This window comes from Cynocephalus volans, chromosome 2 (genome assembly GCF_027409185.1).
Source record: "Cynocephalus volans isolate mCynVol1 chromosome 2, mCynVol1.pri, whole genome shotgun sequence".
NCBI classification, from domain to species: domain Eukaryota; kingdom Metazoa; phylum Chordata; class Mammalia; order Dermoptera; family Cynocephalidae; genus Cynocephalus; species Cynocephalus volans.
The window spans coordinates 176,917,579-176,987,802 of NC_084461.1; the positions used below are offsets into that span (position 1 = coordinate 176,917,579).

Here is a 70,224-nt window from a genome sequence, read left to right on the forward strand (position 1 = left end):
TTACTCTAAGTGGTCTGATGCCATCAGTTGAAAGGCCTGAAGAGCAGTACTGAGGGAGGCTTCCCTGTAAAAGAAGTTCTTGCTATGGAAAGCAGCTTCAGCTTGTGCTGGAGGGTTCCTGTCTGGTCTTCCTGACGGCCTGCCCTATGTGCTTGCCTGGCCATCTCCAATATCCTGCAACTAATCTCCTCATATATACATATGTGATATATAATATATAATACACAGACACATATGCCCTACTGGTTTGTTTCTCTGGTAGAACTCAGACTAAGTATGTAATGAAAGGTCAGTCTCCATTCACCCCAACGTCCTTCGTCCCAGAGGCAGCCACTGCTATTTTTTTGTTTATCCTCCCAGAAATATTTTTATAAATATACATCTGTATAAATATGTTTATATATATATATATAGTTTGTATTACACAAATGACTACTTAACTTCGCGGCTGGCCAGTACAGGGATCGAAACCTGGACCTTGGTGTTATCAGCACCACGTTCTAACTAACTGGCCAGCCTGGTTCACGTTTTTAAAACTTCGTTTTGGAGATAGATCATCAGTGCAGATATCTGCTTTGTTCCTCTGAACTCAGTAATATTACAGTATATGGACGCGCCTTACTCTTTATTATCTTGTTGGTGGACATTTAAGTTTTTGCCAATGTGGCATTTTCTAGTGGCAGTGAATACCCTTGGGGATGTTTCTTGAGCGCACACAATATTGCCGCTAGATTCGAAAAAATGGAATTGCGGAGTCAAAGTAAAAGTGCGTTTAAAATGGAAATATACTGCAAAAATGCCCTCGGAGACGTGGTCCCAAATTACACTCCGAGTAGCAACCTAGCCACTCTTGCTTGCCGAGAACTCTCCGGTGCTATCAAACTTTCCAATTTTTGTAATCCCACGTGCGAAAATGATGCTCGAAAGTGGTTTCCATGGGCATTTGCCTCGTTACAGGTAAGATGGACTGTCGCTTCAGTATCGAAAATCGTCTGTATTTCAAACGAAGTTTTAAGGACCCTTTCAGAAGGCCCATCCCGAAGGTACTCGGTCCTTTGCCCCCACATAACATGGCGCCTACCGCGGCTACTTCCGTGATCCCCTGGGAGACGGTCCTCCCGGCCAACATCAAAGATGGAGTCCCGGCCCGCGGCCTCCCCTCTGCGCACGCTCCGCTGGCCCCCCACACCCACTCTCGCTGGCCGCTCTCTGTTCCGCTCTAGCCGCCGTTCTCGGTGGGCGCCGCCGCCAGCCAATCGCAAGGCGCCGTCGCCGGTTCGCCCCGCCTCGCGGATCAGCTGAGGGTGCGCGATGTCTGTTGACAGCGGCGGCGGCGGTGCTGCCGGTTCCGGGTTCTGCGCGGGGCGGGGGGTAAGCGGGGCGGCGGGGCTGCGGCGGGCCTTCGGCGGGCCGGTTGGGCGCGGGCGGCGGGAGGCCGCAGGGAGGGCGGAGGGGCGTCGCGAGTCTTCACCGGCCTTTTCCGGGGTCTCGTCAGATGTGAGTCCCGATGGAGCAGCCCGAGCAAGGCGAGCAGCGGGCCCCGCGGCAGCCATGGGGCAGGCTTCTCCGCCTGGGCGCCGAGGAAGGCGAGCCGCACGTCTTGCTGTGGAAGCGGGAGTGGACCATCGGGCGGAGGAGAGGTACGGAGGCCGGGCCGGGGACAGGACGAGGTCGGGCCAACGAACCCACTCCCACTCAGTTGTGGGCAGGCCCCGGGGGCAGGGATGCGCCGTGCTCTCCAGTTTTTCCTGTGAAATGGGCTCTCATTATAAGAGCTGCCATTTATTCACTTGTTTCTCTGCCCAGTCACTCTTCTGAGTGCTTCGTGCACATCATTTAACCCTTATTGTAACTGTATAAAGTAGTCGCATTAATATATCCTCCAGAAAGCAATGTTCTCAAGTTCATTACTATACAGAGTATCTTGTCTGATCACAGTGGAATGAAATTAAAAGTCAATAACAAAGGGAAAACTGGAAAATTCACAGGTGTATGGAAGTTAAACACCACATTCTTAAACAACTGATGGGGCAAAGGAGTCGTCACAGGCGGTGTTAGAAGATACCTAGAGACAAATGAAAACGAAAATAGAATATTCCAAAACTTATGGGATGCAGCTAAAGCAGCGCTCAGAGGGAAATTTAGAGCTGTAGTGCCTACATGAAAAAAGATCTCAAACCCCAGCTTCTAGAATATTTATTTAATAAACCTGGGAAGCTAAGGACTTGAACAAAATCGCACAACTACTGAAAGAAGGTGCCCCCACCCTTCACACTTACTACCTCTAGACTCCTAAGTGACCATCTGGTTATTTGACTTCCCTTGTAGCTTTCCTACAGGGAGAGAAGTGCATTGGTCAGGTTAACAAAAATATTCGGTTTATCTGAAAAGTAATAAATTAGCACTTTGACTTTATACTTTGAAAAAATGGGGGGGGGTAGAGAATGATTAAAATAGCTATTTAGAAGCAAATGGTTTTTTGTTAATTTTACCCCTTATACAGGTTGAGCATCCCTAATTAGAAAATCCAAAATGCTCCAAAATCTTTTGAGCACCAATGTGACACTCAGAGGAGTATTTTGGATTTCACATTTTCAAATTAGGGATGCTCAACTGGTTAAGTATCTGCAAATATTCCAAAATCTAAAAAAAAATCTGAAATTTGAAACACCTCTGGTCTCAATCATTTTGGATAAGGGATACTCAACCTGTAATGTCCTGCATGGTTTTTTTTTGTTTGTTTGTTTCATTGGCAATCTTAAGTCCCAATATCAAGTTAAAAACGTTTTTTGACAAGTTGGAAAGCATTACATATCATTTGAAACTTTTGAAAATGCTTTGTCTTCAATTGATATTCTAGGAGGTTTAGTGAAGAGCAGAGGCCTGGGAAACAAATGGCCCGGGTTTCCAAACTCGCACCAACATATAACTTGCTTTGGGCTAACAATGTACCTTTCTGTGCCTTTTTTTTTTTTTTTTTTTTTTTTTAAAGATGACTGGTAAGGGGATCTTAACTCTTGATTTGGTGTTGTCAGCACCATGCTCTCCCAAGTGAGCTAACCGGCCATCCCTATATAGGGATCCGAACCCGTGGCCTTGGTGTTATCAGCACCACACTCTCCCAGCTGAGCCACGGGCTGGCCCCTTTCTGCGCCTTTGTACCTTCTTCATAGAGTTGCTGTGAGGATTTAATGAGATACATGAACTGCTTAGAAGGAGCTTGGTTTAGAGTTAGCACTTGTTAGCCATTGTTATTATAACACATTATACATGTTATTACATATTAAGGAGCAAAAAACATGTTAAGCTAATCTGCTTAATAGAAATTCTTTTAGTGAATGTACTCATAACGTTGTCAGCAAAAACATAAAGATTGTTGTACTAGTCTGTTAATACTGCCATAACAAAGTAACACATTCTGTGTGGCTTAATCAATAGATACGTTGTGGAGGCTGGGATGATCAAGATCAAGCATTATTTTGGGGGAAAGGGTACCGAATTGACATGTGTTGATGTGTAGGAAGGAATACAGGAACCTGGCTTTCTCAGAGAGCTCCCCATTCTCACAGAGTAGCAGAAATGTACACCAGCCATGCTAGAGATTTGAATGGGAAGCAGGGCAAACACCAAGAACAGAACTTTGGTACAGAGCATCTTGGTTCCAAATCAGAATGCTAATGTTCCTAGGTGGAAAAGCCTCTGGTAAAAACCCACTCAGGTCACACAGTGACTGGCACTGGAACTGGGGCTGCAAGGAGATCATCCTGGTGGTTATGCTTAGTGCAATAGGAAGATGTTGACCACAGGTGATATTTGCCTTGAATAAATGTAGCAAAGTACGTCCAATAACGTAGAATGTTTGTGCAAATAAGATTCTTAATAATCCAGTTTTATGGAGGTATAATTTGCATATGGCAAAATTCACCTCTTTTGGTGTCAGTTCCTTGAGTTTTGAGACATGTAACCACCACTATAGTCAAGATGTAGAACATTCTTTCATGCCAAAAAGTCCCCTGGTGACCCTTTGGAACCAATCCCATCCCCTTAGTGCCAGCTCCTGGCAACCACCAGTCTGATTTCTGTCTCTTTCTTCTGCCTTTTCCAGAATGTCATCTATGTGTAATCACACAGTATTCCACTACAGCCTTTTGTGTCTGGCTTCTTTCCATTGACATGATGCTTTTGAGATTCATCCTTTGCTGTTGTGTGTATCAGTAGTTTGTTCCTTTTTATTTCCGGGTAGTATTCCACTGTTTGGATGTACCACAGTTTGCTTATTAGTTTACTATCCGTTGATGGAAGTTTGTAGCTTCTTGTTTTTAGTTATCAGAAATAAGCCTACTATAAGCATTAGTGTACAGTCTTTGTATGGAAATACATTATTTCTCTTAGCTAAATACCCAGGAGTGGGATTAGGTCATGTAGTAAGTATAGGTTTATCTTGATAAGAAACTGCAGACAGTTTTCCAAAGTGGCTGTACCATTTTTCATTCCCACTAGTAATGTATGAGAGTTCAGTTTTTCCACTTTCTCCTAGGCAACACTTGGTGTGGCCAGTCTTAATTTCTCAGCCAGTTCTTGTTTAGTGTGTAGTGGTATTTCATGGTTTTAATTTGCATTTCTCTGATGACTAATGATGATGTGCATCTTTTCATGTGTTTATTTGCCATCCATATGTCTTCTTTGATAAACTATTTAAATCTTTTTTAATTGCATTGATGGCTTTCTTTTTTATTGAGTTTTATAAGACCTTTATCAGATATGTTTTACAAATATTTCTGCCCCATCTGGCTTGTCTTTTCATCATCTTAAACAGTTTCTCCCCCCCCCCCCCCGCTCCCCCAATTTTGTTACACAGTCTCTTTTGAAGCACAGGTATTTACTTTCTTTTTTTTTGTTTTTTTGGCTGCTGGCCTGTACAGAGAATTGAACCCTTGACCTTGGTGTTAGAAGGCTGTGCTATAACCAACAGAGTTAACCGGCTAGCCTCTATGAACTTTTGAATCAGCTTATTAGTTTCTACAGGCCTTCTGGGATTTTGATTGGGATTGCATTGAATCTATGAAAAAATCTGGGGAGAACTGTTATCTTAACAATATTGAATCTTCTGATCCACACACCCATAGGGCAGTGATGGGATCAAGGCCCAGGCAAAGGAGAATCAGCTTGTGATTCCATGTGGAACATTTAGGCAAAGTAAATTTGCATAGTCACTGTCTCCTTGCCAAATTCTTCACTTTTTAATTGCCTGTAATATCTTATAGTATTTTTATGTATTATCATAGACTACAATTATAAGCAGTAATGATTAGATATAAAAAGCTCTGAAAGCTTTTGTTCTTTTGATTTAAGGAGAGAGCAAGTATTTGAGGATTTTTCCTTCCTACATTTAATGATGATATAATAATTGTATTCAGTTATAGATGCATTCCGCTTCTGTTTTATATTTTCTTATACATGTACATGTGCCTGTGATGATTTGCTCAATCATATTTTTGTGACTTTGTCATAGTTTCAATTTTATGATGACTTATGAAACCTCTGTGAATGAAACAGAGAAGAAATTAAGAGTTAAGATACTAAAGAATTAATTAAACCCCTTAGTTTTTGTAAAATTCTAATAATATTTATCACACTGGTTGTATGTGTGTGCATATTGTAAAATTGTCATTAAGAAGCTTTCTATGTGTAGCTGGAGGTGTTGATGGGGTAACTTGTAGGTAATGGGAGTTCAGAAAGTCTCTGGACACAGTCCCTGCCCCTTTACTTTAGGTTAACACTTAAATATTTTTTAAATTTCTTCATATTTTTCTTGATTAAATGTTTCCTTAAGTGTGTACAGTGGGAATCCTAATTCAAAGCACATGCTTTGGTAGAGCAAAGGGCGGTGGTGTTCACAGTACCCATGATGACATCCAGTATCTTCCCGCCCTCTCTGTTTTAGGTTGTGACCTTTCATTCCCCAGCAATAAGTTGGTCTCTGGAGATCACTGTAAAATTGTAGTGGATGAAAAATCTGGTCAGGTGGTGCTGGAAGATACCAGGTGAGCTCTTCTTGAACTTCTTTTCTGTTTGCTCTTGTAGCTTAAGAAGCCAGACTTACACAGTGCTTTGCGTATCGTGCTGAGAAGAAGAAATGCTGTGTTTTTCATGAGATAACAGTGTCTTGTTTTCTAATGTATTCAAATTAAAACAAATATTTCTCAGAAATCAGACTTAAAAGACATTGATAAATTTTGGTTCTTGCAAACTTATTCAAGTTTGACTTCTTTTTCTCAAATCGAAAACTATTTTTTGTTAATAAATTCTCATAGAACTTAAGTAGTATGTAGATAGTGGAAAGCTTTCCAACATCTCACTCACACATTAAAAATGCATATGTAAGTATATTTATTTTGCATAAATAAGATTATACTACACATATGGTTGTACATATCTGCTTTTTTTTCACTTACAGTATTTTATGGAGTACTTAACAGGTCAGTACATCTGGATCTATCTCATCTTTTTCATTATTTTATGATAATTTACTTGTCATTTTTCTTACTGGTAGACATTTATTATTTTGGCTTTTTGTCATTATAAATGACACTGCAGTGACTCTCCTCCAAACTCTGCATTTATGTCCGATTATTTTCTTGGGATAATTTCTTGGAAGGGAACGCTGGGTCAGAGTGTGCTTATTTTAAATCTGGTACAAATGGCAGGTGGCCTTCCAGAAGTATATTGAGAGTGTACTTTTCCCATTGAATGATTTTTTTTTATGAGATTCTTTGGTAACTAATAGTTTTAGGGATAGAAAACTAAGAAGTAGATTTTATTAGGAAGAACTGATTCTCCTTTTCCTCTTCTAAGAGGTAGCACGTCAAGTTCTTTGTTCTTAGCACAGTGTAGAGAACAGAGTGCTGGTTCTGGAGCCATCCTGCCTGCGTCAGGGTCTGGTTTCTCCATGCTGGCTGTATGACGGTGTTAGTTTCTTGTAGCTGTTGAAACAAATTACAAACTTAGTGGCTTAAAACAACACAAATTTATCATCTTATAGTTATGGAGGCCCAAAGTCCAAATCAAGGTCTGGGCAGGGCTGGTTCCTTCTGGAAGCTCTGGAGGAGAATCTGTTCCCTGCCTTTTCCAGCTTCCAAAGGTGCCCATATTCCTAGGCAGAGGAGGGCTGGAGGGGTGGGGGTGGAGGCCCAGAGGTCTCGAGTGGCCAGAGCAAGTGGGGAGTGGCCAAGCCACACTTGGGAGTTCGGGCTTTTGTTGCCTGAGAGCAGTGAGAAGTCAGAGGAGTGGAATAATCAAATTTTTTATTTAGAAAGAGTGTGAGCATAGCTTATAGGGAGAAGCCTGGCAGCAGAGGTCCTAGCTGCACTTTAGTAGTCGAGGTTGAGGTTGGCAAACTGGCTGCCGCTGCTTGTTTTTATAAGTTTTACTGGGATTGGCCACTCGTTTACACACTGTCTGTGGCTGCTCTTGCGCTGCAGTATCAGAGCTGAGTAGTTTTGACAGAGGCCATGGGACCGTAAAACCTAAACTGTTTACTGTCTGGCCCTTTACAGAACACATTTCCTGCCTCTGACCTCAGGGAACTGTGGTGGAAGTCTGCTCAGATAAATCCTCTCCACCACTGGGGCCTTGAGAGTGATGCTGTAGAGCTCAGGCATGTGGTGGTTTGAATGATTGAAATGGGATTGCTTTGCTCAGTGACTGAGTTTTATTTGTTTGGTACACCGTGCTCTTTGTCCGTCATCATCCAGCTGACTCCTGATCTTCCATCAGGTCTCCACTTGCATTCACTCCCAGGGATGCACTTCCTGTCCCATCTGATTTAGTTTCCTCCTGTCTGTCCCCACCACACCCTGGGCCTGGGGCACCTGCTGTGGCCACTTCCACTAGCAGAGTGGTCCTTGAATGACTCGGGTGCCTGCCCAGCCAGACCTGCACACAGGGGCCCACAGCATCTTCCCCTGAGAGTCCAGCCTTTGTTTTACCTTCTTCCTGGAGCCCGTATCTTAGGAGGGATCAGAACTTATTTGAAGAATGAGCAGACCAGAGTGGTGGCTGCAGTGGATGGATCTGTGGACAGTACTAAGTGCAGCTCAGGAGAGGCTGGAAGTGAAAGCACAGTGCCGCTGACGAGGCAGGTGGAGGGAGCCTGGCTGTGGAGTAGGAGAAGTGTTAAGTAAGCCTCGATTCAGCGGCTTGGTTGCCAGTTAGGTTGTCAGTAAGGGAGGAACAGGCAAGCTTTTTCTCAAGAGAGTTGAAAGCAGTGCTTGCATATATGCATTGTTAAATAATTACATCATTCTGATGAGTATTTTCAGAATACTGAGCTACTTTCCTAGTGGCGGTAGAAAAAAAATGTTTAACTCCAAGTTACTTTAGGATAAATTGCATTTTTGTTTTCTTTACAGTACCAATGGAACAGTAATTAACAAGCTGAAGGTCGTCAAGAAGCAGAGTTGCCCTTTACAGACTGGGGATGTCATCTACTTGGTGTACAGGAAGAATGAGCCAGAACACAGTAAGAGAGAGGAAAACTCACTGGGCTTAGACACATGCATGGCTGGTGTACTGTGGGGAGTCCAGCTTAGGCTGGGAAGCATCTTCAGAAAGAGTCTGTTGAAACAGATAGTTCCTGAAGGAATGTTACTGTTGTCTGTATTCCCTTTACAGTTTATATAGATTCTTGGTGTAAATAGTATCTGTTGAAGAATGGGAGTGTTGTAGCCTGAGCTCCAGCCATTCTTCAGGAACATCACCGTGGCGGTGAGCAGTGAATCTAAAAGTGGCAACCAAGGAGAAATGGATGGGAATGGGTTAGGTTATACAGCAGAAGAATCTGAGCTGTGGAGAATAAGACCTAGGAATAGGGGCCTATGGGCCATAGATAGTTATGCTTTTTGAGACTTTAGAGCAGACGGCAAAGGTTATACTGCATTCCAGTGGGACTTTTCCAGCTCCAGGAATCTGTGTTTGTGGAAGAATGATACAGGACAAGGGGAGTTTGGGAGTTCTTTGAAGGTCACCTCTGAAATATTTAAAGACCATCAACGGTAAGGAAGGGAAGAAGGGGGCAGATATTCCTTAGGTCATCAGTGTAATCAAAACCAGCCGCTTGCCCACACAGAAGGATTTTGAATCTGTTCCTTTTGGTAGTTTGAAATGATAAGCACAGCATAGATTTACCTTAGTGTGCCTCCTAATGCCAGACTTTTTTTCCTGAGGCTTATGTATTTTAAAGTTGGTAAAGCTGTTTTGGATTACTTGTTTTGAAATAACTCAAACTGATGAATGTTGTTACAAGCTGATAAGTCAAGATAATTAACAAAGACAAGTGGACTGTGATGTGACTGGAGGGAACAGGAGAGAGATGAGTTCTCCCTTGGCTCACGGGCCGTCACTTCTCTGATTGATTCATTTCCTTTTAGATGTGGCGTACCTCTATGAATCTTTAAATGAAAAGCAAGGCATGACACAAGAATCCTTTGGTAAGTAAGATGATAGTAAAGAAGTGGATGAGTGTTAAAGGCTGTTGAATTCTTAAGAGAAACGCCTTCCAGTCCACTGGACTGTCTCTCCCGCAGTAGTGGCATCCACCTGGACCTTGAATGTGCGCTCCTGATCCTTTGTGCTTACAGAAGCTAATAAAGAAAACGTGTTCCACATGACCAAAGATACCTCAGGTGCAGGGCGAGGTGATGAACCCCAGCTCCCACCACCATCGCCTGCCACTCAGGCTTGTTTTGAGGAACCACAGCCATCAACGTCGACCTCAGACCTCTTCCCCACGGCCTCTACCTCTTCCATGGAGCCTGCTTCTGCAGGGCGAGAACTCTCCAGTTCCGGTGAGAGGGATGTGTCCTTGTTCATGTCACATGAGATCACGGTGGTAGTTGTGTAGTTTTTTGTTCACTAATCCTTACCTATGTTGTCACGGAGACAGAGAAGCCACTAAAGAATGGTACAGGGTTCTCAGCAGTAAGATAGCTTAGTAGCAAATATTGACTTGTTCCACCCCCAAGAGAAATGCTGAAGGTCAGGGACTGTAGTGTCATGGTTTTTTTAACCATTTGATTGAGATATAATTTACATACCATAAAAATCCCCCGGTAAAAGCATACACTTCGGTGGTTTTTAGTCCATTCACAAGGTTGTCTAACCATCACCACTACTTCCAGAACACTTTCATCACCCCAAGAGAAAACCCGTACCCATGTGCAGTCACTCCCTATACCCCTCTCCCTCCAGCCACTGGCTACTCCTAATTTGCTTTCTGTCTCTATAGATTTGCCCATTCTGGACATTTCATGTACATGCAATCATCTAATATGTGGTCTTTTGTGACTGGCTTTTTCACTTGGCATAATGTTTTCAAAATTCATCCAGAGTAGTTAGCACATTATTTAGAACCACTTTTACGTGTTCCTTATAGCATGAACAATTTTTACCTTCCTCCATGGTCACTGGGAAAAATTCACACCATCTGGGTGCACGCAGTATGATGTGAATGTTTTCTTATAGGTGTTGTTACACTATACATATTAATTTTTTAAATTTACTTTTTTAGTTATTTTTCTGTATTTTTCTTCCAGATTATCTTTAGACTTGGCTTTTTAAGTTTTAAAAAATGTCTTTTTGAGATTTTGATTTGGGGAGAATGGTATTTTTCCCTGTTTATTAAGCTCTCTGCTGTTCTCTAGTATCTTTCTTCAGATAGTTTTGGGATAATTCTTATTTATTCCTAGACCACTTGAGTCTCTCATTCTTACATTGTATAGCAATCTGCAGATTTCTCATGAACAGAAGATCCTTTTAAATCTTAGTTAGGGTGTGTTTGGATATGACAGAAAACCTGGTTCCCATAACAAGGTTGGAGACACATAGCCCAGAGTGGGCCCAATAGCTCATGATATCCCAGAGACTTTCCCCTGTTCATTGCTGCTTTTGTATACTCAAGCTTTGCATCTCGGGGTCTCCAGATGGCTGTCAGAGCTTAAGACTTCACAGCCACATTCAAGGAAAGGAACCAGGGAGCCTCTGTGAAAAGGACCCTTGTTTCAAGTGGCTGTCTCAGCTGAATAGCAGCAGTGAGAGAAGTTTCTCTGAAAAGAGGCTCCTTCCTTCTCACTAGCCAGTCTGGCTGCCCTGCTACAGGATATTCATTTTTTTCCCCCATCTGTTTAAGTATCTAGTGGGGTTTTGGGAAGGAGAGGCAATAAGTGCAGGGATGCAGCATGCCTTCTTGAAACTGGACATCTTCTCCCACACCATCTGAGCCTATTTCCAGTTTTGTTAATTTGTTTTTTTTACTTCCTAATTCTCTTGCTTTTTCTTAACACAGGCAACCCCCACCTCTCCTATTAGTTATTCTCCGTAAGACTTCTAGCTGCTGCCCCCTTCCTTATCCAGAGGCCCCTTTGGATAACCCTAACTCCTCAGCAGCAAAATCTTCCAAGTAACATTCTTCCCTCTTTTCCCAGGTTGACAACATCCACCATCTGAAGGGCAACATTCTCGTGTGTGGCTGTGACTTTTCAGGACACACGTGAAAGGCCTCTTAGATGCTCATTGAGATGTTTAGTTGAGAAAAAGGTGGTGGACAGTGAGCACAGGGCAGTCTTCACCCATTACTTCTGGAGATTACATAAGCAGCTTGGACCAAACCAATGACAGAAAAAGTTCCTACCAGCCCGTCTGTCCTATAAACTTCTAAACCGTAGCTCCACCATCTCAAAGGCTCTTTTGATTTACCTTCCTTTTAACTTTATTATATCAGATCCACAAGTAAAAGAAAATGAAATCACACTTTGAGATGAAAATATGCCAGATTTGGTTGAAGTTTTTATAAGCTCTGTAGGCCTGTGTTCTCTTCATAGTATCATCCCAATCCCTTAAAACTCAGACCCAGGCATGACTGGAATGCATGTGGTTCTCCACAGCTGTTTCTAGAACCTGGTGCCTCACCCGGGTGATGTTAGCCCCAAAGAGGTACAAGTGATATTTAGTCCATCTCAGTGTGGCCCCCAAGCATTTTAAGTACAACAAGCACGGACAAGGAGGAAAGTTATGAGCACTTTGGATTGAGTGCAAATCTCCAACTACCTGCCTAGATAAAATATAAGCATGTCTGTAGTCTCAGACTGTGTATTTTATGGGGCTATTATAAGACCCTCTTCAGAATAGAAGCATGCAACAGCTCTGGCCTATAGAGAAACCAACTTCACCAATGAAATTGTTTTCTATTCCATTCTGTCTATACGCATAGCATGGTGTGTAGTGTGATTCTTTTTGAGAATGTTCTCATTTTTTTAAAAGGGCAATACATTTATATATTGTGTAATTTTTATTTATTTACTTACTTACTTACTTATTTTTTCTTCTTACTGGTAAGGGGGTCATGGTGTCGTCCGCACCACGCTCAGCCAGTGAGCGCACCAGCCATCCCTATATAGGATCCGAACCCGCAGCCTCAGGGCTACCAGCGCCGCACTCCCAAGTGAGCCACAGGGCCGACCCATATTGTGTAATTTTTAAAAATAAAATTTTTTTCTATCTGTATGCTTAAGTACATACATAGTAACAAAATAATTATAGTTTTTTGTTTGTTTGTTTGTTTGTTTTTAACCAAGCACCTACTAAATGTGAGGTAGTGTGCTGAGTGCTTTTAATAAGTTATAAGGTAATTCTCACCACGATGGGGCCTGTCAGAGAGGTTTTGTTATTATAATACTCATTCTGGAGATGAGAATCCTGGTTAAGCACAGAGGACTCTCAGGATCACAGCGTGAGTGCCGGCCGGGGGCCAGGCCAGGAAACGTCTCTCTTCCTTCAGTATATGAATTAATTTGTTCCCAAAACAATTCTCTTTTTTCTTTTGGCTGCTGTAGGCCAATTTCTTCTTTTTTCAAATAATAACACCATTTGAATATTATAAACTAGACACGTATTATACTATGATATTATAAACCATAGGTCTTTATTAAGATAGAGGTTATTTGAAGGCTTGCCTATTTTTCAGGGTCATTCCAGTTGTTTATGACTCTAGAGCTTCCTGCTTTGTGGATCAGGACTGTCCCTGCAAGTTACTGCTCTCCCTCCTCCCCTCTATCTTACTTCTTGGGAAAGTAGCTCACACTTACCACCATCCCTGCTCTTGTCTGAAGCTCCTCATCCTCTGTTGGGGTGTCTCTATCTTACACAGACGCCTATTTTGACACCGCTTACAACATAATGTGTACTATGTGGTTAATATGAGGATTTGCTTTGTGTTAGACTCTGTTCCAGGTCTGGTCCCAGTCAGAGGCGTCTCTGCGTGTCCTTCCCTGTGAAAGTGTTACTCGCCCCCAAATCCTCCTGGCACTGTGAGAGACACACATGCATTTAAGACTGAATTAAGGGTATTTCTGATGAGCCAGATATCATTCTTAAATGGTGGTATCTTGGATTGCAGGCTGCACTTTACCCCCGTTTTTCCCCTTTTGAGGTGATGAGTGAGAACTTGTCTTGTCTGCTCCTCTCACAGGGTCTGGGGGTGCAGGCATCTCCACAAAAGGACATATCCCATTCGTGGCAAGTGGTGACATCTCCAGCTCTGCCTCAGCTCTCCCAGTCAGAGAGGGAGCATCCTTTTCCTTGTCGGAACCCCAGGATCAAGAGGATTTGGAGCCCATTAAAAAGAGGATGAAAGGAAGTGAGTCTTGTGGTTCTATGTGTCTTTTTCTGTCTCGTGAGCTCCGTGAAGCACCTCACGATGCTGGCAGATGTGCTCTGTGCTATGGTGGCCACTGCCCTCCAGGAGGGCCTTATTTTCTGCAGAAGCATGTAGACCCTGCTTCATGTTGATACCTGTAACACAGCATTTTCTGAATGAAAACCTGAGCTTTTTCTTTCCTGTTTTCATAATCTGGATAGAACTGTATTTACTTCTGGGCTGTGCTCTTGGTCTGGAAGCAGTGCATTCCGAATTACAGAATTGATCTAAAAGTCCTGTGTTCTGCTCTGATAATGATTTATAAAAATACATTATCTTTAAGTGATGGTTTAAACTTTCACATTGAAGATGATGTAAATAAAAATGTACACTTTAAAAGCCAAAGTTAAAAAGATTATAAAAAACATTTGGGGATGTTGTGGTAGATGATAGCTATGCAGCAGGCCCAGAGAGCATTCAGCAACTGGAGCAGTGTGATAGGAGAGAGGTTCTGGGGGAGAAACTGGATCATCTGGTTTCTGAGTGGCACTGAATTGGGAGGCCATGGAAAGTATCACCAGCACTTACATAGAAAAAATAAGGAAGTATAAGAATGAGCAAAAGTTAAAATTTGTATAAGGCAGAATAATTAATTATAGTACACTACTTGGCTCAGCAGTGAATGCTTACATAAGCATAACAATATAAATGCAAGATAATGAACCAGTAGTGTGTTATGATAATATTGGGAAGGGAGTCTCTACCTAATAGATCTCAGCAGATGATGTCTAAAATTGATAAACAAGATGTAGCATTATAATTCAGAAACACTGAGGTAAATACCAGAAGAAACAGCTAAAAGACACGAAAGTGTTTCCTCCATGGAGAGAAATTGAGGAGAGGCTGGGGCAGAGGATGGCTGCCTTTGTTTTCTTCTAAATATTTGACCTTTTAAATTGTATATAAGTTTTTCTTTAATTAAAAATAAAAATTAGTCTGTGATTACCAAGCATTATAGAATTATGGGCATTATAGAAAAATTACAGCACTCCAGAAGAAAAAAATTTCTAAAGCAACTGGTAACATCTTAATGAGTCCATGCTTTCCAACACTTTCCTCTGTACATGAGTCACGTTTTTTTGTTTGTTTAAACAAAAATGATGGCTATGTCAACCATTCTAAAACAAAACTTAATCATCCTGGAATATGAGACTTACTTGGGGCTTTCCTAAAATCCTCCTTTATAAATATAGACATGGCAAGGACTGTGTGTCTTCTGCTTCTAGTGGGCAGTAGAGGTCTGAGGATTTTCTGAGTACAGGTTAAGACATTTGTAAAACCAAAAGACTGTGCATTTATTTCCTCCTTTGTTGGGACAGCTAGAATGCATCTCTTTCTCTCGCAGACAGGGAGCTTGACCTGAACCTGCACTTGTTAGTCACAGACCAATGTAGAAACACCCAGACTATCTGCGAGGAGGTCAGAGCTGTGGCTGTGAAGCCAGACAAGATGGAGGAGACACTCACGTGCATCATCTGCCAAGACCTGCTGCATGACTGCGTGAGGTATGCTGGCCTTAGGCCCCAGGGAGCTCACAGGGAGCAGACAAGGTACAGCACATCCCTTGTCCACGGGAGAGGAGGTGGCCATGGACAGCAAGGCCTTTGGGTTCTGTTTGGCATGGAATCTGCTGTTGAGGTTACCATTTTCATTTTACTTGTGTGGCAAACAAGGAGAAAACCTGGAGCCTAGAGACCACCGCTGTAGATTCCACAAGATTTTGTCTGCATTGGTTTTGACTGACACGGTTCATGAGTAACCTAGAGAGCCTGGTCTCCACCTTGCACACAGATGAAATGAACTGTAAAGTTTTAAATGTTTCCTAGTCAAAGAATGTAGTATTTAACACCAAGTGAATGTGCCAGCAGTAGCTTAGGAAGAGTCTACTTCTTGCTTTTCTTTGAAATTTAAGACTTAGAGCCTATCCGACTATCAATGTAAAAACACTTATCTCTGTTGCTCATATTCCTGAAGTCCTGAAAACACAGAGGCCACATGGTCTCTAGTTTCTTTTCATTAACCAAGACTAAGCTGAAGTATTTTTAGGTTGAATAATGGACAGGCCCCATGGTAGGCCTGTGGCTCGGATTCAGTAGGCCCTTCTGTCTGGGTGGGCCTGCTGAAGACCTTGGTCCGAGGGTCACAATTACAAATCTGTAGATGCTCTGGCTTCTGAGCTTGTGCTTTCAGTTTGCAGCCCTGCATGCACACATTCTGTGCAGCTTGCTACTCTGGCTGGATGGAGCGCTCGTCCCTGTGCCCCACATGCCGCTGTCCAGTGGAACGAATCTGTAAAAACCACATCCTCAACAACCTCGTGGAAGCGTACCTTATCCAGCATCCAGGCAAGTGGGGGCAGCCCACCCAGACCTTTCCTCCTTCAGGTGCTGGGGATGCGATCTCAGCTGTGAATGGCCTAGGCTGTGTCCACCTGGGTATGTCTTCCTGCCAATGAATGATGCTGTGTTCTTTGAATTTTAGACAAGAGTCGCAGCGAAGAAGATGTGCGAAGTATGGATGCCAGGAACAAAATCACTCAAGACATGCTGCAGCCCAAAGTCAGGAGGTCTATTTCTGATGAAGAGGGGAGTTCAGAGGACCTGCTGGAGCTGTCAGACGTTGACAGTGAATCCTCAGACATTAGGTAAATCCTGCGCTTGCTGGAGGTATAGTCGGTACAGTGCCTGAGAGTTTACTCCTGGGGTGGACAACATGGGGTCTGAGTCCTGGTTTTGCCCCTTAGCAGCCAAGTTCTTTAGTGGTTTGAGCTTGTTTTCTGACATTGGGTGGTAACAGCACTTCCCTGGTGAGGGGGGGCGAGGGTGGGATGAACACTGACGTTCAGCTAGGGTGTGAGCTGCAGGCAACTATGATATGTCTTTCCATCTTCCTCTGACACCACATCCTGGGCCTTGATTCACTGGCTATGACAAAAAGTCGTAATTTAGTATGTTAGTTTTTTCCTCACACAGCATACTTATTCTTTGTAGTTTATCTAGTGATCATAACATCCTACACCATGAGTTGCAGTATTTATCATTTCTCAGGATATTAGTACAGAAAAGGCACAATCATCTGGTTGAGAGGATACAGTCATAGGAGACTTTAACTGCTAACATGTTGGTGTTTGCTAACTCAGAAGCCCAGCATCTGAATTTTGGGTCAAAGCCATGATATATAAAAAGACAATAAACAAGAAAATCCCAAAACTTTTATTATCTTTGTTTCTTTGTACAAAATTTAGCAAGTGACAGCCAAGCAAAAAGAAGAAATTAGCATTTTATTATATCCATTTGGTTGTTCATATGTGTATTGATGCATTTATGCTTTCTTAACAAAATAGAATTTAATATACTAATACACTTTTGTGAAGATGAGATTATACTGTATGTATGATTCTGTAATATTTCCAACATCTTGCATTTGGAAACAGTGCCGCAGTGCCTATCCATACGTTTATATTTGTGCACATGTCTAGTAATTTCATGCAGACAGACATGGAGAAGGGAAGTCATCAGGTCAGGGAACACAGCCAGGATGCCAACTGCTGGATCCGCGATGTGCGTTATCCAGTAGCCCATCAGAGAGGCGTGCCAGGGCCACTCTGCAAGGTGCACACAAGGGGTTCTTTGCTTGTTTAGTGGGATGAAAAGGTAATCTTGTTTTTATTTGCATTTTTTGCGTTTTTTTTCTCACAAATGAGGTTAAGCATCTTTTCATTGTTTTGTTTTTATCTAGTCAGGTCTTACCCATTCTTCACTCCTTGGGTCTGTCATTGATATCAGGTTTAGGAGGCATTCTCAGAGAGAGAGAAGAGGAATCTTGCATATTTTTTCCTGTGGATTTTTTTTTTACAGTCTACTTTTGTCTTTAATAGTTTCTGAAAGTACAGTCGAAGTGTAGTAAGGCAGGAGGCTCAGGGCATTGAGGGCATGCAGATGTGGGGTGAAGGGCCCTGCCAACTAGGCAGAAGGTGACTGGAGGATAACGCGGTAGCCTTTGTGCTTTGTACCCTGGTTTTAACAAGGGGACAGCACGGAGCACTTCCTGAAATGCATGGGAGCACGCTCTCGCACAGACTGGGCAAGCATAGCAGGGCCCCAGCCTACTTACCTATGTGAGCCAGGTTTCGTCCCAGCATGAGAGCATGAGAGCCATGAACATGCATCCTGCTGTGGGACCTGAGAGGCCCCCAGGGATGCTGGGCGGGGAGGCGGGCTGGCCCTTCTCTTCACATACACCAGACAGCCACAGAGTGAGGACAGAGATGAGGCCTGGCACAGGGAGGAGGTGGCAGATCAACACCGCCGTTAGTTGCCACCTGGCCCTGCACCTGTGAAACTCCCATGGTCTCAGCCCTGCCATGTACTCTCCTTGCAGTCAGCCATACATCGTGTGCAGACAGTGTCCTGAGTACAGACGGCGGACGGCACAGCCCCTTCCCTGCCCAGCACCCGACAGTGAGCCAGGGGCTCCTCAGGCTCTCGGGGACGCGCCCTCGACATCTGCCAGCCTCACAACAGGTGAGACAGCACACCTTCCCATGGCTTTGTCCTTCTACTGCCAACCTCTGCTCAACTCTCTCCTGTGCCCCTCCCTGCCCTCCTGTCGCCTGCCTCATTGGTCCCACTGCTTCTTCTGGCTTGTTGATTTTTATAATTTGGGGCTAAAGAATGAGATAAGTAACTGTTTGTTTGTGGTTTCCCTCCTGGACACTCCTGGGAATTAACTATCCTAATTTTAGCACTTGGTCTCTCCCCCAGCCTGCTGCTTCAGGGCAGCTGACTTTCCCCAGTGGCGTTTGCCCAAACCAAAATGGCGTCATGCACCCATCCCTTGGACAAGAGGCTGGCTTCTCCCCAGCCATGGGTGCTGATGTCCTAGAAGCTGTCACTTGTCTCTAGAGTGACCCTGAGCACTCTTCTGTCAGTTTCCTGTTTCCAGCAGGTGGGTGCCCAGGTGCCATCCAGGAAGATGAGGGAGAGCTGGTCAGGGGCTTCTGCAGCGGCAGTTCTTGGTTCATGCAGAGCGGAAAGGCAGCCCTCAGGCCCTGCCTCTTGGCCACTGGCTGGCCTGAGCTCATCATGTGGCCGCTGACCTGGGACTGTGGCTCAGAGTCACATTCTTAGCCACCCTGCTGGAATACTGTGCCACTGTTCTCTCGGTGGCTCCTTGTAGACCCTGGGGATGGGACAGGTGAGGCAGTACTTGGCCACAGGTGTGGACACTTGTCTTGGGCCTAGTTTAACCTTCCACTCACCAACATCATCTGGGCCACTAGACAGGCTCCCTCCTTTGCTTAGTGGGGGCCTACCAGCACCTCACTCTGGACTTGTTAGAGTCCTGCTTGAAACCATGCATATGGGACATGTATCACATATAGACAGCCAGAGTCCCTCCGTAGGTGCTCAGTGAACATTAGCTGTGGAATTGCTGTGTGATGCTCAGTGGTGAGCTCCCCGGGGTGAATGTCCAGGGAGCTCGGCCACATAGACGCAGAGTTCTGGTGCTGAGTCAGTCAGTCTGCTCTCCGTGCCAGTTGGCTGTTTATTCAAAGGATACAGATGTTCTCTCACTGCGGCCAAAATTAACTCTATAACTTGCTTTGTTGCTTTATGATGCTTGTATGTGCTTTATGGGCCTGACCTTGCTTTATAGGAAATAGTAGAAAACCTTCCACCCATCTTTGAAATCTTGCTACAATCACTGGACCAAAAGACAATTTTGGGTTACTTTTTTTTTTTTGTTGGTTAGCCAATACGGGGAACTGAACTCTTGACAAGGATGTGCTCTAACCAACTGAGCCACCCATCCAGACCTGGGTTACTTCTTCATGTATTTGAACTCCCTTGGTTGAAACAGTAGAATGTCACTGGGCTGTTTAGGAGAACAGGTCTGATTCTCTCTGGTTTTTTTTTTTTTTAAAGATGACAGGTAAGGGGATCTCAACCCTTGGCTTGGTATTGTTAGCACCACACTCAGCCAGTGAGCCAACCGGCCATCCCTATATAGGATCCAAACCCATGGCCTTGGTATTATCAGCACCACACTCTCCCGAGTGAGCCACGGGCCACCCCTTCTCTGGTTTTCTCTTAGGGTCTGTTTCCCCTCCTCTGTACTTTCCAGCTGCCTCTCTAGGTGTCAGTCTTTAATGCGCTGTCTTTCTGCCTGTGTCCCGACATGCTCCGGCCTTTGTGCGTGTGCGCTTCAGCCTCAGGTTACGTGTGTCCCCTGCAAGGCAGCCACGCCATATGTACCTGCTGCTTCCAGCCCATGCCTGACCGGAGAGCCGAGCGCGAGCAGGACCCCCGTGTTGCCCCTCAGCAGTGTGAGTAAGCCACGCTGGGTCCACCTGCAGTGCCCTCCCTCAAACAGGATTTTCCCATGTGTCCTTCAAGGCTCAGTTTCAGAGTGATGTGGGCTGTTGTGTAGCATGTGAAGCGAGGCTTTAATTTCTTTTTTTTTCTATCTGCATAATCAGTTGTCCCCACATGACCATATCGAATAATCCATCTTTTCCTACCAATTGATATCACCACCCCATTATGGACTAAGCTTCCATACGTGGGTGGTTCTCTTTCTGGGGTCTGTATCTATATCTGTTCCCACATCCGTACCACAGTCTCTTTATACAGGTTGAGCATCCCTAATGCAAAAATCCAAAATCTGAAATGCTCCAAAATCTGAAACTTTTTGAACACTGATATCATGCTCAAAGGAAATGCCCATTGGAGCATTTCGCAGTTCCAGATTAGGGATGCTCAACCAGTTAAGTGTCTGCAAATAATCCAAAAAAGTCTGAAATTTGAAACATTTCTGGTCCCAAGCTTTTCAGATAAGAGATATTCATCTTGTAATGTTCCAGTTTAAATCAAACAGATGAAATATGATGACTTGTTTTAATTTGCACTCTTACTATTAAAATGGAGCTTTTATTAAATGGCTATTTGAATTTATTTGTGACCGAAATGTATTTTCCTTTTTTTTGTTTCGGTTTTTTTCTTTGGCGGCTGGCCGGTACAAAGATCAAGTCCTGGACCTTGGTATTATGAGCACTATGCTCTAACCAACTCAGCTAGCCAGCCAACCCGTTTTAAAACTTTCTGATATGTACGAGTTCCTTATACATTAAAGTATCACTGTGGGGTGAAGAGAAACAAACCCACTTAGCAGTGTCAGTTGGTTCCTGCTGTGCGCAAGGCATGATTCTGGGTGCTGTGGGCACAGCAATGAGCAGGCCGTAGATCACGGGGTAGGGTCTCTGTTAGAATGACTTAGAAGTGTTCTGGGCACTCAGAGGAAACCACAGGGGTTACTCTTGGGACAATTGTCCTCCTGAGGCTGGATGTAGTGCAGGGATATGGTGGGGCCTGGCAGAGCTGGTATGTGGACGCCAGGTCGGGTGGTATGCAGCTGGTCCAGACATACCCAGCGACCTCTGTGTGCCCCTCATCTGCACGGCAGTCATTGCTCATGGCTTGATGCCCTGTGTGGGAAGGGCTCAAATGAGAAGTCACAGAGAACAGGGTTATCAGCAAATGGCAGCACAGGGGAGGGCTTTAAAAACTTGGCAAGAGGCCATAATCTTTACTTTTGACTCTAATTTCATATAGAATATTTTTATACAGGGAATCATTATGAAGCAATCACAGATTCTTTTTTTTTTTTTTGGCGGCTGGCTGGTATGGGGATCCAAACCCAAGCTTGACCTGGCATTACAACACTGTGCTCTAACCAGCTAAGCTAACCAGCCAGCTCAGTCACAGATTTTAAAAGGCTTAAATCTTCAGCTCTATGAGAATTTTTGCTAGAGTTTACCTAATTTATATTCTAGGGCATGCCATTCTATAGCATATGAAACAATAAAAAATAATGTCTACAAGGGCAAGGTAACAACAAGAAATAATGCTCATGTTAGGTAGAAGAAAGCTGTCTAAAAGATGTGACTATACCTTTGATTGCAAGTGTGTTACATATTCAGAGCCAGAAGGAAACCCATCAGAGCCCTGTTGGGTGACAGGCAGGTATGGTTTTTTTCTTTTGTGGGTCTTGCTGTTTTTCTGGGCTGAGCGCGTGTACAGTGTAAGAAACAATATGGGTCTGGCCTTTTTTTAGGTCCCAACCCTTAGTCTTCATAGTTCAGTCACCTTTGACATTAGCGGGGATACGGCCTCTGTTCCCAAGTTCCATGGAAATTCCTCTTAAATGGTGTTTTCAAAGAGAGTTGAGTTCCTGAGTCTGGTTTGGATTTAATCATGCCAGAGACAAGTTGCAGGACCGGGGTTGCCTGACTGACTGTCCTCTGTCCACAGGTGCAGTTTGCCTACAGCCCTTCTGCCACCTGTACTGGGGTTGCACCCGGACCGGCTGCTTCGGCTGCCTGGCCCCGTTCTGTGGTAATATCGGCTCTTCAGCCCCAAGTGGCTTTGACCTTTACATGTTCTCTTGGTGAACTTGAGGGCAGGGATGGTGGTGTCCGTGGCCTGCTGTGTGCAAAGAAAGGGGGAGGCCACTGTTAGTCACCAAGTAATTAACCATCCTTTCCTGCTAAACTGCAGAGGTTTGCCATTTAGGAGCATCAAATTCTTGTTAGCTCAGAATCAAGTAGTAACAGAACAATGAGAGGAAATACTAACTTACCACACAAAAGGGCTTATTTATGTGAATAAATACACCACCATGGAAACAAGCGGTCTTGCTGCAGGATTCAGATTTCACGATACCAGAGGCTCAGAGACTCAGAGAGCGTGGATTGGAAATCATTTTTTACTTGTTCTCTCTTTAAAGTTGTACTTTATCATGGGACTTCTTATTCTTTCTAGAATCTCTAATGGAAAGAAAGGTGGTTGTCCTAACAGATAACGTTGCGTCCCTTCCTCCCGGCAGAGCTCAACCTGGGCGACAAGTGTCTAGACGGAGTGCTGAACAACAACAGCTACGAGTCTGACGTGCTGAAGGTAGTGCCCCATACCCGCCCTGTCAAGAAGAGGCCACGTGTAATCTGTTACTTTCACACTAGGGCAGCCAGGCAGTTCTCTGCATTCCGGTGGTATACGTCCCCATATTCCAGAAATAGGTATTTCCTTTTTTGCCCATGAGGCCACAAATCCATAGGAAGAATCGGTTCCTGCAGCTCACAGAGGGGGTGTCCTGGAAGTGCAGACGCTTTGGTGGAGCTGGGGCCTTCTCTCTGGCTCCTTCCTTTTCTGGCCATTTTCCTTCCCACATTTGAGGAAGCCAGCTTGGTTCTTCTCTTAGAATTTTAACGTGCTGAACATGCACCTCTGCCCTATTGCCAAGAACCTCACCTCCCTCCTGTTTGCAGCACATACACAGTGGGGCCTTCCTGTTGCCGTGGACACACCAGGCTGCCATGTCCCGCTCAGCAGTATCACATTGATCGATGTCCACAGTGGCACTGTTTGGTGGGTTTGCATAGAAGGGGCTAAGTGGCTGCATGTTTCTGAAGGGCAGAGAGAACAGCACTCGGCATTTCTGCCACACTGACAGTGGCTGAGCTTTGTGGAAACTGCAGAATTCTTGAGAACATGGTCACTCTTAGACTCAAGGTTCAAAGGCTGGCCTTCCTGAGGTGCCTAAGAAGCTGTCAGTCAAGAGTCCCATGGAACCATGAGTGAGCGTGCTGCCCGCAGTGTTCCCAGGCTGGCCTGTGCCATTGCCGCGCTTTACCCACTTTCAGGGCCATTTATGAGATGTTTCTTCTCTGGTCATTCTAGTGTTTCTTCCTCAAAACTGGTATTTCTTCTTATTGCCCTTTTTTTCCGTCACAGAATTACTTGGCAGCCAGGGGTTTAACGTGGAAAAACATGTTGACGGAAAGTCTGCTGGCTCTTCAGCGGGGAGTATTTCTGCTGTCTGGTAAGCTCTGTCTGCTCTGCCTTCTTCATTTCAGAATGCACGTGACTTTCATCTTGTAAAGCAGCAGAAACCTGGGCAGTACTACCTATCTACTTTCCTACATTCACGGCTTTGACCTGGCAGGAGGGGTAGAAACGTCCCAAGACTTTTGGATTGTTTTTCAAGCATTGGGTATGAACCCCCATGACACCTTCCAGCACCTCCTCTCCCCACAGGGAAGGCGGGTGCAGCGTGGAGAGACTCTTCCACTTACTGCCTTGAGCCCTGGGAGCTGGTTGTTCTCAGACTCTCCAAGTCCTTGTTTCTGTCATTTGGTGTGTGGATCACTCAGAGAGGGTTGTCCTCTCCCAGGCGAGCTCATAGCGCCTTGTGAAGTATGATTTTTGTCAATGAGGGAGGCTGCAGAAATATTAACAGCGATAGTTTTCTAAGACGTAAATCACTGTGAAAAGAAGACTGAGAGGTTTGCTTAAAATCCCTTCAAGCTTTTTCTGTCTTGTGGTCACATGCTTGTGAGCATCTCACATGTGGGTGTTGGGTGTTCTGTGCTGGGACAGCTGCTGTGTCGTGTCCAAATCTGTCAACTGGGTCAGAACACCTTTAGCTTTTTTAATGACTTGGGTTTTTTATTTTTTATTTTTGCTGAAATGTATGTTTGTTTTTTGGAGGCTGGCTAATAAAGGGATCCAAACCCTTGACCTTGGTGTTATCAGCACCACACCCAACCAAGTGAACTAACCACCAGCTGGCTTCTTATTTTTGTAAGGGTGATACAGCTCACAAAGAAATTGTGAGCAATACAGGGAAGTACAGAGGATAATGTAAAAGTCACTGAAAATACCACCACCTAAAAACACATGCAGCAATGAGGTTTACGTGACTACCCTTCCAGGCATCTCTAAGCACAAATGCCTGTATGTGTGTGTAACATCCACAAGTGAGATTCTACTTGTGTGCTGTTTATAACGTAGTTTTCACTCATTAGTATGTCATGGACTCCTGTTTGTCAGTATAGATCTATACCTTGATTTTTTTATTATACAGTATTCTAATATTGTGGTTTATTTAGCCAATTCAATAATAAAGAATATTTAAATTATTTCCAGTTTTTCACTGTTTTAAACAGCGCTGCAGTTGCTGAGCATGCGGTATTGTAGATTTGAAAAATTGTCACCGGGCCAGCTCGTGGCTCACTTGGGAGAGTGTGGTGCTGATAACACCAAGGCCACGGGTTCGGATCCCTGTATAGGGATGGCCAGTTAGCTCACTTGGGAGAGCCTGGTGCTGAGAACATCAAGTAAAGGGTTAAGATCCCCTTACCGGTTATCTTTAAAAAAAAAGAAAGAAAAAAGAAAAGAAAAATTGTCACCTCATTCAACTATGTTACAATAAAAAAATTTAAAGAAAAAAAAAAATTGTCACCTTAGGATAAATAAATAGGATTCTGAGGACAGTGGTGCCCACAGCTGAAACTTTGTCGCCTGAACACACTGTCCTCCCCCAGGTTGTGCTGGCTGCTGCTGGGGCCTGAGGCCTGGGGGTGTACATCCCCAGCCTATCAGCTTCACACATGCCTTCAAATCTTGTAAATACGAGTGAGGACAACAGCGATATATCATTGCTTTATTTGCCTATGTTTGGTTATTAACAAAATTGCATTTATGGTTCATTTGCTGTCTCTGTTCTTGGCCCACATTTATATTAGGGTGTCTGGATTTTTTTTGTATGGATTTGTATGGTGTCTTTGTTAATTAAAGGTATAATACATTTCTGTTGTAAATATACTTCCTCTACCTACATCATCAGTATTTCACCTTTGTTCATTGTATATATTTCATTTTGATGTTTAAATTGTAGGTAGTCAAATTTACAAATCCTTTTCTGTGTGCTATTTGGTTTTTATGACATATTTAGAAATAGCTCGAGAAAATAATATTTATTCCAGTTTTCTTCTTGGTACTTTTAAAGATCTTTTTAACTTTAAAATTTTTTTATCCATGTGGGATTATTTTGCTGTGAGAAAATATATTGGTATCCATGTTGGTTTTGTTCTTGTTTTCCAAATGCCTAGCCCATCCTCTCTACCCTGTTCATGGGTCAGTGTGTTAGTTTCCCACTATTTTGAAGTGGTGCATTTATTCTGCTGTTTTGGAAGACAACATTGCTTGGTACCTGGCTGTGCCTGCATGAGGCTGTGTTCCTTCCAGATTATAGAATCACTGGAAATACTGTGCTGTGTTACTGTTGCGGCCTGCGCAGTTTCCGAGAACTGACCTATCAGTATCGGCAGAACATTCCTGCTTCCGAATTGCCAGGTGAGGAACCCCACCCTGAACTCCAACTCTGTCTGGGTTGGCTTCTACTCCCTTCTCAGCAGATACTCCTTTGGGCCTTAGTTCCATGTTCTTAGCAAGAGTCTGCATCCGCCAGAAGAGGACAGCAGATGTGCTATGCGAAGCCGTGTTTGTCTCAGAGACTGGGTCTGTTGGCCATAGCTAATGAAGGCAATATGGGTTTCTAAAACTAAGACACATGAAGACATCCAATAGATACCTGAAGTAATTTCATTTCCTAAATTGTGTTTTGAGTTAAACATGTTTTTCTTTTCCTGAAATCTTGGAACAGTCCCAGATTATAAAGAGTGATATGATGCTGTGCATTTCAGCACTTAAATTCCACTTAAATTCAGTTGGCTGAGTTGGTGTGTGTGGTATACCTTATATGCATGTGTAACTTTTTTTCTTTTTCTAGTGGCTGTAACATCCCGTCCTGATTGCTATTGGGGCCGTAACTGCCGCACTCAGGTGAAGGCTCATCACGCAATGTGAGTGAGGCTGGGGAACCCCTGTCAGCCGTGGTCCTTGAGGCTCACAAGGCAAAGGAAATAGTCGACTGTTTATAAATATTTCTGATTTAGTCATCTTGCTTCTGTAAAGTCACGTCGTATGTAAAATAGCATCTTCATGTAGAAATTCTGAACTTCTTCTGTTACCTCATTTCATGAAATATTTGTGTGCATGTGTTCACCTCCATCTTCCACCTCCATGTCTTCGTGGCTGGAGTCACATTATCCATCGTCTGATAGCTTGCAGGTGACATAACACACTGTCACTTGAGGTTTAGCAGTTTCTGAACTGGTGACTGCTGTCACTGAAAACTTCCGTCTCAGGCCACAGCCCCACTTACCTAATGCTATTACAGCTGGGTTTTCTTTTACACTACGTGGGTGTTTGTAGTTGCTATAATTCAGTTACCCTTACTGTGGTGTCTTTCATGTGGTCTTTAAAGGATGTTTACAGTGACATCTGTATTGCCCTATGAGGTCAGGTGTAATCTCTCCCCCTCCATTTTTAAACAGTTAGATAAGATGCTCACTATAAATCAATCCCATGGCCAGTGTGTAATCCCAGTCATTTGTGGTTCAAATTAAAGTAATTGAGACAGTTCCCTCAGAATGAGAGATGTCTTGAGGATTCAGGTAAAGGCGACTCTCTCTAAGGAGTGCTTTTGTGGAATAAAAACCTTGCTTTGTATTTAAGCATAAACAGCATGTGGAAGAGACCACTTTATCATAAGAGATTTCACTAGTAACTGGCTAAACTTTTTTAATAAAAACATGGCTAAGGCTAACAAAGGCATGCCACATCTTCCTCTGTGGGTGAGATCCTGCTCTTGCCTGTTTGTGGAGAGGAAAGGTGGGTGCATCTGTCTCAGACCTGCCAGGTGACCCACAGTGCCACGGGGAGGCTCTGAGGAAGTACAGCTATGATTCTGTTCTCTAAGAAAATTACCCGAGATGTTTTCACTTATGTTTTAAAGTTTCAAAAGGGAAAAAGAAGGCTACCTTTGGGGATCAGTTCCCTTTGATGTTATTAAAAATATAATGTCGTAAGTTCTCGTGTGTGTGTGCACACATGCAAAATTTATTTCTCATGTAGTTCTTCAAGTATGTGTTTTCAAAATTTGCTTATTTAAATACTTTTCTGATGCCCTCTTGTGTAATTTGACCATTTTCTCCCTGCAGGAAATTCAATCATATCTGTGAACAGACGAGGTTCAAGAACTAAGCCTCAGGGAGGCACCAAGATAGCTGCAGAATCCTGGTGGCAGTGACAGTGCATTTGAAAAATACCTAATACAAACACTTGAAGGGCATTTTTACAGTTCCCCTGTGGGACGTTGGGGGTCTCTGGTCAGGTACTCTGGTGTGACTTTTCTTTTGTGGAGCTTTACCCTCTAAGTGAGACCCTCCCAAGTGGCCTGGGAGGCCCTGGGTGGCCACAGCCTGTCTGGTGAGTGCCAGGCAGGAACATGCAGTGGCAGGAGCAATGGACACTGAAGCTCTTTCTGCCAGACAGACTGTCATTCCCTCCTGCTGAGATGGTGACAGTGCAGTTTTGCTCTTTTTGTACCTTTTCCAGAACTAATGGTTAAAACAGAAATCTCTTTTCAGGAAAAGTTTCGTGGGAGAAAGGAGAAAGTTTATCAGAAACATTCTGTTTTAAGGAAAAGGGAGCATAAGTTTACAGCCTACAAGATGTACAGAATATTCTGCTGTTGGGAAACCCACAGCATTTTATATATTTTTTATTTTAATAGGTTTGGTGCTTATCTTCTAATAAGATTTAAATATCACAAACTGTAGCACAAATAATATAATTTGTAATTTACAATTTCACTAAAATGGGGAATAGTATGGTATTTGAAAGAATAAGCATATATTCCTGTTTATTAAAAAAAAAAAAAAAAATCATTAAATGCCCCAAACTCCTAACCCTAGACATGGGTCATTTAGCAGATCCTGGCTAACGTGTGTGTGTTGGGTTGCCATTGTCCCTAGCACAGGGCTGGCCGGAGCCCTGGCTATGCAGCAGGGACAAGGCCCAGGACACACTGCTCCCTCGTGCTGGCCCAACTGCAGCCAAAAGCCCTCCTCATCCCTCTGGAGCAGCAACTCCCACTGGACCCTGCAGAGCTCAAGAAGGAGCCCTTTTCTCCCACATTAGGTTTGCCATGTCATCTGGAATAATACTTGAAATTTTGGTTTTTGTAAAAAAAAAAAAAAAAAAAATTTATCTTTCATTGAAATCACCTGTTTTGTTTGTTTGCAAACTGGTAACGTTTTTCCTTCTCAGGAATATGATTTTCAGCTGTTGTCTTGCTTTTGACACATGCTGAAAAGCAGCACTCTGTGGGAGGAAGTCCTCTCTTTTACATTCTAATAAACAAGTCCAGTTTGTTTCTCTGCTGTCTTGCTGGGCTCTGGTGTGGCTCCACCACACGTTTCCCTGCACAATGGAGAGCAGTTCCCTGCACATTTACTACTGTACTATGAGTCATACGTACTTTATTGGGCTGGCCAGTTAGCTCAGTTCGCTAAAACATGGTGCTGATAACACCAAGGTCAAGGGTTCCATCCTTGTACCACCCAGCTGCCAAAAAAAGAAAACACTTTATTCCCTCCTAGTCGATCTGGCGATTCCATCAGCAGATAAGCCATGTGGAGTGAGTGGACTCTGGAGCCACATAGGCCCTGGGTCTGGGGCCTGAAGTTTGAGCTTCCAGTGAAAACCAGCCAGTTTCATTTGCTGACCCTGTCCAGTGTTGAAGCTTTGCCTTCAGCCAAGCACTAGATGAAGCCATGGGGCAGAGATCCCGGCTTGTGCAGGAGCAAGACCCTGCAGGGAGCTCCGATGCTTGTGCAAATGTGTGAGGGGAGCTCCCATGCTTGTGCGAGGAGGCCCTGAGGGAAGCAGCCACCCTCTCTGAGCACCAGGCCCAGCATGCGCTCCCCAGGCTAATGAATGAACTGGGGCCACTCTGTGTCTGTGCCTTCAAGAGAGCAGCCGATCTCTTGCTCTTTCTCCCTCTCTCCACAAAGTAAAAATAAGAATGCAGGCTTCGTAAAGGACACAACACCTTTTTTACGCCTAAGTGGAGATAGAACCTGCAACTTTCCTCAGGTCTCACTTGGCTGTCCCTGAATGGGCAGGCAGCACATAGAGCTCATGGGGCTCTGAGCGCCTTCGGGAATCACTAAGCTGTCACACTTCTTTGAAGAAACCTGATGCCTGGTCCAGTGAAGGGGCCGATGAGACTCCACTAGTTGGTGAACTCCAGTTCCCCATTTCCGACAAGCGTAAGATGGTTGGAACATCTTGTGTGAGGCTCTAATCTGAGGGATAGGGCCTTAGGCCTAGGGCACCATTCACTAGGAGTGGTGATGAGCTGTCTGTTTTACAGAGGCAGGTGGGTGTAAACTTGTAATGTTTTTATGATTTTCTGTGCTTCCTGTTCCTCAAGACCCTCCTACGCCACCCGAATAAACCATCAACCCACAGTTGTCTTGGAGCCCCGCTGTCTGTGTGGGGTGGGGTGCCAGCTTGCTCACAGGCTGGCCCTGTGGGGCGGCCTGGCAGCAGCTGTACATTCCCACGAGCTTCCATCCAGCTCCTTGAGCCCATCCCAGGACGGACCAGAGCCAGTCTGCAGCTACCCACTGACCACCTACAGAATCTCTCGACCCGTGTCTCCTCCTATGCTCCTGGGGCAGGATGGGCATCTTGTCCTCCCGGTGGTCACCCGTCAAAAGCCGGGTTAACCCTCTCCTCCTCCCCTCCCCCATCAGCTTTGATGTGTTGTTAGAGTGAGCTCTTCTTGGCCTGGAGGGCTCCCAGCTCCAAGCAGGCAGGGGAGGGGTTCTCAGGGGTCTAAGTTGGGCCAGCCTGTGTCAGGGCTCCTGATTGTAACCAAGAATGCCAAACAGATTGATTCAGACAAGGACAAGGGATTTGGACCAACCGTCCTACTGTGGCCAAATAAAAAGTCCGTTTGAAATAGATTTTGTCATCTTAATTGCCTCTGTGCTTGCCGGATCAGAACAGTCAGCCCTGGATCTGCGAGAGGCAGGAATCCAGCAGGCTGCTCTGGGCATTGCAATGGTTTTTGCCCCCAGGGATGTGGCCAAACCAGAGAGGCAGCTGAGTCTGGAATGGGCTTCTGCCTGCTGAGGGAACCTGGGGATAGCCCACCCCCTTAATTTGGGCTGGCAGCCCAGGAGAGTGATGAGTATGGCTGGGCTCCCAGCAGCCTACAGCCAGGTTCAGCAGAGAGGCCCAGAAATTGCTGCTAGGGCCACCAGGTCACCAGGAGCTCAGCAGTAAGAAACTAAACTTCTCTTGTGAGAAAGAAATCAAAAAGAGGGACTTATTGGATTTAGAAAGCCCAGAGAACTTCAAGTGTGGCTTGATGCAGGATCCTGAACAGTGTCCCTGGGACCATTCCCTCCCTCTGCTCTCTCCACATTGGCTCCAGTTTTGGTGTGCACAGTAGGTATTGCTCCCTCAGGTGCTGCTGTGGCTGTATAGAGAAGACCACAGGTAGGTCTCACCTACCTGAGGACAGAGGCCCACACAGAGTGGCCCTGTCCCGTGGGTCCACCAGCCGAGCCCAGTGATCTACACGGAGCCTCTTCCTGAGAGCCCGTTGTTACGTTGTCAGAAATGTTGAGAGCCATAACTGTTAAACACAGCCATTACTATAAAAACCATGGGAACTTAGATTTAAATAAATTAAAAACAAAGGTGGTGAGTGCTTGGGACTCATAGGTTTACCTCAACCGAAGGCCCCCTAAGCGCTTGCAGGGGTGTGGTGGATGGCATGACAGTGCAGGAGGGTGTGCTGTCCAGCCTCACATTCATGGGCCTTGAGCTATAAGGTTAAAACTGGCCCCAGTAAGAGTGTTTATACCATGGACATTGGTAAATGCTGCAAATCAGGGTCATTTTGTTTTTGTTTTTTCCTGGAAAGAAGATTGTTAGACTCAGCACAGGCTGCACCCAGGCAACCACTACAATTGTGAGAAATGATATTTGTTTTAAGTGACTACATTTTGGGTTGGTTGGTTATGTAGCAATGAATAACAATATCATGGCCCATGAAGGCCTGGCAGTGACTTCTGCCACCTCCCCCAAAAGACCTCCTCTGCTCCCTTCCTTGCCCCTCCCCAGTAACGGGTCTGTGCTGCTTCTCTAGCAGCCCATGCCCACCCCACATCCAGGCCCTGCCTGTGCCAGCTGCTCCTGTGCTGCTTGCGTCATTCAGGTCTCAGCTCAGACTCACCCCTTAAGGGGCCTTCCGCTATCCCCCACCCCAACCGGTCATCCTGTCATAGCCTGTTTTTTCTTTCTTCCTAGCACCTATCATCAGAAAGTAAATACCTGTTTACTATTTGCATCCCCACTCAAAAAATCTAGAGCAGGGATCTTGCCTGTTTTGTTACTGTTATACACTCAGCCACAATGTCTGAGCCTGGGGAAGCATCTAATGATCGCTGGTTGACCATCTGGCAGGTGGTTGGATGAACAGGTGAATGCCCCAGCATCATTCAGTCTTCGCCAAGGCCCAGCTTAGACATCACTGTGACTTGAAATCTTCCCTGAGGCACAGATGACTGAACCTTCCTCTGTGTCTCTGTCAAGACTAATGCTCTCATTTTTTACATGCTTATCTCCTTCCCAAGATGGTGAGCCTGGACCGCATCTTTATCTTTTTGTCACCCATGCCTGACACTAAACGTCAGTAGTACACATCTGTCAAGAGGATGAATGTGGGGAAGACGTGCTGGAGGTTAGTAGACCAGCAGTCAGCCATCCGGGTGCACTGCGAGCCTGGCATCTGTGAGGATCGCCTCTCCTGGTGGTAGCCCAGGCCGCCGTGACAAAGAGCACAGACCAGGGTGCTTAAACAACAGGAATTTATTTTCTCACAGTTCTGAAGGCTGGAAGTTTGAGAACAATTGTTGCAGGGCTGGTTCCTTCTGAGGGCCCCTCTCTGGCTTGTAGAGGCTAACTCTCCCTGTGTCCTCATCTCCCCTTCTTGTGAGGACACCAGTCCTATTGGGTTAGAGCCCACCCTAATGACCTCGTTTTAACTTAATTACTTCTTTAAAGACCCTGTTTCCCAATACAGTCACCTTCTGAAGTCTTGGGCTTTGGGACATCAACATGTCTTAACACTTTGTTACAGTCAAACATCAAACACCACAGCGTTTTATAGAAATTGGGTGGTTTTGTTTTCTGGTTTTTGTTTTTTTGTTTTTTGGCAAATCCCACATAGTACATATTGTTAAGACCCCAAGTAATGTCTCTCTGTCCCACCACCACAGATGTCCATGTCTTCATCACTGAAACCTGTGAACACATTACCTTACATGGTAAAAGGGACTCTGCAGATGTGATGAAATTAAGGATCTTGAGATGAGGAGAGGATCCTGGGTTATTTTGTGGGCCCTACATGCAGTCATGAGCATCCTTGTAAGAGAGAGACCAGAGATTGAAAGCAGAATGAGGAGACTAGGTGACAGAGCCAGAGGTGGAGCCAAAGAGAAAATGGTCCTCCCCTGGATCCTTCAGGAAGAACCAGCCCTGCCTACAACTTAGTTTTGAACATCTGATCTCCAGAGCTGGAAGATGATAAGTTCTTGTTTTGAGCCACTGAGTTTGTGGTAACTTGTCACAGCAGCCACAGGAAGCTCATACACACTGTTCCTCTGAGGCTTTGCAGAGGGGTGGAATATTCTCCACTCACCCCAGAGCTCTCATCCATTCACGAATGGGATGTGCTTCTAACGTCTCAGATTTGCCTTTCTAACATCTCAGATTTGCATTGGCAGAAGAGAACTGTCTCCACCATTCCAGGAAATGTCATGACCTGTCAGCGGCTTGTGCCAAAACCCAGGGGTTGTCTCTGATCTCTCTCCTGCCCGAGTGTCATTGCCCTCCCCACACCAGCAAGCTTGTGGGCCCCACTCCCGAGCCATGGCCTCTGCCCACCCACTTTGCTCTGGCTCTACGGCCTCTGCCCTTGCCTGAGCCACAGTCTCTGATGCTGCCCCTGCCATCCACATCCGCACAGCGCCTGTCACCCCCTGCTCGCCTTCCAGGGGCTTCCCACTGCTCTGATGGGCCTGCATGGCGGCCCCTCCCCTCATGCAAGTTCAGCTCAAATATCGCTTCTTCAAAGGAACCTTTGAGAGCACACCATGTATTCTCCTTGCTGTTCTCTCCCCTGCGCACTGGCCCCACAGTTGCCCACATGACTCATTTTCTGTTTTGCCTGCGTGACTCGTTTTCTGTTTTGTTCAGGTGTTGGCTCAAATTCATCTGAGAGGTCCTCCCTAAACCATCTACCGAAAATAGTGGCATGCCTCCCTACCCTTCACCTGGCCTCTTTTCTTAACTCATCATGTCCTGTCATGTATTTCTGTGTTTATTGACTGGTATCCATTAGAGTGTAAGCTCCATGAGAGCAGGGAATTGTCCAGCCTCCAGCGTAGTGCTTGGCATATAGTAGGCCACAGTAAGGATTGAATGAGTGAGTGATGACCCAACTTACACAGTAGCCCCTCCCACGCTAACACACTGCCAGCTTTGTTTTCTGCATATTAGTTACCACTCTGAAGATCTGGTCTTCCACACACAGAAAGCTGAACCACAGCAGGGACCTTGCCAGTGCTGTTGCCCCACCTAACATGCATGCAGACCAGTACCGAGCTCACTTAAGGCACCCAAATGTGTCCATCAACTGATGAATGGATAAACAAAATGTGGTGTATCCAGACGATGAAACATTATGCTGCAATGAAAATGAATAAAGCACTGAAATGTTGCAGTGTGGAGGAACCTCAAAAACACTGTGCTAAGTGACAGAGGAGGCAGTCACAAAAGGCCACATACTGATCCTAGTTATACGAAATATCCAGAATAAGCAAATTTGTAGAGATAGAAAGTATATTAGTGGTTGCCAGGTCCTGGGAGGAGGGGTAAGAAGTGGCTGCTTGTGGACGAGGGATCCTTTTGAGGTAATGGAAGTGTTCTCAAACTGATTGTAGTGATGGGTGAACAGCTCTGCAAATTTACTAAAATAACCATTGAGTCATACACATAAAATGGGCAGACTTTATGGTATGTAAATTGTACTTTAACAAAGCAGTTAAAAAGTTTAGTCTTTTTTCCATGTGTCTGTGCCACCAATTTAATATATAAATAGGTTTATTTGTTTCTGTTTGTATTTAAATTCAGTGTTTGTCACACTTTACTTGCTAATTAATATTTCTCCCCAATTTCCCCCACTGGTTATATTTTACATGGAAAACTGACATTGGTCTAAAGTGTGTGCATAGTTGTGTGTCATTTTGTCACATGTAACCATCTTGGCAATCAGGATGCAGAACAGTCCCATCATCACAAAAATCTACCTTGTGCTACCCCTTTTTAGTCATCCCCACCTCACCATTCCCAACCCGTGGCAACCTCTAATATATTTTCCATCTCTATAATCTTGTCATTTCATGAATGTTATACAAATGGAATTATATAATGCAGTATAGATCTTTTGAAATTCTCCTCCTTGGTGTAATGCCCTTGAGATTCTTCCACTTTGTTGTGTTTATTAATAGCTAGCTCCCTTTTATTGCTGAGTTGTATTCCATGGTGTGGTGTACCACAGTTTATCCATTCACCCATCATAGGACATGTTGTTTCCAGTTTGGGGCTATTACAAACAAAGCTACTAGAAATAGTAATGTATAGGTTTTTGTGTGAACATAAGTTTACTTCTCTGAGGTAAATGTCTAGGAGTATAGTTGCTGGGTCATATAATTTAGTGTATATTTAATTTTTTAAGAATCTGCCAAACTGTATTCCAGGGTGGCTATACTGTTTTATATTCCCACCAGTGATGTGTGAGAGGAGAGATCTAGTTTCTCCACATCATTGCTAGCATTTGGTATTGTCACTATTGTATTTTAGCTGTTCTAATATGTGGTAGTAATATTCCAAGGTAGTCTGCATTTCTGTAATGGCTAGTGATGTTGAACCTCTTCTTACAAGCTTATAGTGAAATGCGTCTTCATGTCTTTTGCCTGTCTTCTAATTGCATTTTTTTAATTGTTGAGTTTTGAGAGTTCTTTAAATATTCTAGGTACTAGTCCCTAACAAAGTGGCTTGAAAATGTTTTCTCATAGTCTGTAGCTTGTTTTTTCATCCTCTTAATATGGTCTTTCTCAAAACAGAAGTTTTTAATTTTGATGAAGTCAAATTTATCAATTTCTTTCTTTTATGGATTGTGCTTTTGATATCATGTCTGACTCTTGACCAAGCCCCCTAGGTCCCAAAAAAATTTTCTCATGTTTTTGTATAGTTTCTTATAACCGGTCATCATCATTATTATTATTATTTTAGATCCCCCTAGTAAGGGGATCTTAACCCTTGACTTGGTGTGGTCAGCACCACGCTCAGCCAGTGAGCTAACCGGCCATCCCTATATGGGATCCGAACCCGTGGCTTTGGTGTTACCAGCACCGCACTCTCCCGAGTGAGCCACGGGCCGGCCCTCCAGTCATCTTTAAAAAACAAAACAAAACACTGTGATATTGGATCAATATAACAATAGAGAACCCAGAAATAGACCCATGCAAGTACCCCCAACTACTTCCTAACAAACGTGAAACAGCCATGCAGTGGAGGAAGGACAGTCTGCAATAAGTGGTGCTGGAATAATTTGGTACCATAGGCAAAAAAACAAAAACCATCGCACAGCTTTGACCTAAATCCCACGCCCTATGCCATCAATATTTATTTTTTTGGAAAAGTCAAAACATCGGTATGGTTCCAAAGCAGAAAACACTTTTGTAATTTTATTTTTTTCTTTCTTCGCGGCTGGCCGCTAAGGGCTGGAACCCTGGATCTTGGCGTTACCAGCACCTCGCGGTGACCAGCCGAGCTGAGAAGTAGCTTTTGCATTGGCACTGGAAATACGTGAGTACCGGGAAGGTGACGATTTGGGGTTTAGGGGTCGGGACGAGCAGTGGGGGAGGACGCCGAGGGCCAGCGCTCTCCTCCTCCACCCCGTCGCGAGCACCCGGCCTGGCCCAGCTTGCTGGGGAGCCACGCCCACCAACGAGGTTAAGGCGGGGCGATAGCGGCCACGCCTACAGCTTGGGAGATTGGGCGGGGCAGGGATGGGGACCGAGCCCGGGCCACGCCACCTCCGCCGGAAACTCGAGTATCTAGCTTCCTGTCGGAGTTGGTCCTGGAAGTACAGAAGTTATGGTCCTACGATGGAAAGGGTCACAAGTTCTTAACATCGCTTACCTGAAATCTGTCTCGGGCCAGTCGGGGGCTGCGCTGGAGCGGTCCCGGCTCGAGGTCGGCTGCTGGCGAGCAGAAGAGAACAGTCTCTCTTCCGGAACGGAGGCCGCGTGCACAAGCTGTTTCCGGAGGGCCAGAGACTGACGGACCGCCGCGCCCCGCCCCTCGCGAGGCCACGTCTCCGCAGGAGCAGCGGGGCGGGGGCGGACGCCACGGCTTCCACATCGTCAGGGTGAGGGTCGCGGGGCCCGCGGCGCCCGGAGCCGGGACTCTCGCCGGGCGAGGGCCAGGGCCAGGGAGGCCCCGGGGGCGGTGGCGGACGAGGGGCGGCGGGGCCTGGGCTTGTCTCCCCGGCCGCGACACGGGGGCAGCCCTGGTCCGTCCCCCCGTCTCTGTGGGCAGCATCGGGGCCTGGAGGCCAAGCTTTCAGCTGCTAGCGAACCGGCTCTCTGAAAGCGAGTGCGCTCGAGCCTCCTGGAACGCTTGTCTGCGCCACAGGGGTGTGATCTGTCCCAGGGGTGCCCGCAGCTGCTGGCTCGGGCACTGTGTGTGCTTCCAGTCTTACCCTTCTGCAGTTGGTGACAAACGCGACAGGGTGTCGGGAGGCTCACGTGAAGCCGGCATTTAGAGAGTCCATGTACTTCCTGTTTCTCGCTGTTCCTGGCTGACTTACCATCTCGATTCTAGGTGCTCGGGGGTGTTTCACTGGCTCAATGCCACTGTCCAGAGGGAGTGGGGCCAGGAATTGTCACTAGTGTGAACCAGGGGAACAGCTCGACCTTTACTCACTAGTGTTTATCGAGTGCCAACTGCGTGACAGGTCCTGTTCATTAAACGTTCTGGGATACAGCGGTGAAGTGTCGGAGTCACTGCCCTCACTGAGCTAATCTTTTCCTGGAGGGACTTGGACAACAAATACAGTCGTTACTGGGAGTATGGGATGGTCTTTGGGGTGGAGTCAGCTACTTTTCGGTTGTCTGGACAGGGTCGTGAGGGGAGGCGATTTTGGTGCCAAGGCCTTTATAACAAGCAGCTAGCCATGCAAAATTGTGGGAGAAGAGTGTTTCAGGCAGAATGAACAGGAAGTGTGAAGATCCTGAGGGAGGAGTAAGTTCGGTGTTTTTAGATAGAGGATGTGTCTAGGATGTAATGAAAAAGAAGGAAAATGAGAGAAGGTGAAGGTGCAGATGTAGGCAAGGGCCATATCACATGCGGCTTCATAGTTCATGGTAAGAAGTTTGGATTTTATTGTCATTGGGACGTTGTAAGACATTTACTAGTGACTCATGGATTTTTTAGTGTCACAAATATAACCCTTTATAGTCCTTTAATAGCTTTCAGTTACAGTGTACCATGAATAGCAAGTAAAGGAAATAAAAGTCATCTGACATTACTCAGAGTCAAAGTAGCTTTGTTTTGCTTTGCTTTTTTCTTTTCCTGTTGCCTTAAGAAATAGTGTACCTTCTCAAGTGGGAATATCTGCAGCTATCAATTTTGTCAAGCAACAGTGGAAGGAAAACTAACAATAATAATAATTGCTATGGTTTATAGAGGGCATGGGACAAACCCTATGCCTTATTGTATTTAATCCTGGCAAAATTTTATATTCTTTTCCTCATTGTTTTATTGAGGAGGAAACAGGCTAAGAGTGGTTAAGGAATGTCTTGAAGATCTCACAGCTAAGTGGCACAGGAGTCAGGATTTGAAGCAGAGATGTCCGACTCCCAAGCCTGTCCTTTACAATTTGGCTATACATGACATGAGGCTTGCCTTTGGTTCTCACTTTATGTATAGGTCTGTGTTTACTTTTGATTACTAGTGTGGACTCAGCCAGATATTATCTTCATAAGGAAATCCTGTTTTATCTTTGGCTATGCTCTGTTGTTTGTAATTGTGATAGGAATAACTTTAATAAGGTGAGGTACATGGACCTGTTAATGTATAAATACTAATTCATGTTATTCACTGAATTGGGGAAGCTGGAAGTCCTGTAGGTGCCTGAGATGGTGGTGTCTTAGTATGAAGTCCCTTGATGTCAGATGGGGTGAACGTAGAGTTATGTGCACCTTGCGAAGTTCTAAGTGATAGCTCTGCCCTGTCTGCTCCCTCTAGGAAACATAGGAATTCAAGTGGTCAAAAGTGATGCTGTGATAAAACTGATTTCTTTATTTAAAAACAAAAAAATCACAAAATGGAGTGCATATTACTAATAACAGTTTCTTGGTGACACACCCCCAGCTGTCACCCTCCCCTTGTTACCCAGAGATTTGCTTTTGCCAGTGGTGTGAGGTCGTGAGGCCTTGAACAACTGAGTCATGCTAACTAAAATTCAAGGGAGACTGAGGATAGACAGAATGCCAGCTTATTGCCCTACAGGCAGAAATATCACTCACCATACTCTGGGTCGGCTCTGTCAGTGGATCCTGTCTCTGCAGTCCAGCTTCAGGAGGAGCTGCATATAAACAGGAGCTGTCTTCATGAGTTACACAATAAGTCAGTCATGGGCTCTCACACTCTGGAGCGCTGCACCGTCCCATTCTGGAGTGGGGTAGATTGCTTGGGAATCAGATTTCTTGTTTAGCAAGAAGTCTAAAGAATTAAATGAGTGGAATGTGTGATGGCTTTGGGTGGAGGCAGCCTGATGCATTTGTTGCCATATTTGGCATCTTTCATCAGTGGAACTTGAACATACTTGGTTAATGTTCCTCTTTCCTGGACAGTGTAGGTTTAGGCATTGTCACTGTTTGCCTCTGTGGCACTTCTCTTCTGGGACTCCTTGGCTGCCCCTTGTGGTCCCCCTTCTCTGTATTCTGTCTTTGATGTGAATCTGGTCCTGCTGGTCCTCCTGCTCTCCTCATTCAGGTGACTTTGGGGCTGTGGCCATTATATGTTGTTCTTCCAGTTTCTAACTCCCAGGGGCATTCTTTGTCCCTCACTGGCACCGGAGCTCCCAGGCATTTCAATAGGAATAGTTAAAGAGTTTTGCTATGTTTGAAAAGGCATGGTTGATGCTCAAGGATTCAACTACTTTATCATTTTGTTTTGGAACTGTTAGCTTCGTTGCTTAGAGGTGGAACTTGGCAGAGCTAAAGACTTAACCCACAACCTGTGTTGAGCACTACTCTGAGTGGGGAGACAGGCACGGAATGATAGTTTCTGCTTTCAAGGATCTTACCATGTCATGGAGAAGACAAACATGTACAGTTGCAGCATAACGTGCTGCGGCAGAGGCAAATGTGAGGTATAGAGATGGCAGAACGGAGTGGACTAGGTACTTTATCTGAGGGGTCAGCAGAGACTTCAGAGGCAGTGCCAGATGTAGACATGGAAGGACAGTGGGGATTTAATTAGCAGTCAGGGCGAAGAAGGGCATTTTTACTGAGGGGCTGGCTTCTACAGTCACAGATGCATGAAAAGCTTTCATCTGACACACAGGGCATTGAAGGCATTGTAGGAACACACGGTGATTTAGGCATCATCACCCCAACCCCCACAAGGCAGAAGCAAAGACATTTCAAAGCAAAATACAAAAGTGTTCTTTCTAAGGAATTTTTCAGGATGACTAGTACATACAGTGTACCAACATTCAGTGACACAGTGAATTCCACATTCCACTGTATTTGCTCCTGCACGTCTGTTTGTAGTTCATCTGTCCCTGAAGTGGCAAGCCTTGATGAGGATGCCACCTTGACCATCATTTTGCTGATGTGCCCATCTTTGATTTGTGGACATCTCCAGTATCATGTCCTGGCTTAGCTGAATTAGCTCCAGCTATTCCTTGGATTGTCTGGGATTTCAGTTGTGCAAGCTTGGTGGGCATTACAGTGGTTTTCCATGGAAGTGGGATCTGTGAAATGATGATTTTGAGAGGGGTTTATGGAATGTGCAAGGGCAGGGGGTATGGCTCAAATCCCTGCCCAGGCTCCAGGGGCTATTCTAGCACCCACCTGCCTGGAAAATCTCTCCAGAAGTGAAAGATGTGACTGATGATTGTAGAGACAAAGATGAGGTTGAGAACTCACCCACAGGGTTATTTTTTGGCCATCCTCAGTAACTACCTTCATTTCTGTGATTCAGAGATTTTCATCTTAAAATATTTATATGTGCTAGGCACCATGAGTCAGACTGACACCCAGAATCCTTTGTTTATGAAAGGTTTTTGATTAGCTACATTAGATTTATAGTTACTAATGTTTTCACACATTTCTGTAAACAGTACTTTCTAGTTACAAACCCTTAATGCAAGTTCTACACCAATAGCATACAAAACCTTTTTATAGCCTTAACAGCACTAACTCATACTGTCTCTGGCATGTAGGGTGCAAGGCAGTAGAGAGGAATACATAGATTGTTACAGCTCTGAGAAAATACTCGTAGGTCCACACAGGAAGACTCTCCTATACTAGACATTGAGTGCTTTGGTAGACTGGGTTATGCCCACCAGCAGTGGGTGCCCTCTGTCATGGGTGACGAGTGATAGAGGTCAGGTAGAGTACGTGCCCCTGGAATAACAGACATACCGTATGTCCTGCTGCTGGGTCAGCATCCTACCTCCTGTGAGTACCACCCACTTTGGCTTCATATCTGTAATATCTGCATGGGATTTGTAAGGTAGAAATGAAAGTTATGTAATTTTTTATCATGAAACATGTTAAACACAGAACAGAACATAGGGTGGTATAAACTTATTTTAAAAGTAAATGCCAGGGCTGGCCCGTGGCTCACTCGGGAGAGTGCGGTGCTGATAACACCAAGGCCACGGGTTCAGATCCTATATAGGGATGGCCGGTTGGCTCACTGGCTGAGCATGGTGCTGACAACACCAAGTCAAGGGTTAAGATCCCCTTACCGGTCATCTTTTTAAAAAATAAATAAATAAATAAAAATAAAAGTAAATGCCAACATTTTTGCAGAATGAATAGAAGCTTATACTAGTATTTTATCTTTTGATAAGGAAATGAGTTAATAATGTCATCTGTACACTTCAGAGTTGATAATTAATTGCCAAACTTTGGACAAAGTTTTGCTCCCTTAAACTTAGCCTAACAGGATGGGTTATAAGATAGCTGATCCTGCTGGCAATGAAATTGAGAATGGTCACCTGCTGTGAGATGCTTTCTCTGCCCTCCCCCTATTCCAAGTTAGCTGCCTTTCCATGTCTCCTGTGCCTCATATACAGTTACCTTGTCATGGAAATTGCCTATTTAATTTTTGCCCCCTATATCTGAGCTGTCCAACTTGCAAGAGTGGGGCTGCCTGGTAGGAGCTGTGGCCTTGGGCACGGTCCTTCCAGGTGTCCTAGTAGGGGAACTTGTCCTGTGAGCACTTAGGCCTGCCTGTCTGATACAGAAGCCACTGGCCACATGTGGCTATTTAAATTTCAGTTAATTAAATTTAAATAAAATTAAAACTCATTTCCTCAGTTGCCCTTTGTGACAACTGCAGATTGCAGAGAGGAGCTTCTGCATCCTGGTGGAATGTTCTTTGGCCAACACCGACACAGATATTAAACGCCTTCAGGAAGAGGCCCATGTGCAGCTGGATCAGCATTTTATCCTCAAAACCTAGGATGTTGTAGGTGCTCAAGGATTATTTATTTCCTATACAAATGTAAATTGGGGATCAAATGTTAATTTTGTAATTGTTACTTGAAATCTGACAAATGAGGTTTTCTAATATGTTTTTTGTCTCTCTCTCCTGTCAGGTGTCGTGATATTAGTTGGTTTGACTTCAAGCCATTTGTGAGTCTTTAAATCTTCCCCTGAAAATGGAAAACACAGAGGGGTCCCTCCCAGGAGCTCCTGGCTGTTGCTGATGATAGAAACGGAACCTGCCCGTGGTTCACTGGTATCCTCTGTGTCAGCTCAGCCAGTGTTGTCCTGACCATGGATGGTGTGTCGGCTGAACAGGCTGGCCTCCTGGAGGACAGGTCCAGTAGTGGCACCTCAGCTCGCCTGGAGGCCCTCCGGAAGCCTCCGGGCTCACTGGCACCACCTGACCATCCGGACAAAGCCCAGAGTAAGTTGCCAGGTTATTCTGTGCCCCGCTGACATTTTGCCTCTTAATGGGAGGATGTGGTCACTTGTGGTTTGGAGGAGGACTGTGATGTTGAGACCATACATGAAGTTTTCATTAACTCAGAGTGTGTTTTAGTAATCAAATGAGTGTTTTTCTCAGTTGGTGCTAACTTTAGATCAGGCACTATTTGTGTTAAACAGAATAGGAACCACCTTATTGTGCATTGTGGGACAGTAGCAGTGGTGTTTCCATGAAGGCTTCTATGGGTCTTTGCTGATATGTTATTGTTCCCTGCCTAAAATTCTAACTTTACAGTTGATTAGTTGCCAAAGTTTTAATAATTGGAACCCAGACATGGTATAGTAGAGACTTAAGGATGATTGAATCACATTTTTATGTTAGCTGCTGGTTATTCATGTATCAGAAGTAAAGGGTGAACTGGGCTGGCCGGTTAGCTGAGTTGGTTAGAGTATGGTGCTGATAACACCAAGGTCCAGGGTTTGATCCCTGTACCAGCCAGATGCCAACAAGACAAGATAAAAGTAAAGGGTGAATTACTCAGTTCTTTTTTGTTTGTTTGCTTTTGTTTTCTTTTTTTTTTTTGGTGGCTGGCCAGTATGGGGATCTGAACCCGTGACCTTGTTGTTATAAGGCTGTGCTCTAACCAACTGAGCTAAGCAGCCAGCCCTTATTCACTCAGTTCTCATGCCCCTTCTGGGTCAGGAGGTATGAGTGCAGTATGTACTTTAAAATTGTAGATTATATATGTACTAATCTACTAGGAGAAATTGTATTCTGATTCTTGTAAAATGATGTTCAAGCACCTAAGATGGCATTGCTGATTTTTGCTACGTAAATGTCAGGTGAGGCAGGTAACAATGTACGAGGCCTATGACCATGGATTCTGAATTGGACAGACATGGACCCACCTCTTAGATCCGCCACTCAAGAGTAATGTGCCCTCGAGCGAGATACCTAATTCATCCCAGCCTCTTTCTTATAAAGCGGAAGATTGATGGTACCCTACATCACAGGGTGCTTATGAGGGTTGGAAGATGTGATGCACATAAAATGCCAAGCATCCAGAACATCCAGGAATGGTGGCCGGTTTGTCATCATCGTTATTTGTTTATCCATAATTAGGCTTGTATTTGGAAACAATAAAATCTTACTATGTACTGGGCCTTTTTATTTTTAGATTCTTTTTAAAGTGCAGTATGATGCTCCAAAAAAATCACTTTGTTATGTAAGCAGGAAGGTTTAGAGACTCTCCCAGACCTATAAACCCATCAGAAAGTGGTATTAACCCAAGTAACTTGTATCTGAAATGCAGAATTTCCCTCTCCCCCCAACAGTGGAGGTGAAGGGTATCATTTGTCTCAGGGCATGGATGGGGTCTCTTTGCTCTGCTTCCTGTTTGAGGCACCCCTGTTTGTATTCTGGTTTTCCTTTCAGGGAGGCATGACAGTAAGTAGCTGTGTTTCTTGGGACTCATATTTGCAAGTGAAAGAAACCCTTGAGCAAAAAGGGGATTTCCTGGATGCATTCTGGGTGTGTTGTGGGATGTAAGTGTTGCTGGTCCCTGTGAGAGGTCGGGGCATAGCTGGGCCTTGGCAACCAGCAGATCCAGGGCCTGGAGCCCCTAAGGACCCTCCCACCCTCCCCACACTGTGGGGTTCTTTGACTGCTGACTGGCTCCCTTGCCAGGGTGGAGCCCATTCAGGGAAAGGACTGAAAGTCCCTAATTATAAGAAGCCTTTCTTCCTTTTTTCCTTCTGATAGGGAAATATGTTTTAGTTTATATAGTGAATAATTCTGTGTATGATGATGTTAATGGGTGAAACTGAATTTAATACACAAGTACAGAGTCATCATTGGTTAAACTTGGGTTTTACCTAACAGGTATTCGTCTAGCAGAGGCACAGTTGTGGGTTCTGTGCTCAGCTCTGACAGAGTTGCTCTGATCGGATAATCTATGTCTTTGCCCCAGATTTCTTATTTTGGCAGATAAACTTATGCTTTGAAATGACTTCGGAGCTAGCCTTTCGTAAATGTGAGGCTGCGACTCCAATTAGCACTGCTGTTACTAATGACTGTTAGAAAAATTTACAGCTGTGTTTTATGCTTTTGTGTTTTGTTTTTGTGTTTTATTTTGTTTTCAGCTGGCTGGTACAGGGATCGAACCCTGGACCTTGGTGTTATTAACAGCATGTGCTAACCAACTAAGCTAACTGGCAGGCCCTAAGCTTTGCTTTTCTTTTGCAATTTTTAGAAAACAGACTTTCATAAGATTTCTTATTAGTCTTATTTAAATGAAAAGGAAATATTACTACTTAAATTCTACAACTATAGTGTAGAGGGTGAGGCCATTTTACATGTGAGGACACTGAGGCCCAGAGAGGTTGTGCGACCTGTCCCATGTCACCCAGCCCACGGGAATGCCTGCCTGTGAGTGCAGGGCCTGCTCTTCCCTCAGAGCAAACAGACTTATCAGATGTGGAAATGCTCGTGCTCATGTATGCTGATCCTCTTCTGTTCCACTTTAGCTGTGCATCTGAAAAATGATGTGATCTTATTGTTAAAACCATGGTGGTCCAGCGTATTCTCTCTTTCCAGGTGCCAGTGTCGAGGAAAACAGAGCTTCCAATGAAGGAGAAAGCCCTGGCGGACCTGGCCAGGGGGGCCTCTGTCAGAACGGGCCAACACCGCAGTTCCCAGACTTGCCATTGCCTTTGGATCCCACCACAAGTGCAGTGGGTCCTGATGCCCCTCCAGGTGTGGCTGGTTTCCATGACAACCTAAGGAAGTCTCAGGGAACTAGTGCTGAGGGCAGTGTTAGAAAAGAAGCTTTGCAGTCTCTCAGACTCAGTCTTCCTATGCAAGAAACGCAACTGTGTAAGCATCTGTCCCCCGCCGGGCTCTTCCCAACCCTCCTCCCACATCAGTGTCCCTCAGCCCACCCTTCAGAGCAGATGCCCTGACCCTTCATTGTCTGAGCAGTCACATCCCTTTGCCATCTGTCATCTTATTGCTATGGTGGGTTGTGCATTTAACAAGATACCTTCATTTTAAAGTGTGACAATACTCTGTGTGTTAAAGCTTCTCTATAGTATGAGCTTGACTGTGGTGCTGAAGTTCCCAATCTAAAGGCTACTTGCACATCCTTTGTCTCCCAGATGCTCAACAGGCAGATAGTGTGGCGTCAGTCTTGAGACAGTTCACAGTTATACTTGAAGCTTTTATTTTCTGAATTATTCTAATGAGCTTTTATTTTGTGCTGATTGTGGGGTTTCAAAGATGAACAAGCTACAGACTGGCAACCTGTGAGCTCCAGAAATCTCGAGACCTTTTTCTAACCCTTCTTTTTTATACATGCACATGTGTGTAACTTTACATAATGAGATGGTATCATGCATGCCATTTTATCTTTTTATACATGCATGTGATAAGATGGTGTACCTGCACATATGTGTAACTTTACATGCTGCAATGATATTGTACATGCACATGTGTGTTACTTCACGTGATGAGATGGTATCATACATGCCATCTTCTCGTCCCCTTCAGCACCTTGTCCTGCATGTTCTTACAGGACCCTCACAGGCCTCTGAAAGCACCAAGCTTTGGTCATTGTTTTTAGAAGTGGGTTTCTCTTGTCCACAACTGCCTGTCCTCACTTAACTTTAGCAGTGGAGGCTGCTGCCTGTCTCCCAAATTTGTTCTTTCCTGGCTGGGCAGTAGTTTATCTCCTGTCTGCTGTATTTCTAGTTCTGGGCTGTGAGAACCCTGGTGCCCATGTCCTCAGGGCTACACTGTGATGTGCTGCGCAGCCCCACCCCAGAAGCAGCCCTGCTTCACCAGGAGCTGCTAGCACCTCTGGACCCGTGAGGACACTGCTCCTCCTCATCACTCCAGCATATCCTTCCACTTTTTAATTTTTACCTGTCTGATGGGTGTGGTCTGATGTTTTGTTTTTACTTTAATGACTGGAGGATTACTAGACGACTTGGGCATCTTCTTATCTGTTGTTGGCCATTTGGACATCTTTTTCTGTGAATTGTCTCTTTATATGTTTGGCTTGTTTTTCTTTTGGATTATTTCCCCTTTTCTTCACAGATATATTTTGTTAGGGTAGCTGTGTGTTTTAAAAAAATTCTGAAAACTAGTTGCCAGTATGTAAGTTAAGAGATGTCACGTAACAGTCTGGATTCCTGATCTTACTGGTTTGTGTACTCCAGCCCCAGGAACTCAGGTGGCAGTACCTGCTGGTATACACTGCTCTTTCTGGGAAGTGTGTGACACTGTGCAGGTCTGCTCCTGCTGTCATCTGACCCTGAGGCTCTGTGTCTCAGGCCACTTGTCATGGAGCTTGTGTCCTTTAGTTGAGCCCCAGCCCATCCTACTGATGTATGTCACCTGCCTGATGGCCCCAGGCTCCTTGTGAGAAGTACTGGAGAGCTTTCCAGTGATGAAGTGTGCAATTTAGTGAGGACAGTAGTATATTCTTAGTGGAATCCTTGGTGACCACTCAGATTTTAGGGACTTTTTTTTTTTTTTGCAGCTGGTCAGTACAGGGATCTGAACCCTTGACCTTGGTGTTACAAGGCTGTGCTCTAAGCAACTGAGCTAACTGGCCACCAAATTTTAGGGATTATTTAAAACAACAACTGCTTATCACCTCAGAGTTCACGTCTGAAGCCGGTGCCATGTATATAAAAAGTTGTTAAATGGTCACAGCTGTTTATTTTGATCAATATCTAGGCCATCTGGGGTTCCACAGGTGTGTCTGCTGGTATGGTAAGAAGGATAAAGCCACAAAACTGGGTTTGTTCCTGTAATACCTTTGCAATCACTATCCAACCCTTTAATTACCCAAAGTAAGAGGTTTGGGTTTTAGGTATTTTAAATTCTGTTTTTGGCTAAAAAGTTATTTTCCCCTCCTGACCTTGTGATAATCCCTGGACTGGAGTCTTATCTGTCAGGAAAGTGATATAACTGGCCTCTGGCCCTTGTGGGCAGATGCCTACCTGGCCTTTGCTCTGCATTGAGTCCTGAAGCCAGACTTCAACAGTTTTATCCCTTAAATAAATAATACCTGAGTACTGCTAGCTCTCAGAAGTACTCTTTTGATTTTACAGAACCTTATTATAATATGACTTGTTATTGTAGGAGTTGAGATAAGCTGTGGATCAAGTTATATCCCCAAGTGTGACTGTGTAAAGAAAATACTTTTGTTGTCATGAGACCATGTGATGGCCTTGTTCCTGCTGGTTGCCACTGAGTGTGATTTCATATGACCGACTTCCACTTGCTGCTCACAGCAAGGTCACCAGCACCCACTGTAGAGTCAGAGCAGAGTTACAGCTCAGTAGAGCTGAGGGTTCCTGTGCCTGAGACCACCAAGCACTGCCACCAACTTTAAATTTGATTCTTTTTATTAAAAGACACTTGCTACCTGTCTCCTGTTTTGCCCGCTGAGTACCCGTAGAGGGTAGTGTACTCATGGCATGAACACAGACCCGAGTACTTGACCAGTGTGTCTCCTACAAGGTGGATCCTCTCTGTGGTCAGTGTCCAAGGCTCACAGGTTTCTCTTGCTCTGGAAATTGTCCTCAAACTAGATGGCTGTGTGTTGTTTAGGAGCTAAAACATACTGACAGTTATATGCAGACAATCAAGCAATTGTTCCTGATTTTGTTCTCTGTGCCCTGCTACTTCATGAGTTTCTGAATTTTCCTTACCACAGGCTCCACTGAGTCTTCACTACCCCTGGAGAAGGAGGAGCAAGTCCGACTTCAGGCTAGGAAGCGGTTGGAAGAGCAGCTCAAACAGTACAGAGTGAAGCGCCAGCAGGAGCGGGTGAGTCCTTCCTGAGCGAGCTCCTGGAGAGCACCAGGTGCAGAAGTACTCTCTGTGACGGGCAGGCGCCGGGTGCTGGCAGTCGTCACTGTGCTCCTTGTGCGGTCCTGCCTCTGGAAGGTTCCAGCAGGACTCCCCTCTCTGGTCCTGCGTCCTTTGGAACAAGCGTATTTTATTCCTAAATCTGCCATTTGAAAAGCAAAGAAAGTACATACTTACATTTTTCGCTCTCTGTACTTGAGCAACCAGTCTCAGGTGTCAGTTTATTTTATCAGTGAGTTTCTGGTGAGCTTTGCTGATGTCTTACATTGTTGGAAATATGTTCTGTAGCACACATATTTGATAAGTTTGTCCATATAATATACCAAAATCAGTTTTATTTGGTAATAAAACTCTTGTTAGGATGATAATTAAAGCAGTCTTTTTAATGTCATTGAATGAATCTAGGCAAGGAGTATATGAGTGTTCTTTTCACAGTTCTTCCAACTTTTCTGTGGATTTGAAAATTTTTTAATTAATTTAAAATTAGAAGTGAACTAACTTTAAAAAACACTTTCCATGAGTCATTTAGTGGTGGCAGTCCCCGTGAGGGTTAGCCATTTGTTTCCCCTGGAGGGAATGGTTGTGGATGTCATTTTCCACACCTGCTGTGTGAGGACTGGAGGAGGGGCTTGTGGGACACCTTTCCAGACTGTGGCTCCTGGAGGCAATCACAGTGATAGTAAATAATCAGTAATCACTACGTGCCAAGTGTTGTGTTACATTCCCTGCAGACTGTATAATACAGTGTTATAGCAGTCAGGTGAAATAAGTGACATTTCAGGGGAGAAAACTGAGGCTCAGGTTGAGGAAGTCGTTGGAATCACTCAGCAGTGACGTGGCATTATCTGTGGGATCTGTTATCATAGAGCCTCCAGAGCCTGCAACACAGGATTGTCCAGCATTGGTCGTGAATACATCAGGAGTTTAACATAAAATTCCAATTGTGAAAATTTAAGATCCTTCCCCATCTTAAAAAATATGTGTCTAATATCTAAAAAATCCTATTTAATAGTTTAAATGGAAGGATGTGTCCATTTAAGGAAGGATGTTTTTAAATATTTAAATCTAATGCATCTGAAGTGTTCTGGATTAAAGACAGAGGTGGGAATTAAGTCTTTTTGGCTAGTTCGTCTGTTCTCTCAGGTTACTTATGTTATCCTCTGTCTCTTTCCCGCTGGTTTCAGCATTGCCTTGTCACTGCTTCTGCAGTGTCTGCACATCCCACCTGTGCTTGTGCCGATTTTTGGACTGCATTGTTTCCAGCCTGTCTGCTTTTTCCCTAGGTCTGAATGGACATGTCACCACAGCTCTGTGGTCTGAGAACCATCTGGGCTGGCAGGCTGCTCATCACCCCACCCTCTGCTCTTCTAGCTGCCTTCCCCCTGCCCCGTTCTTTTCTAGCTGTTCTTGTGTGTTGATTCTTCCATTTGCATCCAGTGTCCTTCAAGGATGTTCCTCATGCACATGCCCCTGCCTGGGGGATTGTGTTGGTTTGTGGAATAACATAGGATTGAGTAATTCTCTGTAAAAGAAAGCTGTGTTTGAAATAACCATAAGGAAGGGTATCTTCTCCTTCCCCCATCTTGTTCAAGGCCATTCTAGAAGTTCTACCTAACACAATAATACAAGAAAAAGAAGAGATACAAATATTGAAAAAGAGGAGAAATGTTATTTACAGGTGCTGGCAATGCCTTGGGAAAATTCTAGAGAATCAACTGAAAAAATTATTAGATCTAATTAGGGTTCAGAAAATTGTCAGTTTAAAGATACAAATATGAAAAATCAGTAGTTAGCCTAACATGATTGATTATAAAATCAGTAGGGAAAGATAACATTTATAATAACAAAAATGATAAAGTATCTGATAATTAAATTAAAATGGCAATAAAAAGGGCTTAGAATCTAGATGAAGAATATTACATAACTTCTTTATTGAGGGACATACAAGCAGGTAGGAATAATTGTCGGGAAACAGCTCATAATCTCTTAAGTAATTTTAAGATTAAAGTAGTTCTAATTCAACAGGACTTTTTTTTTTTAATGTGAAGAAAATTTTTATGTTTATCTGAAAGAACGAACATAGGAGAATAGCCAGGAAAGTTTTGTCAAGGAAGTACGATGAGGAAGGACTTGCTCTCTAAAATGTGGTTGAAAGTGCTTTAAAATTACCTTCACTAAAGGTGTGCTTTGGGCCCAGGCATGGTCCCGCTGGTCAGTAGAGTATGATCCTGAAGCAGTGAGACTGCTAAGGCTTGGAGGCTGGCCGCACCTTCATAGTGAGGGCTGGGAGAGAGGAGCTCTCTGCTTTTCAGTAGAGGGAATAGCAATTGGTGCATCCTTTCTGGATGGCAATTTTAGAATGCTGTTTGTCAATTTTAAACATAATTTTTGTACTTTTGTTTCCTTCTCAGTCCAGTCAACCTGCAACAAAAACGAGACTTTTCAGCACACTTGATCCTGAGCTCATGTTAAACCCAGAAAACTTACCAAGGGCCAGCACCATGGCTATGACAAAAGAATATTCCTTTCTGCGCACCAGTGTCCCTCGGGGGCCCAAGGTAGGCAGCTTAGGGCTCCTTGCACATCCTAAGGAGAAGAAAAGTTCCAAATCCAGCAAAATTCGGTCTCTGGCAGATTATAGAACTGAAGATTCAGATGCTGGGAATTCTGGCGGAAATGTTCTGGCCACCGACTCTGCCAGGGGTTCCCTGAAGCACAGTAGAAGCAGCATGGCATCGGTTGTGTCTGAGGTCAGCCTGTCCCCTGAGACAGAGGACCGTCTGGAGAGTGCCTCCCTGACTGGGGACAGCGTGTCTGAGGCCGATGGGAATGAAAGTGACAGCTCGTCATACAGCAGTGTTTCTGCCCGTGGAACCTACAGCGTTCTGATGACCACGGTGGGCACACGGGACACTTCTTATATGGTCAATGGCCAGGAGATTGCCTCAGATGCCCTGGGCCAGTTCCCCTCAATTAAGGACGTCCTCCAGGCCGCAGCAGCTGAGCATCTAGACCAGGGGCAGGAAGTCAACGGGGAGGTGCGGAGCCGGAGAGACAGTCTCTGTAGCAGGTGCGAGCAGGCAGGTGGTGGTGGGCCGGGCTGGGCAGGAGGCAAGGCACCACTGTGCTCTGTTACTGGAGCAGGCTGATACGTCATTTTTCTTTCTTCATTCCATCTTTAGTCTTACATTAACGTTTCGTTTATACACAACTCTGTTACTGTGTAAGAAATAGAATGAGATCTGATTAGCATAGTCTGCAATATTAAAATATCTTCCAATATTTGTACAGATCTGTTTCTAAAACTGCACAGATACTTATGTGGGCTCCTGTTTCTTTCTTTTTTTTGTGTGTGTGTGGCTGGCTGGCATGGAGACCTGAACCCTTGACCTCAGTGTCATCAGCCCCATGCTCTCACTAAGTGAGCTAACCGGCCATCCCAGTGGGCTCTCTTTTCTAAGGGTGTTCCAGCCATGTGGAAATGCCTGGCTGTTTGCTGGGTGTCCATTAGTAGCATTTATACAAGCTTTAGCTCTCTAGCTGTCTTTTTACTTATTTTACAAAAAATATGGGAGAGTAGCAGGGGTGTGTGGAATCTGGAAAATATGGAGAAGTGCTAAGGAAAGTAATGACACTCACTATCCCACCATCTGATCCTGTCCTTTGTCCTCCAGTGTGTCCTTGGAAAGCTCTATTGCTGAAACTCAGGATGAAATGCTTCAGGTTCTTAAAGAAAAGACGAGACTGGAAGGACAACTGGAAGCTTTGTCATTAGAGGCTAGTCAGGTAATGGATGTTTGATTAATGTGTTAATGTGCCATGTCTTTGAAAAGAATGTGTGATCACTCTTCATTGGGTGCAGAATTTTACAAATGTGTTTAAATAAGCGGCAGCAGCAGCAACCAAGTCTTCTATATCCTTACTTTTTTTTTCTGCTTGATTTGTCAGCCTCAGAAAGAGGTGTGTTGGTTTCCTGCTCTGAGGGTGTATGGGTCAGTTTCTCTCTGCATTTCCATCAGAATTTGCCCAGAATATTTCCTAGATGTTAGGAACCTAATAGTTTGTAATAGTTAAATTCTTTTGGTGGTTTGCACCCTTTTCTGGCATGGTAAACTATTCATCTTTGCCCCTTTAATACTTTTTGCAGTAGGTTCAGCTTTGAGCACTTCATCTTGGTGTTATTAGCACCACACTGTAATCGAGTGAGCTAACTGGCCAGCCCTGGTTCTGCTTGTTCTGATATTATTTTTGCTATACCTGGTTAGCATTTTCCTGAAAAATCATTTTCCGTTCCTTAATTTTCAGCTTTCCTTCATCATTTTGTTGTATGTACTTCTGTTGATGGCAAAGAACTAGATTTTTATCTATCAACAGAGTAAATCAGTTTGGTGGAATTCAGCTGTTCACTTTTGGTATCTGAGAACATACATGCAGCGCCAGGAGGCACTGTGGTGGGAGTGGGGAGGGTGTTTCTTTCAGGGAGTATGTGCTGCAGAGCAAGGGATGATGGGAGATAGAGCAGCTCGTGGTGAGAGGAGCTTGCTTTGTGAAGTAGGAGTGTCATGTCGAATATGACTTTTTTGTACAACATGGTCCTTGGACATAATCCATCTACATTATGATATGTAAAACTGTGTCTGCAACAGAGGTGATCTCAGAGATTTTGAGGTTAATTTTGGTTGTACACAGTTTTCACTTTATACTTTTCACTTTAATACTTTTGAATATAACCCTCTCATCAAATGCATTTCCACTTCGTCTCTATATTCAATCTCTAGAACAATCTAAGAACCTTAGATTGCTTTTACTTTACTTTACTTTCTTATCCTCCTGGGCTCACTGATTTGTGCTTTGCTTGTCCAAGCCAAGACTAGCATAGATTGTTCTGGGTGTGATGATTTCTGGTGTCTCTCTGAAGATGCTAATTATACTCTCCCTAAAATCTCATTGCATCTGCTCAATTTCTTTGGGAGTTTTTTCTGGTTTTTGCATCTGTCATTTGTCATCGTGATGTTGTGTGAACTTTGATTCCCTGTGTCAACTTTAGGATGGGCAGGATGTGGGATGGGCAGGTGGGTTCATGCCCTGTGCCTGTTTTCTTATTGCAGCCATTCTCTCTGCTCCTGGGGTCTTTCTTTTCACCCCTGGCTTTATCTTGCAGACAGTGCTGCTGTGGTCACTCAGGGCTGCTCGTGTCCAGTGGCTCCGTTTGGAGCCCCTCGTGACCTCTCTTATGTAACAGCAGCCTTTCCCTGCAGATGTATTCTGTTCATTTCCTCCAGATCTGAACCTGACTGCTTTTTATCTTTTAGGGATCTCTCAATACAGCTGATGTTCCTGCTTTGAGAGAATGTGTGTGTACATTTTTTTTTTTTTTTTTTTTACAAATGTAGTTGTATTTTCCAACATCCTTGCAGGTAAAAGGTGCTTCCACAGCTCTCCCTGAATGCTGCCCTGCTATGCCTAAGACTAGTGCATACTCTGCACGTGTCTCCTCCTGCCTCATGGGCCTGTTTGGAAAATCATTTTCTTTTGGGATAACTGTCAATGGCAGAGTGACTGGGTGACTTGGAAGCATAGCAATTTGATGGAAAGTCCACCTGTTGGGCATCTTTCTCATCTCATTGATTATGTTTTTGTAGTCCTGTGAACATACTGGATGGGAGTGACTCGCTTTCTGAAAGTCAGTGTGGTTGTTTGGGGATCTTTTTAGGCACTTAAAGAAAAGGCTGAGCTGCAAGCCCAGCTGGCCGCCCTGAGCACGAGGCTGCAGGCGCAGGTGGAGCACAGCCGCAGCAGCCAGCAGAGACAGGACTCCCTCAGTTCAGAGGTGGACACCCTGAAGCAGTCCTGCTGGGATCTGGAGCGGGCCATGACTGACCTGCAGAACATGCTGGAAGCCAAGAATGCCAGCCTGGCATCCTCAAACAATGACCTGCAGGTGGCAGAGGAGCAGTACCAGAGGCTCATGGCCAAAGTGGAGGACATGCAGAAGAACATCCTCAGTAGGGACAACACAGGTGAGGGTCCTTGTGCAGCTGCCCAGTAAGCAGAGGCTGTGGGAACTCTGCTGCCATCATATCGCTAGGGATGTGGAGTTGCATTAGCTTCCAAGTTACATATAAGGCGTTACTTTTCTAAAGTAAGTATAATTTCTTTTTTTTTTTTTTTTTTTTTTTTTTTTTTGGTCTTTTTCGTGACCAGCACTCAGCCAGTGAGCGCACTGGTCATTCCTATATGGGATCCGAACCCGCGGCGGGAGAGTCGCTGCGCTCCCAGCGCAGCACTCTACCAAGTGCGCCACGGGCTCGGCCCCCAAAGTAAGTATAATTTCTGTTGAACTCATGGAATCCTGTACATTTTTGTATGAGCACCCAGAGGAATGAATTGGGTCTCAAAAATTGATGTTGGACTTCGACCATCAGTGGTGATCATTCCCACTCAATCTGCTTTGAAGGTCTGGTCTTGTTGAGGAGTAGAGCTGCCTGGTTATTCCACAGAACTGCAGTTTCTACCTAAAATATTTAGAAGCAACACTTAGATTGTTGATTAGTAAACCTAGTCCACAGAGGTCCAGCTGGCTCCTGTCAGGCTGAGCTAGAGAATGGCCAAGAAGCGGTACTGTTTAGTTGCAGGGATGTGGCAGCTGGCAGTTCAGGGAGAGCACCTTGTGGCTCCCTTGTGCTGTCTTCTTGTCCTTGTTGCTCTGTCCTCAGTTTCCACCCAAGCCAGGCCCACTGTCAACGCTTCAACACCCAGTGGGTGCCAGGAAGCCTCTGGTCTTCCTGCTCAGAACATTTTGTTTGAACAGTGGGAAGGAGTGGGTGAAGCAGAATGAGAAGACGGAAGATCAAAGACTGAGGGATGGGGCCGAGCCCGTGGCGCACTCGGTAGCGTGCTGCGCTGGCAGCGCGGCGACGCTCCCGCCGCGGGTTCGGATCCTATATAGGAATGGCCGGTGCACTCACTGGCTGAGTGCCGGTCACGAAAAAGACAAAAAAAAAAAAAAAAAAAAAAAGACTGAGGGATGTAGAGTCAACCCAGATCCAAAATCCTCCCACGTAGGCTACAGAGATGAGATTCTTCTCTCAGAGCTCTGGGCTGTCTGAGCAATGCGTGAAGGACTGTGTCTATGTGAGGTTGAGTTTTCCCATAAGGCAGTGAGTCCAGATTTCAGGTGTGATGATGTAAAGGGAAAAGTGACAAACTGCTGTTACAGTGGTTCTAATAGTGGAAAAGAGAAAGAGTCAGCTGAGAAACAATGTGACAGACTCTTAATTGCTGTTAATTTTTAAGTCTTTGAGCATTTTATGATACTCAGTCCTTTAGAAAACATTATAAAATCCAAAAGGTTCTGAACACCAAAATAGTTTTGTAACACTGGGTTGCAAGGCCTTACCTGACCAGTGCCTTCTTGCTTCAGCTCAGACTGTGGACAGGTATCCTTTTTGTGGTCTATTCAGTGCCATGTTTGCATTTTTGTGCTCTTTTAGATGACTTTGCTATTTAAAATGGCCCCAAACACTGTCTGGTATTCTTAGGTGCAAGGAGGCTGTGTTATGTTTCATGGAAGAGATGCAAGTATTTGTTAGAGAAGCTTCACTGAGGCCTGTTGGCTGTGACCTCAGTGTTAATGAATAAATAATAAGTATTAAATAAGGTGTCTTTAAACTGAAACACATCGACAACGGTTATGTGTTGACAGTTGATGAAAATGTTGTGATCAGCCCTGTTTCCCCCAGGACCAGTGGCCCAGTGTCGCGGGACTTTATAGGACACACCACTGAGAATAACCAGATCAACTGTGTTTCTTGCTGTCTACAGAGAGCCCCACTGTGCGTCATATGTCTGCTAGTGCTGTGGGCTCTCCTTTGGTAGCCGCCAGCTGAGCTGGCTGTGCTTGCTCATTTTCAGTGCATGACCTCCGGCAGCAGATGGCAGCCCTGCAGAGCCAGCTGCAACAGGTGCAGCTGGAGCGCACGGCGCTGACCGGCAAGCTGAAGGCGTCCCAGGCCGAAATCTCGTCGCTGCAGAGCGTCCGGCAGTGGTACCAGCAGCAGCTCGCTCTGGCACAGGAGGCCCGTGTCCGGCTGCAGGGTGAGATGGCTCACATCCAGGTATGACCCAGGATGCCCTTCGGGGGAGACACAGGCACAGGGCCTGGCAGGTCACACTTCTGTCTTGTGGGGAACAATTCTGTCTGCCCTGCTCCATGAAGCTTTCATTTAGACCCCGAAGCCTGCAACTGCTGTCACATCTTGGTGTCTTGTAAGTCTAGGAACAGTCACTAGGGCCAGAAGTGATGTGGGAGAAGGTCCAGGCACAGACTGCAGTCTGCTGTCACACTTCTTTTCAGTTCTTGCTTTTCTTTGCAGACCCCTTACTCCTCTGGGGGCCATCACATGGGGCTCCTTTTTCTCGAGGAGATGGTTGGTTGAGGTCAGGCCCAGGGCTGGGCTGTGAAGCCTGCTTCATGGGAACAGTGCATGTCAGGCAGTCAGGCCTGGGGTGTGTTTGACTGGATTTGGTTGGTTTGGATAAGGCTCCCCACCTGGGTGGTGAGAGATGCACCTGCAGTGGAAACTTTGTGTAGGTCCTGTCGTAGACTGCACAGTCTTGACTGCAATGACCCCTGATTTATGGGCCGCCAGCCTTCCCTACTTCGGCACACAGAACCCAGACGGCCCAAGTTTCGAGGTGGGGTGGTGTGTGTGGGAGACACTGAGAGGGGCAGCCAGTGGCCGTCACTGGGCAGAGATCCTCACCTGGGGCCTCTGGGGCAGCTGGTCTGTGCTTCTTGCTTGGAACTGAGCGACTTTTTACCCTGTGGATTCTTTCTCTGAAGGTTGGACAGATGACCCAGGCGGGCCTCTTGGAGCACCTAAAGCTTGAGAATGTGTCCCTGTCCCACCAGCTGACAGAGACACAGCACAGGTCTATCAAGGAGAAGGAGCGTATAGCCGTGCAGCTGCAGAGCATTGAGGTGAGGCTGCGTTGGGGCAGAGAGCTGATCTGTATGTGCCTTGGGGTCCTGCTGGGAAGAGTAAGAAAACAGACATGCACATAAATACACATAATATATTTTCTCTTGTATACATATATATCTTTTAAAATGTTCCTTGAACAGCCTGCAGTGGTAGCTGTTTAAGGTTGTCTGTGAGTGGGGTCACACTTGGATGTCTTGAGGGAACCTGGAGTTCTTCTTTAAACCTGCCCGGCCTCTGTCCCTCATAGCCAGTCACTGCCAGCTAGGGATGTTGTTGGGCCCGGAGTGGGAAGGGAGGAAGGGGCTTAGGGTATCTGTGTGTGCCACCACTTTTCAGAGCCCAGTGATGACAGCGGTTCATTTGTTTCTGACACTCGGCCTGCATGGCTGTTTAATCCTCTGACAGCCACGTGAAGTCGCTGTGGTGTTGGCAGCTGCCTGCACAGCTCCTTTGCAGAGGGTGGAATGCATAGTAGCTCTGACTTGGATCCAGATACCTGCTCTCTTTTTTGCAGCAAGTCCCTGGACTGTTTCTTGACCTCTTTGAGCCTCATTTCCTTTTTTAGAAAATGGGGGTAATACCTACCTAATAGCATCGTTGGAAAAAGTAAAGAAGCAAAACCGTATTGAACATCTAGACAGTGTATAAAATGGTACTGAAGATGTTGCTGGGCTGACTTTGTTGCAGGTCTCTCATGTCACAGAGAAGGTTGGCTTCCTGTGCTTGCTTGATTTCTCTCCTCAGTGCTCTGTACCTGCCTCTCCCTCTGTGGGGGTCACACGGGCCACTTGACTTGGATGATGGAAGAGAATCATGTCCTGTCAACCATAACACTTCAAGGGCTAAGTTAAAATAACTGAAAAAAATGTGAAGTTATAAACTAACATTTTATTCTTAAAAAGTGTACCTAGGTGTAACGTCTTATTTGTATAGTCAAAATGCAAGGAATGCCCTGTTTGTCCCCATGTCCCCTGGTTTCTTACTTTGTTTCACCAGGTGGTGTCAGTCAATACTAAAGAGAATGTTCCATGTAACGCCACCAACCTGTCTTCACATGGGAATGGCGCTTCACTCGTTGGTTGACCCCAGTTCTTAGAGTTGGGTTATGTGCTGCTTCTCTCTGGCTAGGCCCTGAGTCAGCAGAGAGGAGGACTAGGCTGGGCTGGTGGGAGAGGAGCCCCTGGACAGGACTGTGCTGTGAGCAAGGGCCTCTCGCCAGGGGCGCGGACTTCCCTGTGAAGTGTGAGGCTTGCAACCTGCAGCTGGCAATCAGGTTTTCCACTTTTCAGAAAGCACTTTATTTCCTGGGCCCAGGCTGACATGCTGGATCAGGAAGCAGCCTTTGTGCAGATTCAGGAGGCAAAGACGATGGTGGAGGAGGACCTCCAGAGGCGGCTGGAAGCATTCGAGGATGAGCGGGAGCAGCTCCAGAAGATGGCAGACTCGGCCGCAGCCCTGGAGCAGCAGCTTGAGCAGGCAAGTGCCTGTCGCCACTCTGGCCTGGACACTGGCCCGAGGCCCACCTGAACATCCCAGGTCGCACACAGGTAGCTGGTGCAGTTACCATGTTGGGTCTGGCCATGTAGGCGCAGATTGTGTCAGATTGTCTGTTGTATTTGCTACTGTAGACTTCTGATAGGATTCTTCTACACCAGAATTTTGCATAAAAAAGACCCTTTAAAGTGTCCATCAACATTATTTAAAACCTGAACAGGGAGAAAATATGAATTCAGTTATTTTAGTGTAGGGTCAAGAGCAGCCATATTGAATTTATTATCTTTTTCCCAGGTAAAGTTGACTTTGCACCAGCGAGACCAGCAGCTCGAGGCTTTGCAGCAGGAGCACCTGGATCTGATGAAGCAGCTCACCGTGGCACATGAGACTGTGCAGACCAGGGAGCAGTCTCTTGAGGACCTGCAGACGCACTACGATGAGCTGCAAGCCAGGCTGGAGGAGCTGCAGGGAGAGGCCACCTCCAGGGAGGATGCCATCCGCTTCCTGCAGAATGAGAAGATCGTCTTGGAGGTGGCTCTGCAGGCGGCCAAGAGCAGCAAGGAGGAATTTGACAAAGGAGCAGAGCGTTTAGAAGCAGGCACCAAGGAATCATCGGGAATTTTAGAGCAATTAAGACAGGAACTGGCCATTAAGTCCAGCCAGGTAATGCGTCTGCCTCATTGTGTTGTGAATCACAATCACATGTGTGGGAGTAGGTGTGATTGTTTAGTCCTTTCTTTGGATGTGCTCTTGTGTAAATGTGGGTGACCTGTGGAAGAACACTGCTAGCGCAGGGCTTGGGGCTCCACTGGGGAAGCTATCACGGCAGCTGGTGCTGTGCCTGGCCCTGCATTAGCTGCTGGGGTGGAGAAGCCCAGAACTGGGGAACTGAGCTTTGTTTGGGGCTTTTGAAAGTAATTTACCAGAAAACACCACCTTCTGTCTACTGATGACATGGAGCTCATATTTAGGAGAAGCTGCAAGAAACTTGGCTTTTCCTTTCTTTTGCCATCCTCTCTTTGTGCCCCACTGCACATGGTGCCTCCTGGACATACAGGCAGGATAGTCGTGGTGTGAGATACAGTGGGGTGGGGAGAGACACCCCATAGCAGGCACAGCACACCCCAGCATCCTGGTGTGTGTGAGCGTGACCTAACAAGATGTCACGCCGGGGAAAAGGTGATGTGCAACAGTACGGCATGGTTTTGATGTAGGCAGACACATTCAGAAGTACAGACAGAGTGAAAAGCTGAAGAAGGACGTGGAGGAGGTAGATTTAGTATCAGGGAATGATTTTTGTCTTTAAATCCTACTCTGTAAGGATCAAGGGGAAGTCACGAGTCTGTTTTCCCTTTGGGAAAGTAAAGTGAAAGGGGCTGCTGCACTCTACAGATGCCAGCTGCACCGCATCAGGTGCTCTTAGGACAGTTGCTACAGACGGGATGTATTAGTGGTCGTTGGGAGACTTAACTTACAGGGACTGTCAGAATTCTGTTCATGTACTTGAGTTTGTTTTTACTGTTAGCTCAGTAAGGCAGACATCAACTGACACTTGGAAACTCTAAAAGAGACATTTGGTAGTACTTGAAATTTGTCGTATTGAATTTTACCTCTATTGTTATTCAGTTAGTGGTAGTTACTTAATCCAACTTAATGCTTGGATTAAGATTATTGCTCTAAAGTCAGTTGGATAGTAGTGGTGGTGGCTTTCCTGGGAAGCTGTCTTTCCACCTCTGAAGTTTATTTTCTTTACTCCGGGGACCAGTCAGCCTCACTTGGAAATAGAGCTGGCTTCCCATCACCTGGCCTCATTACAACCTGTGTGTGTCCTTAGGCATTTCTGAAACAGCCCTGTGCAGCCCTGACCACACCTACTCTTTTGTGGAGTTGCTGTAGGACCAGGGCATGTGATGTGAGAACAGTCATAGGGGTTGAATGCTCCACATGTAGAGCAAACTAGCACATTAATTCTTCCCAGGAGGGTTTTTGAAGGAGAAGCTTAGAAAAAAGCTCTATATTGTAGGAAAAAATGGATTATTTCCTAATTGTACTCAAGTGATAACAAGGATTTGTGTGGAATAGATCCTGGTCTTAGAGGAGGAATCATTCAAATATAGGAAACCTTGGCCCTAAACAAGCACTTCTGCCTTTCTAGAAACAGTAACTGCACACCTGCATGCTGAAGCTGCATTTCTATACAGTCACTGCACACCTGCATGGTGGAGTGGCACGTCTAGACAATTGCCCCAACATGCACGGTGAAGCCGCATGTCTAGTCAGTCGCCCAGACGTGCACGCTGAAGCTGGATAGGGGATGTGATTTCCTGGGGCTTCGGAAAACTCTCCTTGTGTGATGTGGTTCACTGTGGCATCTCTGTCATCACTGTGGGATGATGCTTTCCAAACCCTCAGAGCATTCATCACCTGGCTTCTAGAACAGTGTTTTTTGCTGAGCCCAGTTTGCATGTCATAAATTAATCATGTTCCTGAACTCTCTGGGGATCTCCAGTGCAGATCTGACTCAGTAGTTCTGGGTGCAGCCTGGGACTCTGCACCTCTCTCAGGCTACCAACTGGTGCAGGTGGGCTGGTCTCTGACAGACTTTGAGGGGCAAGGAAGCAGTGCTGGGGCTTGGCACATGGCTTGTGGGCCCAGCCCAGCACCTGGTTCTGTAAGTTAAGTTTTATTGGAACGGAGCCACGTCATTCATTTGCAGACTGTCTGCAGCTGCTTTTGTGTTGAAAGTGCAGAGCTGAGAAGCTGTCAGAGACGTGGCCTGCAGAGCGAGGTGTTTCTAGTCTAGCCATTTCAGCTCAGGCTTGCTGACCCCTAGTCTAGAGTGTCCCCTCACCTCGTCTTTATGGAGAGAATGGGGATGTCCATCAATGCATGTCAGGCTGCAGACTCTTCTGTACACGGACATGAGGCTGGCTCTTAGCAGGTGCCTCAGGCACAGCTCCCTCCTGGAGCCATCAGTGTGACCTCTGCACACACATGTCCCCACAGGTGGAGCACCTGCAGCAGGAGACTGCCACTCTGAAAAAGCAAACACAGAAAATAAAGGAGCAGTTTCTTCAACAAAAGGTAAAAATGTGGTTGATTTTCTTTGTGTGAAACACGTGTGCAAAGTCCTATACGGTTTAATTGCTCTGATAGAACAAAATCGATCAAGAAGCTGACATCCAGATTCCATCTTAATTTTTTTTAAGGCATTTTGTTGATTCTGAAATATCCTCCCCCTCACATTTTACTCTCTAAAGTTGGGTGCGTGTCCCAGCGAGGCAGGCGTTTGTGGTCCCCGACTCTGCAGCAGCACGTGTCACGGCACCCTGCTGTCACCTCAGAGCTGTGCCTTGTGCGCTGTCATCGCTATACAGGTTGAGTTTGCTATTGAGAATGTCTTTGAAACATTTACACCACGACCCCATGTCGAAACAGTGTTTGTTGCACCCACAAAAGCACGAACGTGAACTTTATGTTGAGAAAGCCAGCATCTCTTGGAGGGATGGATGATTCCTTTATTTCTTGCAAAGTGTCATTTGAGTGCCTCATGGGATCTGGGAGAGGAAGGTCCTGCAAAGCAGTGTTGTAAGTGGTGTTACGTGTTGTTACTGAGATACGAATAAGGGGACTGCCTCTCAGAAGCCAAGCAATGCAGCCAATGGGAGAAGAAATGGCCAGATTCCTTGGAGTAGCTGAGCTGTCTCGGAGGCTGGCATGGCTGCGTCACACGTTAGGCAGACTTGTTAAGGCATGGTGATGTCACCTGGTGTATAAAATAGTGGTGTGTTTCAGTTGATGGTGTCTTAGACTTGATGAAATATGTTATCTTTAGCTCAAAGAAGTTTCACGCTAGATAAGTGGTGTACATTTTTATTTCAGCTGGCTTGCCCCTGGGAAGACCCCACCCGTGCACTGGCTGATTGCTCTGTCTTGTCTGGCAGGTAATGGTGGAGGCCTACCGGCGGGATGCCACCTCCAAAGACCAGCTCATCAGTGAGCTGAAAGCCACAAAGAAGAGGCTGGATGCAGAGGTGAAGGAGCTGAGGCAGGAGTTAATGAAACTGCAGGGGGAGAAGCAGGCTGTGCAGCTGGAGCACTCGCGCCTGCAGAAGGAGGTGTCCCAAGTCCATCAGCAGATGGCAGAGCTCGAAGGGCATCTCCAGTCGGCGCAGAAGGAGCGAGACGAGATGGAGGCGCACCTGCAGGTCTGCGGCTTGTGGCGGTTGATTCCCTCTGAGTTGTGAAGGTTCAGCTCAATGTGCTTAGGGCTTACATGTGCAGGGTGGGGCAGGGCGCACAGGCTGGGTGAGGCATGGGGGGAGAGGCTTTTAGAAGAACAGCCTAGAACAAGGCCCTCCTGGAGCTTATGTCCTGGTGGAGACAGACAGAGAGGTTCTGGTGATGACACTGTGTGGAGGGAATAAACAGGGAGGCGCTACCAGAGTTCTTGGAGGCCCCACTCTTGCAGTTGGCTGTGGGAGCCAGCCGCCATGCAGAAAGCCAGGGCAGGGCACAGGGGTCTGAGGGACTCCCAGAGTCCCGTGTGGATGGAGTGTGGACCTAGGATGGGCAGGATCCAGTCATGCTTCCCTTGGAAGCCCCACAGTGGGAGCCTGGGTGTTCTCATGAGTCCAGTGGAAGCTGTCGAGGTTTGATCTGCACGTGGGGAGCCTGGAGACAGGGGCCGCTGTGCAGATTCACGTCTGTATGTCCAGGCTGAGGAACGTTTTCCGAGGTGAGAAATTGGGGGAGGAACAGTAAACTTGGGGTATGGCAGGCAGGATGTTAGACCAAGGGCTCTGCTTTGCACGGGACCTTTCTGAAGTCCCAGGAGAGGGCCAGGAAGGCAGGTTGGTTGTGTGTCTGGCCCTGAGAGGAGCTGGACTGAGGCTTTGAGCTCAGACCCCCATAGGTCAGTGGTGTGAAGGCATGAGGGTGCAGGTGGGGGGCCCTGGACTGATCAGTACAGGCAGTGGGCTGTGCTTGGCAGGCTGGCCCTGGGTCTGGGGGTGGGGCACAACCCCCCCACAAGCTTGTGTAGTCATTTGTTACTGTGACTGAGCCACTTTTGTGGGACTTATTCTCCCCACACAGAAGGAGGTGAAAAAAGGCAGTGAGGGAGGGAGTAGGGGAGGGGGACATGAAACTCTTCACATAGCGGTTCATGGTGGAACTTCTATAGTGGGGGCTTCCAGGAGGGTACTGAGGGGGCCCTGGCAAAGTAGGTTCTGGGGGGCTCCTGGGAGGGAGTTCTTGGGGGCCTCAGGCAGGTCCACAGTGTGGAGGCTTTCTTTTAACTCATCCCTCTCTGTTGTGCCTCTGCTGCTCTGGACACAGCATCTGGAAACGCTTTTGACATCTACATTTGTATTTTTTGGGTTTGTTTCGGTGGCTGGCTGGTATGGGGAACCGAATCCTTGACCTTAGTGTTACAAGGCTGTGCTCTAACCAACTGAGCTAACTGGCCAGCCCTTGACCTTTACAAAGTGTCATTTATGAAAAAGTAAAGGTCCCTGTCAGAATTTCCTTCAAAACTTACGTCCCCAAAGGTGGCCCTGAGGGCACCGTGTCCCACGAGGAGATGGACTTTGGGGTGAGCAGCTTTACACAGCTCATAATTGTTTTTCCCTCTTTTGAAGTCTTTGCAGTTCGATAAAGAGCAGATGGTCGCTCTTACAGAGGCCAACGAGGTGCTAAAGAAACAGATAGAGGAGCTGCAGCAGGAGGCCAAGAAGTAAGTGTGCGTGTGGTACGGCCCCTCCGAGGGCAGGAAGGAGCCCCGCCTGAGCGTGCAGTGGACTCGGCCCACGTAAAGTGGCCTGGCATGCTGAGTTCTAGATTTAAAGTTCCATCATGATGTGGTAGTTGCTTATTCTACAGAATAACTCCACAGTGTATGAGCTAATTTCCTAAAGCACTCTTTATCATGACTCCCCTTCTGTGTGTGTTTGCCTTCGTGCCTGTGCTGTGGCAGCAGCCGCCCACCCCAGCTCCCTCCCGGGGACAGCGCTTCAATTCTTCCTTCACACCCATTTGTGCTCATGTAAATGTAAGCATGCAGACTCCAATGCGCTCTCCTGTGTGTGTGCACACATGCACACGCTGAGAGCCCCTTGGGGGCTTTTTTACCCCAATAGGCGTATCCTAAGTTACTTTACTTTTATCAGCTGGTGATTTACTCATGAAAGTGGTTGTCAAATTTGTTGCTCATATTTAAGAAGAACATTAGAAACGTTTCTATTTGGTAGGAGCGGGCTGTTTCTCTCCCTTCACTAGATCATTTTAAAACCATCCCAAAAGGGCAGGTCTAATGGTGTGGCTGGAAACAGCTCATGTCCACTGAGTGCTTATTGCCTCTTGGCTCTGCAGGGACACCTCACAGCAGCCACAATAGGACAGGCACACGCTCACCCAGGTTTTCCCTAGGGGAAGTTGGATTGTGGGGAGGGCGATGGCCAAGGGTTGAACTGAGGTGGCCTCTCCAGAGCCTGGGGTCTGAGCCCCTGTGCCAGCCCTTGAGGTTGAACTTCTGAAGTGCACTTCACTGTTCCTGGATGTTGCATTCCAGGAAGCTGGGTGCTCAGTGAGAGGCTAATCCAGGTTCTTTCTCTGCGACTCCTTTGTGACGCCTCAGGGCCATCACAGAGCAGAAGCAGAAGATGAAGCGGCTGGGCTCAGACCTGACCAGCGCCCAGAAAGAGATGAAGACCAAGCACAAGGCCTATGAGAATGCTGTGGGGATCCTCAGCCGCCGCCTGCAGGAGGCGCTCTCTGCTAAGGAGGCTGTGGACATGGAGCTGAACCAGCTTAGAGCCCAGGGCAGCAGCAGCAGCGGCAGTGACCTCGCTCTACATGTAGGTAAACACAAGGTCTGTCCCCGGTCAGGGTCATGAAGCCTCTCAATGTAGGGAAAGGATGTTTTGTAAACATTTCCCTCTCTCAAACCCAGTAAAGGGGTTTAGGAAAAAGGAGGCAGAACTAAGATGTTTAGGCAGCATTTCTTTAAAACACTGCTTGGTATCAGTGTAATGACTTATGTACATTGGTTATGACTTATGTACGTTACCTTATTTGATCCTCATAAGTCCTACGTGGGCTGTGATGTTAACGTTATTTTCATTGACGAACGTCCTTGGCTCAGAAAAACTCAGATACTATGAGGGGCAGAGGTGGGACCCGCACCCAGCCCACCTACCCTGTTTTCTCTGTGCCTGCTCCAGTGTCTCGGGAGGTGTTGGTGTGAATGGAGGAAGTGCCGTGAGCATGCACTTGCCAAGATGCCAGAGTGAGGGTGTGAGGGGGTCAGGGGTCAAGGTTTGGCAGAGTCCGGGAAAGCTTTTGGAGCAGGCAACATTTGAAATGCTCCACAATAGACAGGAGGCACTGCAGGGACCAAGGGGCAGTCTTAGGTAGAGGGGCTCTCTGTGCAGGACCCACAAGGGTGGGCGCCGGGGTCTGGAGAATGCAGGTTGACCCGCTGTTTCCTCTCACTTTTACTGGGAGGTATAAAATTCTGCCTGAGTGAATTCATTTGCATTTTATTTATTATTCCCCAGTTTGCATCTATTCTTGACATCTTAGTGATCATGTTTCTTTCTGCATGCAGTTGGTTTCTGTCTCCTCTCCACTTAGAAATTTACCAGTAGTAGTAGACCATATCATAACATGGTGTTTTCATGTCAATTTAAGTAGATTAAATTAAATGCTCCCTCTAATCTTGTTACTTTACAGTATGTTGAGGGGATTTATTTAATTGCCTTTTCTCTTTCTACTTTAAAATATGTCTCTATTGTTTGTATTTATTCTCTGGATCAAGTGGTCAGGGCGAGAGGGGATGAATGCTTATAGAACCCACTTTCCTTGCCGCATGGCCTGTAGCAGCAGAGGAGGAGCCAGGCCCTGAAAGTCTAGATGAGGGCTTGTCTGGACTTTTGGCAAATTGCTCACCTTTTTCATCCCCAGTAAAATAGAGCCAGAAAGAGGTAAATAGCAGAACCTCACTCATTAGATGGTTAAGTGAGGTGACATGTGGAACATGCTTGGAACAGGGCCTGGTACCAAAGTGGCAGCAAGTATGCGTGTGTGAGCACATGTGCATGCGTGTATATGTGTGTGTGTGTTGTATGTGTGTGTGCTCGCATGTGTGTTGTTCATTATATTATGCTGGGTACTGCTTACTTGATAGATGGTCATTTATAACCTTTATCTGCAGGTCAGATTATTTCTGTATTTCCAAAGCATTTAACCAAAAAGGTGGTTTTCTTTGTCCTAGTGTTACTTTGTGTGTCACTAGTGTGTACATGTTATGGTTAATTAATTTAGATCCTTTAAAGAAAGGGAATTGTTGTAAGGTGTGTTCAGACAGCTGCTGGCTATCAACAGTCAGGTGTGTGGCCACACAGCTTGACGCCTGTAGGACCCATGGGAGGCAAGGCAGGTGAGAGCCTGTCAGGCCTGGTGACCAAGCGTGCTGTTCCATCCTGGCTGTTAGGAAAGGATCCAGGCCCTGGAGGTGGAGCTGCAGACCCTCAGCCACAGCAAGATGCTGCTGGAGAAGGAGCTGCAGGAGGTCATTGCACTGACCAGCCAGGAGCTGGAGGAGTCCCGGGAAAAGGTGCTGGAGCTGGAGGATGAGGTAACACTCATGAGTCTGCTGTTGCGGCAGTGAGGGAATGGGTCACTCAGGACCGGGAGGCTGAAGTGAGTGGGCTCTGGAGAGCAACAGAGCCTCACTGTGCTCAGTGTGGCCACTGGCATTTTTATCTTCTCTGACTGCAGACTCTTGCTCTTTGGTGGAGTAGGCCCTGTTATCAGTACTCTAGTGAGGACAGTTGTGTTTTTGGCCTCTCCAGTAGAGTGGTCATTGCAATTCATAATGGTAGCCCTTCTCTCAGGATGTTTTGGTTGCAAATAAGAAACCCAACTCAAACCTTTGAAAGAACTCCTCATAGCTCACAGGTTCAAGGACAGTTCTAGTTTCCAGTGGTGCTAGTAGCAGCTGAGCACCATCACCAAGTGCTCGTGTCACTGCCTTTGGCCCACCTCTCTACCTACGCTGCCTGCCCCTTGTTAGGGTCCCCAAAGGCCTGTCAGTTACCATCTCTGTTCCCATCCTGAATATATTTTGTGAGGCCAGCTCAGTCCCATGCCCAACTACCAAGTGGTATGGCCTGGGCCAGGGCTGAGTCCCCAGAAGTATATGGTCCCACAAGAAGGCTGGGCTATTGGCCATAGGGAGTCAGGAGTGGGGCTAGGGAACTACCTGGCTACAGCCACACCAGTCTTTCAGGTAACAGAGCAAGGGCAGTTTGTGTGTTGTTCACTGTTGTGTTTTAGTATTACCTGTTTCCTGTTGAAAACTGCTCACCTGTTTCAGGTGTATGTAATAACTCCATTAACCAGAGCACATAATTTCACAGTTACCTTGATATGTTTCAGCTTCAAGAATCCAGAGGCTTTAGAAGGAAGATAAAGCGCCTCGAGGAATCCAATAAGAAGTTGGCTCTCGAATTAGAGCATGAGAGAGGGAAGCTTACGGGCCTTGGACAGTCCAACGCGGCCTTGCGGGAACACAACAGCATCTTAGAGACAGCTTTGGCCAAGAGGGAGGCAGACCTAGTCCAGCTGAATCTCCAGGTACTCAAACTCGTTTACCAGAAGCAGAGGGAATCGCACTGTAAATGTCATACAGCAGTCCCCCCATCCACGGCTTCACTTACCATAGTTTGTTACCCACAGTCAATCATGGTCTGAAAATAGGTGGGTACAGAACAGTAAGATGTTTTGAGAGAGTGACCACACTCACATAATTTTATTACAGTATATTCTAATTATTCTAAGTTATCATTCATGCTATTGTTGTTAATCTCTTATTGTGCCTAAATTATAAATTAAAATTTATCATAGGTACATATGTATAGGAAAAAACATAATACAGTCACACTCCACATAAGGATGTTTGGTCAATGATGGGACCGCATATACAACCATGGTCCCATAAGATTACAATAGCTGTGCCATATGGCCTTGGTATGTGGTAGGCTGTATGACAAAATCACCTTAACAACCCATCTCTCAGACCATATCCCGTTAAGTAATGCTTAGATCCTTGGGCTCTACAGCATCTGGATTGAGGACTAGCTCAGACATTTCAGGGAAGTCTTTAAAATGGCAGCACTCCCCCCATCCCCTGTGGATGTCAAGCCCCCAGCCTTGAGTTACCCAGTCATTAGAGAATTGGGTAACTTCTATTTTGTCCCCACCATTCCCATTCTTTTTGTATTGGCTGCTTTACCCATCTGCGTTCCCTGCCTGGCTGCAAAGCCATCTGAGTTTGTAACCTGACTTATATGCGTCTTTTAGATTCCCAGCCATGTTCTTGAATGTGATCATGTGATCGTAGCTGCAGTCTCAGATTTCTTTTCTTGTAACGGTATTCTCTGGAGATGGAATTTTCTCTACTTCCCTGATGTGTGCCCTGGTCCTGCTGTGTTCCCCACATGGCAGTTTTCCCTGGGCCCTGTAAGGTGTTTTGAATTTGACGTCCCTCCTCATTTACCCTTCTGTAATGTGATCTAGGTGCAGGCGGTTTTGCAGCGCAAAGAGGAGGAGGATCGCCAGATGAAGCAGCTCGTTGAGGCCTTACAAGCCTCACTAGAGAAAGAAAAAGTGAAAGTAAACAGCCTCAAGGAACAGGTGTGTGGCCCTTTACAGCTGCTTTTAAATCACAGTCTCACAGAGCCTTCCATACAGTGTTTCAGAGTCTGAAAACTTCACACAGGAGTGTCCATTCCAGGAATTCACTCCACAGAGAATAGTGTTGTTGGTGATAATGAGAGGCTGTAGAGAGCCTTGTGTGGGTCAGTAGAAGGTGGCATTAGGTTAGATCATGATGTAGCTGTGAAGGCCCAGGACAAGACAGATTGAGCTGCATGTGTATGTGTATATTTCTGTTTTGCTGGGAAAGATGTCCTGTGTGTAGTGTTGCATTAAAAAAGTAAGTTTCAGGGCCGAGCCCGTGGCGCACTGGGGAGAGTGCGGC

General features: G+C 45.7%; 2 protein-coding genes across 11 annotated transcripts in view; both read left to right on the forward strand.

Moving 5' to 3' along the window:
* Positions 1–1,297: 1,297 nt before the first annotated feature.
* On the forward strand, positions 1,298–28,777 carry CHFR (checkpoint with forkhead and ring finger domains). Of its 4 annotated transcripts, XM_063088011.1 has the most exons (18): positions 1,298–1,371; positions 1,496–1,640; positions 5,945–6,044; positions 8,412–8,521; positions 9,429–9,488; positions 9,639–9,845; positions 13,523–13,690; positions 15,096–15,255; positions 15,941–16,095; positions 16,232–16,394; positions 18,131–18,273; positions 19,962–20,078; positions 22,063–22,146; positions 22,637–22,707; positions 23,542–23,629; positions 25,837–25,944; positions 26,381–26,453; positions 27,654–28,777. In XM_063088011.1, exons 2-18 carry the CDS (start codon positions 1,508–1,510, stop codon positions 27,694–27,696), a joined length of 1,983 nt encoding a protein of 660 aa, XP_062944081.1. In that variant the 5' UTR covers positions 1,298–1,371; positions 1,496–1,507; the 3' UTR covers positions 27,697–28,777. The 4 variants fall into 4 exon arrangements, with proteins under 4 accessions (XP_062944081.1, XP_062944082.1, XP_062944083.1 ...); XM_063088012.1 differs by lacking the exon at positions 19,962–20,078; XM_063088013.1 differs by lacking the exons at positions 23,542–23,629; positions 25,837–25,944; positions 26,381–26,453; positions 27,654–28,777 and adding an exon at positions 23,664–23,750.
* Positions 28,778–36,760: 7,983 nt separating this feature from the next.
* The window catches only part of GOLGA3 (golgin A3), a 42,628-nt gene continuing 9,164 nt past the window's right edge, over positions 36,761–70,224 (forward strand). Inside the window, exons 1-18 of one of the 7 annotated variants that reach the window (XM_063088003.1) lie at positions 36,761–37,012; positions 42,485–42,798; positions 45,415–45,693; positions 48,545–48,657; positions 51,111–51,769; positions 52,374–52,485; positions 54,413–54,719; positions 56,614–56,816; positions 57,545–57,682; positions 59,001–59,162; positions 59,475–59,843; positions 62,187–62,264; positions 63,125–63,388; positions 64,823–64,917; positions 65,818–66,052; positions 67,675–67,818; positions 68,622–68,819; positions 69,762–69,878. In XM_063088003.1, the coding sequence (XP_062944073.1) occupies positions 42,666–42,798; positions 45,415–45,693; positions 48,545–48,657; positions 51,111–51,769; positions 52,374–52,485; positions 54,413–54,719; positions 56,614–56,816; positions 57,545–57,682; positions 59,001–59,162; positions 59,475–59,843; positions 62,187–62,264; positions 63,125–63,388; positions 64,823–64,917; positions 65,818–66,052; positions 67,675–67,818; positions 68,622–68,819; positions 69,762–69,878 (3,606 nt within the window). In that variant the 5' untranslated portion in view covers positions 36,761–37,012; positions 42,485–42,665. Of the gene's footprint in view, positions 37,013–42,290; positions 42,359–42,484; positions 42,799–45,414; positions 45,694–48,544; positions 48,658–51,110; positions 51,770–52,373; positions 52,486–54,412; positions 54,720–56,613; positions 56,817–57,544; positions 57,683–59,000; positions 59,163–59,474; positions 59,844–62,186; positions 62,265–63,124; positions 63,389–64,822; positions 64,918–65,817; positions 66,053–67,674; positions 67,819–68,621; positions 68,820–69,761; positions 69,879–70,224 lie in introns of those variants that run through there. The other 6 variants (XM_063088005.1, XM_063088006.1, XM_063088007.1 and 3 more) reach the window with 6 other exon arrangements.

Excerpts from the sequence above, each read along its gene's own strand:
- CHFR (XM_063088011.1), top strand. The coding sequence starts at position 1,508 with ATGGAGCAGCCCGAGCAAGGCGAGCAGCGGGCCCCGCGGCAGCCATGG. Across the intron at positions 16,096-16,231 it reads GTACCTTATCCAGCATCCAG|ACAAGAGTCGCAGCGAAGAA; the intron begins GCAAGTGGGGGC and ends TTTGAATTTTAG. Across the intron at positions 25,945-26,380 it reads TCCTGCTTCCGAATTGCCAG|TGGCTGTAACATCCCGTCCT; the intron begins GTGAGGAACCCC and ends TTCTTTTTCTAG.